At 45.7% G+C, this 63,869-nt stretch overlaps 1 protein-coding gene across 2 annotated transcripts; it reads right to left on the bottom strand.

Moving 5' to 3' along the window:
* Positions 1-25,633: 25,633 nt before the first annotated feature.
* On the bottom strand, positions 25,634-57,640 carry LBP (lipopolysaccharide binding protein). Of its 2 annotated transcripts, XM_015149034.3 has the most exons (15): positions 57,360-57,640; positions 54,025-54,139; positions 52,730-52,858; positions 48,999-49,154; positions 48,027-48,090; positions 42,048-42,111; positions 39,063-39,154; positions 38,379-38,555; positions 36,324-36,383; positions 34,018-34,185; positions 32,392-32,459; positions 31,876-31,918; positions 30,045-30,108; positions 29,163-29,239; positions 25,634-26,526 (listed from the first exon to the last, which is right to left on the bottom strand). In XM_015149034.3, exons 1-15 carry the CDS (start codon positions 57,481-57,483, stop codon positions 26,482-26,484), a joined length of 1,446 nt encoding a protein of 481 aa, XP_015004520.3. In that variant the 5' UTR covers positions 57,484-57,640; the 3' UTR covers positions 25,634-26,481. The 2 variants fall into 2 exon arrangements, with proteins under 2 accessions (XP_015004520.3, XP_077807923.1); XM_077951797.1 differs by lacking the exons at positions 25,634-26,526; positions 29,163-29,239; positions 30,045-30,108; positions 31,876-31,918; positions 32,392-32,459 and adding an exon at positions 33,338-33,629.
* Between the last annotated feature and the right edge of the window lie 6,229 nt (positions 57,641-63,869).

Genomic DNA, 63,869 nt, shown 5'->3' with positions numbered 1-63,869 from the left:
AGTCATGTTTCCCACGCTTGCTTGATTTATCACCACCCTTTCACGTGGACCCCTTAAAGTTGTAAGCCTTTAAAAAGGCCAAGTATTTCTTTTTCAGGGAGCTCAGCTCTTAAGACACGAGTCTGCCATCACTACCCGCTGAATAAAAAAACCTCTTCCTTCTTTAATCTGGTGTCTGAGGAGTTTTGTCTGTGGTTCGTCCTACTACACCTGCAGCCTGGATCCCAGAATGAAGAGGGCATGGGGCAGAGCGACAGCTGATGTATAATGTGAGTGAAAAATAGGCCATGGTGGTGGGAAGGTGCTAAGATCTTGGGGCTGTTTGTCCTGCAGCATAACTGGGTGAAACCTGACTGATACATATATCACATCATAATTACCAGTTTTCACATCATAATTACCAGTTAAAATAAATAAAAGAGTCCTCTGGGCTAATACCAACTTCTATATATAAGGAGGTGAAGAAAAGACAATGAACAAACACCTACCTTCAAGTTTCTCCTTTGTAAAGGGACTTTGGAATTAACTAGAAAAATTGGGGTAGGGTGCCCTCTGACTTGTAGCCATATCAAAAATCAACTTTCTGCACGGTCAACTATCAGATAAATTTAAGCTCTCTAGCCTGTTTTATAATAATACATAATTTAAAAAAATAGATGTTTTTGTAAAAGACAGACTGAGGAGGAAGTAAGAATTATAATGAAAGGCTGGGCTCAGGGGCTCACGCCTGTAATACCAGCACTTTGGGAGGCTGAGGTGGGCAGATCATGAGGTCAGGAGATCGACAGCATCCTGGCTAACATGGTGAAACCCCGTCTCTACTAAAAATACAAAAAATTAGCTGGGTGTGGTGGTGGGCACCTGTAGTCCCAGCTACTCTGGAGGCTGAGGCAGGAGAATGGTGCAGTGAGTCGAGATTGCGCCACTGCACTCCAGCCTGAGTGACAGAGCAAGACTCCATCTCAAAAATAAATAAATAAATTAATTAATTAATTAAAAGATTATAACGAAAGAGCTAATAAGGTCTTGTTCGAGGGAAAGTGGAGTCATAAAAGCACCTCCTGGACATTAGAAGTACTGGTGCTTACAAATTTGTTACAGGATCAGGAGACAGAATAAAAAGAACAAAATGGAAAGGAGAAAGTGAAACGTAAAACATTAAAGGAAAAGCAGGGACATTTAAAAAATACTATGTTTAATTTTTAATTTTTTTTAAGTTAAAAAATTTTTAAATTATTTTGTAGAGATGGGGTCTCACTATGTTGCCCAGACTGTTCCTGGACTTCTGGGCTCAAGTGATCCACCACCTCAGCCTCCCAAAGTGCTGGGACTACAGGCATAAGCTGCCATACCCAGTGAGAACACTGTATTTATATACAACTCAATAAACTCCCTGATGTTGCACAGGAAGCGAAAAAGAACGTCATTAAACCGGTAAAGCCTGGCTGCTGCTCATCTGGAGGCCACGCAGAGTCGCCCATGTGAGACACAACGGGGAGCATCTCTCTCTTCTTGTGACTTATGATGTGAAGCCACTATGTTCTTTCTCCACCACATCTTAACACGCTTGCCTAGTGTGTCGTCACCAGCAGGCACACAGGCCTCCTGCTGAACTCCAGTTTCAGAGTGACCTGTGAGGTGTTCCAGCTATACACAGAACGAATGGCATTTATTTTGAATCAGACGATTCAACACACAGTCTCTCAATTTGGTGAGAATCCAGCTGTCTTTCATAGAATGTGACAACAGTCAGAAGCAATTGGCAGAGATAAATATGAGGACAAAAAGATGGCAGAGTGAGACCCCACCCCACCCTGTTTTGTTGCAAGCAGCAGCAACAACAACAACAAAATAGCAGAGCAAATTATGGAAGAGTATCCCATCTATAATGAATGTGGCAGATTTGAGCAAATTGGCAAGCGTATCTTTGCAGACTCAGAGATATTTGCAAAAAACTTGAGGAAGATCTCAACTGCCCCTCCTTACTCCCCAGATCTCAAGTGGACGCAAGATCCTTAAAAGTAAGTGGCAGGGTCCTGAAGGGTCTGGCCTACATCTTTACCTGGAAATATGATAACTCAGGACAGAGGTGGGCTTGGAGAATCAGAGAAGGTCACTCCCTGAGCCTGTCTCCAAGCCCCAGCATGGCAGGAACCTGGGCTGTCAAGAGGCTCCAGTGATCTTGTGCCCTGACGTTGTCTGAGCTAGGCTGCTAACCCAAACCAACAGCCTGAGGGGAAGGTAGAAAGAGGAGAGATGGGACCACACTCTGACATCACCTTTGCACAAGGCCGGCTGAGCAGAGGTAAATGAACTGAACCACATTGGATAAAGGGTGGCCCACGGTTTTAGCATAAGCCACAGGTCACACAGTAATATGAAGGATCTGAATCAAATAACTCATCAGATTGATGTAAGAGATAATATTGCATTGTGTATCCTTCAATCAGAAAATACACCTCTGGGTTGGGTGTAGTGGCTCATGTCTGTAATCCCAGCACTTTGGGAGGCCTAGGTGGGTGGATCACTTGAGGTCAGGAGTTTGAGACCAGCTTGGCCAACATGGTGAAACTCCATCTCTACTAAAAATACAAAAATTAACTGGATGTGGTGGCACACGCCCGTAATCCCAGCTACTTGGGAGACTGAGGCAGGAGAATTGCTTGAACCCAGGAGGTGGAGATTGCAGTGAGCCAAGATCACACCACTGCACTTCAACCTGGGTGACAGTGAGACTCCATCTCCAAAAAAAAAAAAAAAAAAAGAAGAGAAAATATACCTCCTATTGAAACACCCATGAAAGCATTGATAAAAGTTGACTACGAAACTGTGGTTAGGTTTTGTGTTCCCATCCAAATCTCGTCTTGAATTGTAATCCCCATAACCCCCACCTGTCTGGGGAGAGAGCTGGTGGGAGGTGATTGGATCATGGGGGTGGTTTTCCCCATGCTGTTCTTATGATAGTGAGTTCTCACAAGATCTGATGGTTTTATAAGGAGTTCTTCCCCCTTCACTTCTCACTCTTCTCTCTCCTGCCACCATGTGAGAAGGTCCAAGCTTGCTTCCCCTTCGCCTTCTGCCATGATTGTAAGTTTCCTAAGGCCTCCCCAGCCTCGCAGAACTGTGAGTCAATGAAACCTCTTTCCTTTATAAATTACCCAGTCTCAGGTATTTCTTTATAGCAGTGTGAAAATGGACTAATACACTATGGCTATAAAGAAAATATTAGTAGCTTTCCCCATAATAGAAATAGTAGAGGCCTCTGACCACCAAGCAATAAAACCAGAAATTAAAAGAAAAGTAGAAATGAGACAAAAACTCAACCACATGAAAAATTTAAAACCTCCTCTTCAATTCCATTTAAGAACAAGAGTAAGTCAAAATTGCCAGTTCAAGCCAGATTGAGGAAAAAAAGGAAAACACTATTTGTCAAGTGATGAGATAGAGCTAAAATCATATTGAAAGGAAAATTCAGTATTAAACAATTATATATTTTTTCTTTTTCAAATTGAATATTTCTTTAACATGGTAATTGTCTTAGTAACATGTGCACACACGCTCATACACTAAGAATGATCGGCCTGGGGGGAAAATATTAAATACGCCTAAAGGGAAAATGAAAAATAAAAAATTAAATAAAAATCTTGTTTTTAATTATTGAAGATGATTATTTCTATTGACTGATTGAAACAGGGTCTCACTCGATCACCCACGCTGAGTGCAGTGGCACAATTATGGCTCACTGTAACCTCTGCCTCTTGGGCTTAAGACATCCTCCCACTCAGCCTCCCAAGTAGCTGGGACTACAGGTGCATGCCACTATACTCGGGAAATAATTTTTGTATTTTTTGTAAAGACAGGATTTTGCTATATTGTCCAGGCTGGTATCGAACCCCTGAGCTCAAGCAATCTACCTGCATTGGCCTCCCAAAGTGCTGGGATTACAGGCATGAGCCACTATGCCCAGCCAACTATTTCTAATATCACTTACAAAGGTGTTGCCAAATCTGTCCAAAGAACCAGGGGTTGAAGGGGGAGGAAAAAGTCCTGGGAAAAATTCAACAGTTAAACATGTATTTCTGAAAAGTAAAAGAAAAAGATAAATGAATCAAGCATTCAACCGAGAAAGATACAAAATGAGCAATAAAATAGATCTAAGAAAAGAAGAACAGAATGAAGGCATGCAGAAATTAATGAATCAGAAAACAAAATAAAAGTAGAATTGATCAATTGAAGGGCTGACCCATAGTGGAAAAAAACTACATAGTGGAACAGATTAGGCCACTATCTAGCCTAATCAAGGGGGAAACACACACACACACACACACACACACACACACAGGCGGAGAAGGCACGATTAGAAATGAGAATAGAAAAATAAGCATGAGAAGAGAACATCTTAACATGTATTTCTTTGTTTTCATACCTACTCTCACAAATGTTATTTCTTAATTACATTAATAATGCATGGATATATGTGCATAAGAAACAAAAGTCAAGTAAGAAATAATAGAGCAAAAAGCCAAAGTCCTCTGTATTAGTTTGCTAGGACTGCCCTAACAAAATACTTAACAAGAGAAGTGGCTTAAACAAGAGAAATTTATATTCTCAGAGTTCTACAGACTTGAAGTCTGTGATAGAGATTGGGTTTTTTTCCGGGGCCTCTCCTTGGCTTGTGGATGGCCCCTGTTTTGCTGCCTCTTCACAGGGTTGTACCTCTGTACACAAGTCCCCTGTCATCTCTGTGTGTGCCCAGATTTCCTGTTCTTATACGGACATCATGTCCAGGCACGGTGGCTCATGCCAGTAATCCCAGCACGTTGGGAGGCTGAGGCAGGTGGATCGTTTGAGGTCAGGAGTTCGAGACCAGCCTAGTCAACGTGGGGAAATCTCGTCTTTACTAAAAATACAAAAAATAGCTAGATGTGGTGGTGTGTGCTTGTAATACCAGCTGCTCAGGAGGCTGAGGCACAAGAATCACTTGAACCCCGGAGGCAGAGGTTGCAGGGAACTGAGATTGCATTAGGACCCACCCTAGTGGCCTCATTTTAACTTAATCACCCCTTTAAAGGCCATAACTCCAAATACAATCACATTCGGAGGTACTGGGATTTAGGGATTTGAGATATGAATTTATAATTCAACCCACAACACCCCTTTTCTCCTGTTTCCCCTCAAGTCCCAACCTCTCCCCAGAAGTAACATGATTAACAAGACATGCTTGTGACATTGGTGAGGCAATCAAGCTGAGGCTGGGTAGGTTTAATGTAATTGCTACACATGTCTAGATAGTTTCTGTAAACCCAGCTAAGGAACAGTTGAATAAAAATGTTCTATCCTCCTGTCTGGACAAATATACCTTCATAATGAGCTGGAAAGCCAGATTTGGATTTAAACTGTCTGGACTCTCCCCCAGTTCCTTGCCAGGATATGGCAGGAAGGCCTCCCTTTCCTTCCCACACCCAGCTCTGTCTGCATCACAATGGCCTCCTTAGGCACCGGTGTATGGAGACTCCAACCTGCACATTCAAATTCCTCTACACCCTCCTTAAACAGCCACCCATTAGTTACCAGTTGGGCCTAGCAGTGGTCACGACAGTGGTGCGCTCCATTCCCACGAGGACATACCTGAGGTGAGCCCCTCACAGGCCCTGGGAAGGAATTCTAGGGTTCCAGATACATGAAGCCTGGTCTGGGAGGAGGGTGGTGGCTGCAGACAGGCATGTCCCTCTGGCATACCCCTGTGGGATACGGTGCATCTGGAGGGAACTGGAGCAGGTTCCTCCAAAATCAAAGCCCAAGGCAGGGATCCTTCTGGCTTCAGTCTAAAGATGATACTGCTATCAAGTATTCGTGGGTATCTTTTCAGACCCCTTTACATCAATTTTGTATATGGAAATCAGAGTTCTAATTTCAAAATAAGATTTTCTGTTGAAAAATTGATTCTCTGTTTTTCTGAAACGTGCTTTTAAAAATTATGTCTTGTGGATCTTTCTGTGTTAGCACATACAGATTCACTTTTTCTTTTTAACTGTTGCATGATATTATACAGCATAAAGATAAAGGGGAGAAAAAAATTATAAAAAACATCATATTTAACACAATTCACGTCAGTCCCCTTGAAAAGTAACTTGATTTAAAACCATAGTAAGCTTAAAAAATACAAATTACCAAAACTGACTCAAGAAGAAATAGAAAACCCGAACAGATCGATAACTATGGAATTAGTTGAGGAAGTCATCCAAGAGGACTTCATAGTTTCTTTCAATAAGGTAATTCCAAAGCTCATCAAAATTCCAGAGCATAGAGAGAAATAAGATAAACTGCCTAGTTATTTTTATGAAGCTACAAATATCCAGACCTGACAAGATAGCAGAAAGAAATTCACAGGCTAATTTCATCTATGAATATTGAAACAAAACTTTTCTATAAAAGATTAATAAACGGAATCCAGTAGTATAGTAAGAGAATAACAAATTATAGTAAGACAGTGAGAGGTTGACATGCAAAAATCAGTCATATTTCTGTAAATTAGCAATGAACAATTGCAAACTGAAATTAATAATGCAGTGCCATTTATAATAGCTCCAAAAGATGCAGCACTTAGGTATAAATTTAACAAAACATGTACAGCATCTGTGTGCTGAAAACTATAAAGTGCTATGAAATCAAAGACCCAGATCAAAGGAGACACAATCTGCATTCACAGATTGGATGACTCAACGCAGCAAAGATGACAGTCCTCTCCAAAGTTATTTATATGTTTAATATAATTCCTATCAAAGTTCCAGCAGGAGTTTTTGTTAATATAGACGAGCTGATTCCAAAGTGTACTCTTAAAGAGAAAAGAGCTAGAAACATTAAAAGAATTTTGGAAATGAAGAATAAAGTTGGAGAAATCACACTACTTGATTTTAAGACTTACCGTATAATAACAACAGCAATGAAGACAGTGGTATTGGAGGAACAGACTCACAAATCCAGGGAAAAGAGTAGAGAGTCCAGAAATAGATCCATGCAAGTATGGGCAACTGATTCTTGAAAAAGGTTCAAAAGCGACTCCATGGAGAAAGAATAGTGTCCCCCAAAAATATTGGTGGCACAATTGGACATCCATAGGCCAAAAAGTAAACCTTCACCCAAACCGAACGCTGTATGCAAAAATTAACTCCAAAGGAATCATAGATCTAAATATAAAATGCAAAACTATAAAACTTTTAGAAGAAAACACAAAAGAAAACCTAGGTCTTGGTAAAGATTTCTTAGATATTACACCAAAAGCACAAGCCATGAAAGGAAAATAATAAGTTGGACTTCATCAAAATTAAAAACTTGTAATCCATGAGCAACCTTGTTAAGAGAATGAAATGGCAGGCCACAAACCGGGAGAAAACATTTGCCAATTCATGTATCTGACAAAAGACTTGTATCTAGAATGAATATATATATATATATATATATATATATATATATATGTACATACATATACACACACACACACAAACACATAACCTCTCTAGACTCAACATTAAGATAATAAATAATCCAATGAGAAAATCTGTAAAAGACCTGATTAGATAATTCACCAAAGATGTTCAACATCATTAGCTCTTAGGATAATGTAGATTAAAGCCACAATGAGATACCATTATTCTCCTATTAGGATAGCTAAAATTAAAAAAATATATAATACCAAATGCTGGCAAGCACACCTTTTTGTATAGCCTTGACTGTCAGAACCATAGTAATGTTTCACATGCCCAGTAAACAAATAAATCATCAAAACCAACCAGGATATGTGGGAGAGACCCCAAATGGCGTATAAGCTGTAGCAAATGAACCTGTGTTACAAATGAATGAGATAATCCCACTGAAGTGTGTGGGGAATAAAACAACTAAGCAACTTTGGAAGACAGCATTTTGACTGTATATTGTAAGGCTAAAGATAAAAAGACTTGCATACAAATATTGTGCTCTGTTTAGTCAATATGTATCTGTTTGGATTGAACAAAAAGGAAAGCAGATTGTGGATAATTAGAGCCAGGGTTCTCACTGTTGGAAAAAAAAGTTAGAAATAAGGAAAGAGCTAGAATGAACCCTGTGTGGTGCTGGATGAGAATCAGAAATATCAGTATGAACCCATGGTTTTGAACATTTATACAGATGCATAAATATAGAAATAAATATGACTGTATGTATATACTTGTTAGTAATCGTCCTATGTAAAGGTTCTAGTTCTGTCCTCTCAGAAGGCCTAGAGGCAATGGCATCCCAGTAGCAGTGAGCACATCTAGACATCTAGCACCCAGATCTTGGTTTCCAAATACCATTTTCCAATAAAAGGAACTAGAGCTCCTTGGAGATTGCAAGTCTTGAGCAGGGGAAGTAAAAGATGAACCTGGCACATGTACTATGGTGCTAGAGTGCAGAAGTGCTCAGAAAATGATGGGGCCTGATATGGTTAGGCTTTGTGTTCCCATTCAAATCTCATCTTGAATTGTAGTCCCCGTAATCCCCATGTGTTAAGGAAAAGATCAGGTGGAGGTAATTGAATCATGGGCGCAGTTTCCCCCATGCTGTTATCATGATAGTGAGTGAGTTCTCACAAGATCTGATGGTTTTATAAGGGGCTCTTCCCCTTTCGCTCACACTTCTCCTTCCTGCTGCCTTGTGAAGAGGTGCCTTGCTTCCTCTTTGCCTTCTGCCATAATTGTAAGTTTCCTGAGGCTTCCCAAGCCATGCCAAACTGTGAGTCAATTAAACCTCTTTGCTTTATAAATTACCCAGTCTTGGGCAGTTCTTTATAGCAGTATGAAAACAGGCGAATACAGGGACATAGTCAAAGGATGTAGGGGCCATTCTGAAGTCATTTCTAATGACTAAAGCTGGGAGTATTTGAGCAACAAAATGGATAAAGATTGGATTATAACTGTGTTCTATTTTCTCCCATAACCATTATCATCTCTTAACCTACTATCTAATTAACTTTTGTTCTCATTTATTGCCTGTCTCTTCCCACACTAGGATGTAAGGTTTATAAAGGTGGGAATTTTTTGGGTCTGTTTTGTTTACTGGTAAATCCCAAGCACAATGACAGCACTTGGCATACAGTGCTGCCTCAATAAATATTTATGGAATGAGTGTATTTTCTCTCCCCACCTCCCAAGAGCACATAGATTGGGGAAACCGAATGTTCTAATGGAAACAAAAAGAATTTATCCAGACCATTGGGCACCAAACATCAGCAGCCACTACCATCTGATTTTCGGTTTCAGCACATCTGAGACTCGTACAGGCAGCAGGGAAAGTCCCAAGGGAGCTGAGTCTGGAACATTCCCTCCAGAAAAGGGTTTGGCAACCTGGGAGCCCATCTCCTAGAGAACACTTCTAAAGGTTTTCCTCTCAAAAGAATACTTGGAACAGCTGCAGTTATTTTGGAAACTCAGTGAGAAGCTGACTTTTGCATGGCTAACTTAAATCTTTATTTCAGCTAAAATCCTCCCACTCTTGAGAGGTTGAAATTAGGTGCCCCTTTATGGATATGGGAAAGGAAGCATGGATAAGGGAAAGTAAGTGTATTTGTTTTCTTGGGCTGCCATAAAAAATACCACAAACTAGACCAGGCACAGTAGCTGATGCCTGTAATCCCAGCACTTTGGGAGGCTGAGGTAGGAGGGTAGCTTGAGCTCAGGAGTTCGAGACTAGCCTGGGCAACATAGGAAGATGCTATCTCTACAAAACACCAAAAGCTTAGCTGGGTGTGGTGGCACATGCCTGTAGTCCCAGCTACTCAGGAGGCTGAGATTGGAGGATTACTTCAATCCAGGAGGTTGAGGCTGCAGTGAGCCATGATTGCACCACTGCGCTCCAGTCTGCTAGATGACAGAGTGAGACCCTTTCTTAACCACCCCCCATCCCCACAAACTGGGTTACTTAAAACAACAAAAATGGATTGTCTCCCAGTCCTGAAGGCTAGAAATCAGAAATCAAGGTGCCCACAGGCCATTCTCCCTTTGAGGCTCTGGGTGGAATCCTTCCTTGCATCTTCCTAGCTTCCAGCAGCCTCACACATCCCTGGAATGGCAGCTGCATCAGTCCAATCTCAGCCTCCAGTATCACATGGCTGTCTTCACATCACCTCCCCTCTGTGTGTAGCTGCGTCTGTGTCCAAATTTTCCCTTTTTAAAAGGACACAAGTCATATTGGATTAGAGCCCACCCTAATGATTTCATTTTAATTTGATTACCTCTATCAAGAGCCTATTCCAAATAAGATCACATTTTGAGGTCCTGGAAGTTAAAGCTTCAGCATATCTTTTTTGTTATTTATTTATTTATTTATTTATTTATTTATTTATTTATTTATTGAGACGGAGTCTTGCTCTGTCGCCCAGGCTGGAGTGCAGTGGTGCCATCTCGGCTCACTGTAACCTCCGCCTCCCAGGTTTAAGCAATTCTCCTGCCTCAGCCTCCTGAGTAGCTGGGACTACAGGTGCCCACCACCACGCCTGGCTAATTTTTATATTTTTAGAAGAGACAGGGTTTCACCATGTTGACTAGGCTGGTCTCAAACTCCTGACCTCAAGTGATCCACTTGCCTTGGCCTCCCAAAGTGCTGGGATTACAGGTATGAGCCACCCCGCCTGGCCAGCATATCTTTCTTGGGGGTACCACAACTGAATCCAAAGCGAGATGTAACTACAAATATTGGACTGTTAGATTGACAGGGACTATTTCATTTGAAACCACCCCACTCTCTACTTGCTCTCTGCAAGACCTCAACCATGTCCAGGCTCTTCGGAAATGGGAAGTTGTTAAGGAAACTCACCAAAGTGTTAACTACAGTAAAGGTCACCTCAACCTGCCAGGGCCTCCCTTCCCTTTGACCCTTGAGCACCCTGCAAAATGGAGGCCCTCAAGGTCCTCTCTTACTTCCTGCTGCCCTGGGTTTCCACCCTCCTGGATTAACATTTCGTGGCTCATTTACCTCCCAAGTACCTTTCAAAGCCCCAGTGGACAGCTTAGAACCATCATCAGTGAGAACAGGGCAAGATATCCTTTGCGGGCGACTCTGGGATCTGAACAGGAGGAATTAAAGTGAAAGGTGGGGACAGCTGAGCATGCACAGGAGCGCAGCGGCAAGGATCTGGAGATAATTAACAGCTGGCTATAAATTGAAGGAGCTATATGATAAAAGCCTAGGGCAGCCCATAACTTGGGAAAAGATTGGAGCACTAGGTTAAGTGACAAGAGACTTCAAATCAAATCACCAGATACATATTAAGTGCCCGACTCAGTACTGCATTGAGCCGTGGGTGATACAAAGACATGTAATATCTGTTTCCTGCCTTCAAGGCAATTATAAACTACTTAGGGATGTTAGACATAAAACCAGGAGAAATTAGATAGCAAAATATTTAAATAGCAGTCGAAAATACCACATGATCAGTTGCCAATTGAACTGTGGAGCTGAGTTCTGAACAAGGAGAGATTATTTGGTTATTTATGGTGTTTGATAGGCACATATTTTCTTGCTTAGGGAAAGGAAGAGTTAACTGAACAGGGCAAACTAGAAAGGCTCTGGGAGGGGAAGCAGGGGAGAACCCTGATGTCCAAGGAGTGTGTTACTAATAATAATAGTTTCCATTTGTTGAGCATTTACTGTAGATTAAGCAATTTACAAACCTTAATATACTTACATACATTTAAGTAATTCAACAGTCTCATGGGTTGCTATACTTTCTGTACCAATTAAAACTAACACTAGCTCCTCTTTAATGTTTAAATCCCCAAATCTCAGTGACTGTGATGGGTTTATTGCTGCTTTTGTAAAGCCCAAATGCCAGAGTTGGGGATGGGAGAAGCTCTGCTCCATACAATCATTCAGGGACCTAGACTGCTGCTGGAGGCTCTGCCATCTTCAACACATTTATCGCAAGTCACCTTGGGTGTCAACATATCAACATCCAGCTGGCTGATGGGGAGAAGGAGGGAGAGAGAGAGAGAGCGCGAGCGAGCGAGCGGGGGATCATACAGGTGGTGTTTATGGATTTGTCAGAACTCAGTCACATGGGCCACAATTAATTGCAAGAGGTGCTGGGAAATGTAGTTCAACCATGTGTCCAGGTGGAAAGAGAAATGGTTTGGTGGACAGCCAGCTAGTAAGACTACTGCACATTTATGACTTTTTTAGATGTGGAAACTTGGGCTCAGAGAGACCCACCAAGGTCGCACAGTGAGTAAAGGGAAGTCACATAGGTACAGTTGATAGAGCACAAAATATGTGTGAATGTATTATCTAAAATTACAAACATACCAATAGAGAAACAAAAAACATTATGTTACATAGTATTTTGAGAGAGGAAAGGAAAATGGGGTGACAAGCTAAGTCCTCATGTACTCAGCAAAGTTTTAGAAAATTGGTAAATTAAAAAAATAATGTAGGAACATTATTTGAGATCTTGAGCTATCCATCAAAGGAACTAAAACCAGAAACATTTAAGGAATTAAAAGTGGTACCTCTGAGACCACTGCTTCTTATGTTAAGCCCTTTTGCACATTTGATTTTTTAAAATGTGTACCTAAATTGCTTTGATATACATTTGTGGTAGGTTGAACAATGGGCTCACCAAAGATGTCCACGTCCTAATTCCCCGAACCTATGAGTACGTTATCTCGAATGGTAAGCAGACTTTGCAGGTGTGATTAAGTTAAGGATTTTGAGATGGGGAGATTATTGTGCATTATTTGGGTGGGCTCAGTGCAATCACAAGGGTCCTTATGAGAGAAAAGCAGAAGAATCAGAGTTAAAGAATATATAAGGCCAGAAGTAGAGGTCAGAGAGGAGAGAAGATGCTCTGCTGCTGGTTTTGAAGTTGAGGGAAGTGGCCGCAGGCCAACGAATGTAAGCAGCCTCTAGCAGCTGAACAAAGAAGGGAACAGATTCTCCCCCAGAGCTTCCTGAAGGAATGCAGCCCTCTTGACCTCCAAAACTAAAAGATAATAAGTTCATGTTGTTTAAATTTATTCAGTTTGTGGCTAATTTGTTACAGCAGCAATAGGAAATGAATACATTTAAAAATTCATTTTTAAATTCTATTTAATTTTATTTTTATTTTTATTTTTTGTAGACAGAGTCCCCCTATGCCACCCAGGATGGTCTCAAACTCCTGGCCTCAAGCAATCCTCCCATCTTGGCCTCCCAAAATGCTGAGTGTGAGCCACTGAATTTGGCCAGAGAATTTACTTTTAAGGAGTAGTATTTGCTTGCTTAAAAATATCCAAATAATGTACGATGGTACAAGAAAGAAAATAAAAATTTCCCAGCCTTACCAATGCTTCTTTTCCATTCTCCAGAGGTAACTTCTGTTTCAGTATCTTAGGTAACCTCTTAGTAGTTTCCTGTACACATATAAGCATGCATGCATGTGTCTATCTTTTTAAAGAACATAATACTGTACCTACTGTTCTGAAGCCTACTATTTCCACCTAATAAGTCTTCACATTCTTCTATGTCCGCACACAGAGATGGGCTTCATTCATTCATTCTTTTTAATGGCTGCATAGTATTCCTTTGCATGGCTGTATACCATGATATAACTACCAGTATCCTATTAAGGACCATAGAGGTTTCTTTTATTTTTACTTTGTTATTATTTTGCCATTACAAACAATGCCATAATAAGCAGTTGTACACAATGTAAATCTTGATATATTTGGATGACAAAAATCTGAAAAATGGTGCTTTGTTTATTGTGAGCCTAAGTAGTCAAAGACACTATAAGGAGTCTCATAAATACAGACATACTCTTCAGATAGATACTTTTATTTTGAAGTGTAACATATACACAGACAAGTATATGGAGAGACAGATGTTCTCAAGGTGAGCTCACCAATGTAGCCAGCACATGGATCAAGAAGTAGAACATTACCAAAACCCCAGGAGCTTCCTCACATCCTTTTCTAGTTACTATCCCCCTCCCCACCTTGAAGTCTGACCACTTGTCGAACTTTTGCTTCCATAAATTAGATTTGCCTTCTTTTGAATTTTGTGTCAATGAAATTATGCCAGACATCTTTCACTCAGCATCCTGTTTGCAAGATTCACCCATGTGGTGGCGTGTGGTTGTAGTTCATTCATGCTCATTGCTGTTTAGTATTCCATTGTGTGAATGTGCCACCATTTATCCATCTACTGTTGCTGAATGTTTGGGTTATTTCCACTTGGGGCTATTATGAAAACTGCTTTATGAACATACCTGTATGCATCTTTTGTTAAATAGATGTAGGCATTTCTGTTGAGTATATACTGAAAAGTAGAGTTTCTGGGTCATGGGGCTCATCATGCACGTTCAACTTTAGCAGATACATCTTGCCAAACAGTCCTCCAATGGTTGTACCACTTTGCACTCTAGTATGCAAATTATAAATATGCTGTGGACTAAGTGTTTATGTTTCAACTCATATGTTTGTAGTGGTGAAGAACTGGATGTCTATCAATGGGGGATAGTTGAACAAACTGAGAAATAGTCATCCAATGGAATATTATGCAGTGCTTTTTTTTTTTTTAAGAGACAAGGTCTCACTATGTTGCCAAGGTTGGACTTGAACACTTGGGCTCAAATGATCCTCCTGCCTTAGCCTCCTGAGTATCTGAGACTATAGCCAAAATTCACATGTGGAAACCCTCACCCCCTATGTGATGGTATTTGGAGATGTGTCCTTTGGAAGGTAATGAAGTCATGAGGATGGGGCCCTCATGATGGGATTAGTGCCCTTATAAGAAGAGACACAAGAGAACTTGCTTCCTTTCTCTCTGCTCTCTGACATGTAAAGGTACCAGGAGAAGATGGTCACCAGAAAATCAGGAAGATGGCCTTTACCACACACCAGATCTGCCAGCACCTTGATTTTGAACTTCCCAGCCTCTAGAACTATCAGAAATAAATGTTGGTTGTTTAAGTCACCCAGTCTATGGTAATTTGTTATAGCAGCCAAAACTGATGAAGAAACACTCCCACCAACAGGGCACACACTTTCCATTTATTCCATGTTCTTGCCAACATACTTTGATTTTATCTGTGTTTTTCATTTCAGCCATTTGATATTGACTCTTAACATGGCAGTGTGCAGGGGCAGTTCTTAGATAATTACTTTTTTTTTTTTTTTTTTTGAGATGGAGTCTTGCTCTGTCACTCAGGCTGGAATGCAGTGGTGCGATCTCGGTGCACTGCAACCTCCACCTCCAGGTTGAGAGCTACTTTTGATTGAACTGCAGGTCCTAGAAAACTAGCTGTGGGATGGATGGGTGGGACTGAAATCTGGGCTTGATGGGATCTGGAGGATGCAGGTGGTAACTCTGGGCCGAACCTTCCATTCCAAGGTGAGATAGTGAGAACATTCTTTTAAAACCAGCCCACCCGGCCCTGGGATTTCTCTGCTCTGTCTGTACTAATGGCCCCATGAGATCACTTGAGATGGGAGGAAAGCCCTTTCTAAGGGAAAGTAGAGAATTGAGCCCTAGATTCTTTAGTGGCCTCAGGTGGGAAATCGTTTTCTTCTGGCCCATAAAGCAGCCGTCTGTTCTGCTGTGTTTTACTACCAGCGTTCCTCTGCGGGCTGGGAGATGCAGGCCCAGCTGGATGCGCTGTGGGGGAATTTATGCGCCAGACTCCAGGAGAAGTCCCCAGGATGCCTCTACCTTTTCCCTGGCACACCAGCTGGGTGCAGCTCCCTGAATCCAGTTAGTCTGAAGGGGACATCAAGCCTGCCATTAGGGGACAGGCCAGCATCTCAGAAGAGACGGCTGGACCGGAAACAGGACAATTGGGGATAGTCTTCAAAGTTTTGGAGGCGGACATCCCCTAGGAATGTGAGAATATCTTTTTAAAAATAGCCAGAGGGCAGAAAAAGAGAAGAGGGCCCAGGTTTGAGCCCGAGGGAAGTTCACAGAGCCCTGGGTTCAGGAGCAGAGCGAAGTCGATTAGAAGACAGGAAGCAGCCTTTGGGAGCAAAGTTGGAGGAGTGTGGGGATCAGTCCTGGTGTTATTTTTATTGTGTGAGGAGTCTGAGCTGGGCATGCGTTTTCCTGATGGGGCTTTTTTTTTTTTTTTTTTTTTTTTAAAGAGTCAGTGTTTTGCTGTATTGCTCAGACTGGTCTTGAACTCCTGGGCTCAAGCAATCCTTCTGCCTTGGCCTCCCAAAGTGCTGGGAGTTATAGGTGTGAGCCACTGCTCCCGGCCCTGATGGGGAATTTAAATTCTTCAATCACAGCAATCTGATGCCTCTCATTAAATACCAGTCACCCACTAATGTGTCAATGAGGATTTCATAGAGAAGACACACTAAAGAGGAAAACCTAAGCTCTCTTCCTGCATCTGTGATACAAGATCGGTTCTGAAAGGCGTTTGAAACCCTATTATGTAGATTCTGTTGGCTTCCAAGTTCAAAGTAGCCACCAACAAATTAACTGCTATCACCATCTATTGGGGAGGACTGAGCTGATGACCTTTCTTTCTGGCCCACGATTTCCTCTGTAGATAATTGGTGACTTCTGATCATCTACATTCTACCAATGGATGAAAAACGTTTTCTAAGTTTAAAAGAAACTTTTTTTTTTTTTTTTTTGAGATGGAATCTCTCTCTGTCGCCCAGGCTGGAGTGCAGTGGTGTGACCCTGGCTCACTTCAACCTCCTCCTCCCAGGTTCAAGCAATTCTCCTGCCTCAGCCTCCCACATAGCTGGGATTACAGGTGCCTACCACAATACCTGGCACGTTTTTGAATTTTTTTTTTTTTTTTTTTTTTTTTGAGACGGAGTCTCACTCTGTCACCCAGGCTGGAGTGCAGTAGCCGGATCTCAGCTCACTGCAAGCTCCGCCTCCTGGCTTTATACCATTCTCCTGCCTCAGCCTCCCGAGTAGCTGGGGCTACAGGCGCCCGCCACCTCGCCTGGCTAGTTTTTTTTTTTTTTTTTTTTGGTATTTTTTAGTAGAGATGGGGTTTCACCATGTTAACCAGGATGGTCTCGATCTCCTGACCTCGTGATCCGCCTGTCTCGGCCTCCCAAAGTGCTGGGATTACAGGCTTGAGCCACTGCGCCCGGCCACATTTTTGAATTTTTAAGTAGAGACAAGGTTTCACCATGTTGGCCAGGCTGGTCTCTAACTCCTGACCTCAGGTGATCCACCCACCTTGGCCTCTCAAAGTGCTGGGATTACAGGTGTGAGCCACCATGCCCAGCCTCAATAAGATTTAAATGAACTTTTCATTTTGGAATAGTTTTAGATTTGCAGAAAAAGATTTAATAGTTTTAGATTTAAAAAACTAAAGCAGACCAGGTGCAGTGGCTCCCAGCACTTTGGGAAGCTAAGGCGTGTGGATTGCTTAAACCTAGGAGTTTGAGACCAGCATGAGCAACATGGTGAAACCCAGTCTCTACAAAGAACGCAAAAACTAGCTAGACATGTGGCAAGCACCTGTGGTCCTAGCTACTTGGGAGGCTGAGGTGGGAGGATTGCTTGAGCCTGGGAGGTGGAAGCTGCAGTGAGCTGTGATCACACTATTGCACTCCAGCCTGGGCGACAGAGCAAGACCTTGTCTCAGTAAATAAACAAAAAATAATTTTCAATTTCTTTACAAAAATTTTTAAAACTAATTTTAGATTTGTAAAGATCAAAAAGAGAATTCCCATATATCCTGTCCTCGGTTCTTCTATTGTTAGCATCTTATATTAGTATTACATTTATTACAGCTAATGATTGACATATTCTTATTAACTCCACAACTTTATCCACATTTTATTATTTTTCTCCCTAATGTTCTTTTCATTTTCCAGGGTCCCACCCAGGATGCCACACTGAATTTAGTCCTCAAGTCTCCTGAGGCTCCCCTGGGCTGTGCCAGTTTCTCACACTGTCCTTTTTTTGATGACCTCGACAGTTTTGAGGAGAACTTGCCAAGAGTTTTTGTAGAATGCCATTGAATTTGGATTTTTCTGATGTTTTTCACTATGGGTTTTGGGGAGGAAGACCACTGAGTGCCATTCTCATCTCAGCATGTCAAACACACCTACTGTTACGGACTGAATATATGTCTCCTGCTCAAATTCATATGTTGATATCTAAATCCTCAATAGGATAACATCTGGAGGTAGGGCCTGTGGGAGGTAATTAGATCATGAAGGTGGAGCCCTCATGAATAGAATTAGCACTGTTAAAATAAAAACTTTATTTTATTTATTTATTTATTTTTAATTTATTATTATTATTTTTTGAGATGGAGTCTCGCTCTGTCGCCCAGGCTGGAGTGCAATGGCACGATCTCTTCTCATTCTCACTGCAACCTCCGCCTCCTGGGTTCAAGTGATTCTCCTGCCTCAGCCTCCTGAGTAGCTGGGATTACAAATGCATGCCACCATGCCTGACTAACTTTTGTATTTTCAGTAGAGACCAGGATTTGCCACGCTGGCCAGGCTGGTCTCCAACTCCTGACCTCAAGGGATCTGCCCGCCTTGGCCTTCCAAAGTGCTGGGATTACAGGTGTGAGCCACCGCATCCAGCCAAAAGAAAAACTTAAGCTAAATTAAATTTAAAAGAGTTTACTGGAATGAGAACAATTCGCGAATTGGCAGCCTCCGGAACCAGAGCAGGCTCAAGAGAGCCCACCTAGCGCAGCACATGGTGGTAGAAGATTTATGGACAGAAAAAGGAAGGTGATGTACAGAAAACGGAAGTGAGGTACAGAAACAGCCAGATTGGTTACAGCTCTATGTTTGCCTTATTTGAATGGTTTAAACAGTTGGCTACTTTTGATTGGCCAAAACTCGGTGATTGGCACAAGAGTAGGGTATGGTCTGTTTACAACTCCATTTAGGTTATAGTTCACGATGTACAGAGGAATCTTTAGGCTGAACTTCAAAATATGTAAGGCAGCTTTACGCTAACCTGGATTAAACAGTGCCATCAGAAGACAAGACATGACAGAGCTTGCTTCCCTCTCTTTGCTCCCCACCATGTGAAGAGACAGTGGGAAGTCAGAAACCTGCCACACAGAGGAGGGCCCTCGCCGGTCATGCTGGCATCCCAATCCCAGACTTCCAGCCTCTAGAACTGTGAGAACTAGGGTTTACGGTTGAAGTCCCCCAGTCTATGGTAATTCATTAGAGCAGCCTGAACTAAGATGCCTACTATCAACATGACTTATCACTGAGTATCTTAACCTTGATCACCTGGCTAATGTAGTATTTGTCAGGTTTCTTGATAAATTTACTCCCCACCGCCCTTCCATACTCTATTCTTTGGAAGCAAGTCACTAAGTGTAGGCCATACTTAAGGGACAGAGAGTCATCCTCCCCACTTCTTGCAGGGCAGTGTTTATATACATTACTTAGAATTTTTCTATATGGGAAATTTGTGCCTTCTCCCTAAAAGGGGGTTTTTCATTGAGACCCTGATCTAGCAATGTTGCAAAAATTGGCCACTTGACCTCAATAAGGTGACTGTATTCGTCTGTTTTCACACTGCTATGCAGACACACCCAAGACTGGGTAAGTAGGTTTAATTGACTCACAGTTCCGCATCGCTGGGAAGACCTCAGGAAACTTACAATCATCACGGAAGGACGAGGAGGAGAAAGTTATCTTCTTCACAGGGCAGCAGTAAGAAGTGCTGAGCAAAAGGGGAAAAGCCCCTTATACAACCATCAGATCTCAGCCGGGTGCGGTGGCTCACACCTGTAATACCAGCACTTTGGGAGGCTGAGCCGGGTGGATCACTTGAGGTCACGAGTTCAAGACCAGCCTGATTAACATGGTGAAACCCTGTCTTTACTAAACATACAAACAGCCGGGCATGGTGGCAGGTGCCTGTAATCCCAGCTAGTTGGGAGGCCAAGGCAGGAGAATCACTTGAGCCTGGGAAGCAGAGGTTGCAGTGAGCCAAGATTGTGCCACTGGACTCTAGCCTGGGTGACAGAGCAAGATTCCATCTAAAAAAAAAACAAACAGACAAACAAAAAACCATCAAATCTCATGAGAACTCACTCACTATTGCAAGAACAGCATGGGGGTAACCACCCCCATGATTCAATTACTTTCCACTGGGTCTCTCCCACAATACTTGGGGATTATGGGAACTACAATTCAGAATGAGATTTGTGTGGGGATACAGCCAAACCATATCAGCGACTGAATAATTTCCTGTCACTATTTGGCTTTTGAGAAATTTCCAGTTTTCTCTCCTGGGCTCCAGACCACGGAAAATTCTGTGGCTGCCCATATGGCTGGGCTCAGTCTTCAGCATCTTCAGAGGTTAAGCTGATATGATGTGACCAAAAGCCCTGCCATGGCTCCCCTTGTTAGACTATCTGTTATGGACCAATGCCCCCAGGTAAACAAAGACACTGTTACCAGGCAAGCATTCCAACGGCTTAGAGATTACCTTCCAGGGGCCAAGGACAAAAGCCATGTCTCTCTTTGAGCAGGGTTAAATTCTTTACTATGTCCTGCTTCACTCCACTGCCATGATACCATATGGACCCCTTCAACATCCCTGTATACCCAGGCACTACCTCAAGAGAAGGGGAAAGTCTGGAAAGAGGAGAAAGTGAGCAAATGACAATTTGCTAAATTAACTGAAGAGTCAGAGTTATGGGATTTGATTTCTGGGCATTTATTCTGCAATGTACCTCCACATGTATGAATTGGCATATGAATACAGGTATTCACTGAAACATTATTTACAAAAGCAAAAGTTTTAAAACAACCTGAGGACCCATAAGTAGGAGTTGGTTAAATAAATTGTACCTTTCACCAGGAGATCCTATTCATCTTTAAATAAGAATGAAGAAGTTATTTTGTACACACACAAATGTGAAATATTATGAAGCTGTGTTAAGTTTTAAAAATCAAATGCAGAAGATCTCTGTGTACTAATAGGGACATACATTTTAGACTTTTCCTGTGAAAGAAGCAAAGTACATTCGCTGTGCTAGCTCCTGCCAGACTTTCTAATCCCTGGGGCCCAATGCTGTACTTGGTTTTGGTTTTGTTTGTTTTGTTTTCTTCTCCTGCCCTTTCCACACATGCACACTTATTGATTCTACTGTTTGCCTAACCCTTTGATACTATACCCCACAGCTCTCATCTTTCCACCTATTCAGACCTGTGGCTGCCCCTGACCTTGTTACCTACATTGCCAGGACTTCTCCATGCTGCCTTCACTTACAGCACAATATGGACTATCCTGGCATGCTAGTGTCTTTTCTTCTAAGCTGCATCTCGGGCTCCTTAGAAAGAAGAAATGCAGGCTGGGCACAGTGGCTCATGCCTGTAATCCCAACACTTTGGGAGACCAAGGCAGGTAGATCACCTGAGGTCAGGAGTTCGAGACTAGCCTGGCCAACATGGCAAAACCCAGTCTCTACTAAAAATACAAAAATTATCTGGGCGTGGTGGTGGGCGCCTGTAATTCCAGCTACTCAGGAGGCTGAGGCTGGAGAATCACTTCAACCAGGGATGCTGAGGTTGCAGTGAGCCGAGATCATGCCATTGCACTCCAGCTTGGGCAACAAGAGAGAAACTCCATCTCAAAAATAAATAAATAAAAAGAAAGAAGAAATGCAGCTGGGAATGGTGGCTCATGCCTGTAATCTCAGCACTTTGGGAGGCTGAGGTCGGTGGATCACTTGAGCTCACAAGTTCGGGGCTTGCCTGGGCAACATGGCAGAACCCTGTCTCTACAACAAATACACACACACACACACAAATAGCTGGGCATGGTGGTGCATGCCTGTAGTCCCACTACTTTGGAGGCTGAGGTGGGAGGATGGCTTGAGTCCGGGTGGTGAAGGTTGTAGTTCACCAAGATTGTGCCACTGCTCTCCAGCCTGGGAGACAGAGCCAGACCTTGTCTCAAAAAAAAAAAAAAAAAAAAAAAAAAAAAAAAAAGCATGTCTTGAGACTGAATGGGTTCTGAGACCTTACCTGAGATTCTCATTAGAAATATCATGTATTCCATTTTCTAGGCTGTTCCTGCTGCTTAGGCCATTCAGACAGAGCTGTGGTTTTGGTGATGGAAGGAGACCTCAACTGGCTATAGCCTGCCTGCCTTTTCCTCCAGTGATTTAATTCTGTTACCTAAGCCTAGGCCCCAGGCTGGGGATGTAGAAAGTAGGAATGTCAGGAGATGAAAGGATTCTGTTAGAGATGATGAATTGTGCTTAGGTATGGAGACAAATTAAATCAGAGTAGTGGCCTGGAAGACACCGGTGGGGCTAGATGTTCTGATCAGGTTGAGGAGAGGAGAGGGGAAATCAGTGAATGGCAGAAGGGAGGAACAGGTTGTAGTCAAGAGGAGGCACTCCAAGGTGGCATCTTGGTTTTGTGTGAGAATGAGTTCTACACAGCAATGAGACTGTGGTCTCTTGAAAGTTCTTTGACAGTCCGGTTCTTCTGGTCATTGAGATCAGAACCTCCTGTCCCAAGGCCAGTCCTTCTCTACAGGTTGGAGCTGTCCGGGATACTCATATGTTTATGGTCAGATTTCAGGGTGTCAGAACCTGCAATGGGACTCTAGGGCCAGCTGTGTTGTCCTGTACTACCCCATCAAGATATAACACTGTTGGGGCTCAGAAAACTATATGCCAATACATGGCACATTGATATGCTGAACTAAAAAAGCAGCCTCAAGGTCTTCCTCTGATCTTCCCTCACCTCCTTAGCTCTCTGATCCTCTTTCCTGAAGCACCAGCAGGGACTCTGTCTGGAATTTCCTTCTCTGAATAAGAAAACTTCTTTCCAAAAGAAATGCAATTATTTTAAGACCCCCTTCCTAGGAATCTCATCAAAGAGCCAAGAAAGATTAACTGGAGAAAAGACTGGGAATCATCATCTTGCCCAGACAGGCTTCTTCATCTATCCTTTTAGTGCAGCTCAGAGATTACCCGGGGCCCTTCATCTGCATAACAAGGCAACCTTTGTTCATTGTGAAGTTCTGCCCCTCACCTTCCTGCCACCTCCCCCAGTGCACAGAGGAACTTCTTCTTCCAGGCCATTCTTCTTTGGGCTCAATCATTTCCCCTGAAAATCACTTACTCCCACCTTAATCTATGCCCTTCCCTATGAAGAAGGGTAGAGAAGCATCTGTGCCCATTGGCTTCTTGGGTAATTATTCTTTTCTTTTTTTGAGACAGGTACCTGGGCTCTGGTACCTGGGCTGGAGTGCAGTGGCGCAATCTTGGCTCACTGCAACCTCTGCCTCCTGGGCTCAAGCGATCCTCCCGTGAGGCTCAAGCGATCTCAGCCTCACGGATAGCTGAGACTACAGGGGCATGCCCTTATGCCTTGCTATATATATATATATATATTTTTTTTTTTTGTACTTTTTATAGAGATGGAGTTTCACCATGTTGCTCAGGCTGGTCTCAAACTCCTGAGTTCAAGTGATCCACCCACTTTAGACTCCCAAATTGCTGGGATTATAGGCATGTGCCACTGCACCCAGCCTGGGTAATGATTCTTATGTGATTCCCCCATGCTGTCTATGTTAAATAAATTTTGTATGCCTTTTTCTTCTATTAATGTATCTATTGTCCTTTCATTTTCAGCAAATTATCAGAGGGCAAAGGGGGAGGCTTTCTCTTGGCCCCTATAGCACTTGTTACAAAATGAAAATGTTTAGTTTCACGGAATAAGAATACCCTTTTCCTGCTTTATGAATAACAAACCTTTTGCCTTTGTCACAAATAAGTATTTTTTCCCTCGTCTTATGGCAAACCTTGTTGCCTCATACCCATCAAGGACTTGCCTGAGCTTCCCTGAGCCTTTTCTTGGAGCTATCCCTGGGAATGTCCTAGAATGTTCTGGAATGCAAGCTTGCCTGCAAACTAAACCTGAGTTGTAAAAAAATATGCAGAGAACAAATCACAATTTTTCCAGGCAACGTGGCTAACATTTTAATTGTACAGCTGGGGTTTTGACCAGCTGAGCTGCTACCCTATTGTAAGGTCATGAATAGACCACATCAGTGCCCCACCCAGATTCCCAGACCTTACCACCAATGCACACCAATCTGACTTCTAATCACCAGTGCTTGCATTTCTTTGCCTGAGAGATTTCTATGACTCCTATAGCCCACTCCCCAGAATAGAAGAACCAGAGAACTAATAACCCCTAGGAGTTCCCCTCAACCTATGACTGATGGGAAGTGGCGTATATATACTTCAGCTCCCCTTGCTCTTGGGATACCATGAGATGTGCTGTACATTAAGTCTCAGAGTTTCTCCAGTGGGATTAGCTCCAGTCACCTATGGTAGTAATTGGTTTCATCACTCACCATTTATAGGCTGCCTTCTCCATCTCATTTTCCAGTTCCTGTTGGTACCGCCTGGGATCTTCTTCCAAATAAACTATTAGGTTGGTGCAAAAGTAATCACGGTTTTTGCGATTGAAAGTAATGGCAAAGGCCGGGTGCAGTGGCTCACGCCTGTAATCCCAGCACTTTGGGAGGCTGAGGCAGGCAGATCACGAGGTCAGGAGATCGAGACCATCCTGGCTAACATGGTGAAACCCTGTCTTTACTAAAAATGCAAAAAATTAACTGGGCGTGGTGGCGGTACCTGTAGTCCCAGTTACTCAGGAGGCTGAGGCAGGAGAATGGCGTGAACCCGGGAGGCGGAGCTTGCAGTGAGCCAAGATCGCACCACTGCATTCCAGCCTGGGCGACAGAGCGAGACTCCGTCTCAAAAAAAAAAGAAAAAAAAGTAACAGCAAAAACCGCAATTACTTTTGCACCACCCTAATACTTGCACTCACCTCTTTGTTTCAGGGTCTACTTTTGGGGACACCAAAGTATGACAGGTGATCTAATTGTGTCATCCATTGACCACCACCTGGTTATTCCCTGGGCACCTACAGAAGCTTAACATGAATCCATCAAGTTCCAAAGTAATCCTGCTGGGAGCTCTTTCCAGCCTCATTTGACAGGAGAGGACACTGACGCTTGGAGATATCTTGCCCACGGACCCAAAACTGGTAGGCTGGAATCAATACTGGCTCTTTTCAGCATACCTAAGTATCACTCTTAAAAGCAGGAACAGGAATGGAGCCTGCGCTGCAGGTATTTCTCCCCATGAGGACCCCAAAGCCTGGCAAATAGAAGGTGCTTAGTAAGCACACCCAGCCAAGAAATATGGAATCCCCATTGTGGCTAAATAAATCCTTCCACATGGATTACCCAATACAGTCATTATAGCAGTCCCAGAAAGTGACTACTATAATCATCATCATCATTTCATAGATAAGGACCGCAGGGGCAAAGTGACCTTCCCAAAGCCACACGGCTAGTACTGGATGAAGCCTGTGTCCTTCACCAGTCGGCCATAGGGATGGACAGTGGTGGAAAACAAATGAACAAAAGTAGAGAGGAGAGAGGACACGAAGCCACAGCTTACCCTGCCACCAGCTGGGCGACAACACATCGTCCCATCTTGGAACACATCTCTGTCACACACAGGGTAAATGGGACTATTCCCTGTGAATTATCTGCTAGCCTGAAGCTCCATCCATCTGCTCATTAACACAATAAAAAAATTATCAAACGAGTCTTCTGACTCCCAGTCCCTGGGAGCCCAACTACATAACTTGGAAACGACTCTTTATTAGTCTGATCAAAGGCTCATTGTTCAGTAATTAGAAATCATGGCCTCTCCCTCCAGGCTTGGGGCTTATAAACAACAGTTGGATGAGCTTTTTATTGGGGTTGGACCAAAAACTTAGACAGATCCATTTCCTCCTAATTTACACCTGCTTCAATGGGGGAAAAGCAGCGGGAGGCTGAGCTTTTGCTCCAGGAGATCATTGGCTCCCCTGGCTGTAGCAGGCGAGAAATGAGGGAAGGAACGATGTTGAAGTGAGCCCCTGCCTGAGACAGGACAAGGGCCTTAGAGACGAGCACCGATGCCAGGTCCAGGGCTAAGTGATGCACAGAATCCCTGGTTCTCTCATTGAGGCTCCCACAGCAGCGGCGATGAGAAAGGGGCCTTGGAGACCATAGATGGGGTTAACTATCCAAAGACCCCTGAGGTCAGAAGAGGGCAGGCAGTGATGAGGCTTGCCAAGTGATTTCATCATCTCATCATCTAATAAATATTTATTGAGGACCTGCTAAGTGCCAGCACTCTGCTAGGCATGGGGATCAGATGGCAAAAGAAAAAAAAAAAAAATTACAGTGCCTGCTTGTAAAGATATCCCAGGCCAGTCGGGGAGGGTGGTCCCTCCTGGAGGGGAAAGCAAAGTCCAGACTCAGAGACAGCATGCATGCACCTGGTGAAGAGGAGGAGGGTGGAGGCAGAGGCCAGGCAGACCTCATCCCCGGAGCTGAGAGCAGAAATGTCTTCATTCTTCAAGAATCTCCGAAATGTGCTGCACAGCTGGAAATGCAACATACAGATCCAGATGTGGCCTCCAAGCTTCATCTTTCTTGTCCTCAAACTCTCATGTATTGGACGTTGGCACCCAAGAACAGGAAGTCCTAGGAAAAACAGGACAGGACAGGATGGTAAAGAGTATCCTCTACTCCAAAAAGATGCATCTGCGATTGAAAGGGCGCCCACGTCTTGTGAAACACAAGCTCTGCCAGAATCCAGGTCAGTGCATAAATCGCGAGTGTGCCTCAGTCCCCAAGCTCTCCATAAAGCATAGCTTTTCCCAGCCGCCTTCTCCAAAGTAGAGATCGATCTGTCATTCCCCGAGCTGCTGCTGCCTGACAGGCCTCTAAGTGTCCTTTGTGTCACCTAAATTTTCTCTCCTTGGCAAATGACGAAAAATTGTGAACTGCTAGGGTGTACTCTCCTGCTTTTCTTATGTTTCCATCACCCAGAGGGGCAGGAATTCTGAACCAAAGACCAAGTTCAATTCTTTCCCACAGGGATCCATCCTTTATTTTAGATGGTTAGACACATGGACAGAGTTGACCTCAAAATTCTAATGAATATTATAATATATAATAAATCTAATTACCTTCCACATGTCAAACATTGAGCTAGAAGCTATCATACTTGCCCTCTAATCATCACAAAAGCTCAATGACGTTTAGGTTACGTCCCATTTTACAGAGGAGAAAACTAAGGCCGATGAGATGAACTGTCACTCAATCTTTGATTTGAACAATGATCTGTCTGACTACTTACGAACGCTCAAGAGCAGTTAAGTGTTGAGTATCTCAGAGCCCAAAAGGGCTTTGGACATTTGTTTTTTAGATAGAACAGTTGGTCAGTGTTTCTAGGTTCCTAATCATCCCCCCCTGCCCTTCATTCCCTTTAATGACTACTATTTTCTGATGTTAACAATGTACCAGGCACAGTGCAGCATCCCCCTCCTGCTAATGAGTCTGCCAACCCAGTTCATCTCGTCTCAAAAGATAACCTGAAAATTGCAAGCACTGATAGACCACAAAATGCTTGGTCAGAATCATAGTTTGAGTAGTGAAAAATAGTTTTTCACTATTTCACTTGGTATTAAAACAGTTTTTAAGTTAAGCTTAAAAAAGAACCTTAAGTTAATTTAAAAAAATTTTTTTGAGACGGAGTCTTGCTCTATCACCCAGGCTGGAGTGCAGTGTCATGATCTCAGCTCACTGCAGCCTCCGCCTCCTGGGTTCAAGCGATTCTCCTGCCTCAGCCTCCTGAGTAGCTGGGATTACAGGCGCACATCACCATGCCCAGCTAATTTTTGTATTTTTAGTAGAGATGGGGTTTCAGCATATTGGCCAGGCTGGTCTCAAACTTTTGACTTCATGATCCGCCCGCCTTGGCCTCCCAAAGTGCTGGGATTACAGGTGTGAACCACTGCTCCTGGCCTAAAAAAAAATTTATTTTAAGTTTAAAAAATAAGGGAAAGAAAGAAAACAGGCAGGAGCACTAGTAATGCAACTGTGCAAAACAAACAAACAAACTTAAAAAAAACCCTTAAAACAAAAAGCACTAGAAGTACACCAAAATTCAAACTGTGGTTGTAGTGGAGCAATAGGCTTATGAATAATTTTTAAAAATGTATATAGTGTTGGCTGGACATGGTGGCTCATGCCTGTAATCCCAGCACTTTGGGAGGCCGAGGTGAGCCTATCACTTGAGGCCAGGAGTTTGAGACCAGCCTGGCCAGCGTTGTGAAACCTAGTCTCTACCAAAAATTAAAAAAAAAAAAAAAAAAAAAAAATTAGCTGGGAGTCGTGGTGGGAGACTGTAGTTCCAGCTACTCCAGAGGCTCAGGCACAAGAATCTGCTGAACCTGGGAGGCAGAGGTTGCAGTGAGCCAAGATTGCGCCACTGCACTCCAGCCTGGGTGACAGAGCCAGACTCTGTCTCAAAAAAAAAAAAAAAAAAAAGAAGTACATATGGTTGTAGTACTTGTTTAAATGGGGAGGCATGCCAAACATATATTTATAATAAAGCTCTTCAACCTAAAAATTTAGAAGAAAAGCTTAAAACTTACAAATGACTTTCAGAACCTGACCAAATGCTATGTCTAGGACTTATGGTATTTTCTTTCTTTTCTTTTCTTTTTCTTTCTTTCTTTCTTTTTTTTTTTTTTTTGACGGAGTCTTGCTCTGTTGCACAGGCTGGAGTGCAGTGGCATGATCTCGACTCACTGCAACCTCCACCTCCTGGATTCAAGCAATTCTGCCTCAGCCTCCTGAGTAACTGGGATTATAGGCACCTGCTACCACACCCAGCTAAGTTTTGTATTTTTAGTAGAGACGGGGTTTCACCATGTTGGCCAGGCTGGTCTCAAACGCCTGACCTAGTGATCTGCCCGCCCCGGCCTCCCAAAGTGCTGGGATTCCAGGCGTGAGCCACCGCGCCGGCCTGCAGTGTTTTCAAAACGAGTTGGTCTTGAACTTCCCTCAGGTCCCTCATGGTAGGGATGGGAGGTGGTGGTGGCATAAGGCTGTGTGAAATGCCGCCTGCACCAGCAGAGGTGCCACTTCTGAAGGACACGTGGATGGTTTTGTGGCATATGGTAAGGCCCAGGAGCACCCGTCCTCCCCCTGGCCAGACATTCCCAGCTGCAGGGCTGGGCTGGGTGTCACCCATGAGTCATGGCCTCTGAAGCTAGCATATAAACCACCTCCTCCCTCACACATCCTCAGAGCCCCCTGAACCCACCAACCTTATGGATCTGGAGTCCGAGGTCGTAGAGCTGAACACGCTTCAGCAGAGGAAGGGGGAAGCCTTTGGCCAACTTATCTGGAGGTTGAAGCACAACATTGAGAGAGATTGGTGAATATATAATAATTAGAGACAGATTTTTACCGAAAATGTTCTCTGCAAACTCTATATTCGCTATATTCCCATTTAATGATTTCCAAGACTATGAGGTAGGTGTGATTAGTCTTTCCATTTTACAGATAAGGAAACTGAGGCACAGAGTGGTCAAATAACTTGTTCTAGGTCACACAGTTAGGAAGTGGAAGAAAGGGAATTTAAACCCAGGGAAGCTGGCTTGGAAGCCTAAGCTGTCAGGCATGGTGCTGTCTGGAGGAAGAACACATTCACGATAAGATAAGGAACAGGGCATCCACTCCCTGCCCTTTGCCTCGTCCTGCTCTCTGTTGCAGCCAAAAGAAGCAAAGCTTCATGGAAACAGGGTTTAAGTCTTTTGCTTTCTTTTTTGACTAGGCAGTTGGGCAATTGACTGGGAGATGTGAGTCCAGAGGCGGCTGCCTTGTGCCTTCTATATTAACTTGGTCCTCAGTCTTGGACTTGCCTCTTCAGAACGTGGGGCACTTCCATGTGTCCCTCTATGCCGCTTATAGGGAGGTTTCCCGTGCTCCAAAGAGCTGTGCCAGCCCCCAACCCTCATTAGAGCCCTGGAGGGAGATGAGGCCAACTTCAACCATCCCATGTCACAGGAAGGTCGCTAAGCTCAGAGAGAAGTGACTTGCCCACGGTCATACAGCCCCCAGGAGAGCCCTGTTTTCCAAGTCCAGCTCTCTTTCCTCCAGACGGCAGTGTCCGCTTTTGACTTGGAAAAATCCACAGTGGTTCTTACCGTTGAATTTGGGGTAGAGGGTGTTGAGGATGTAGTAGTTGAGGAGTGCTTCCAACAGCTCCGCCTGGAGGAGAACAGGAGAGGTACACTTACATCGCCACATGGCCACACGGTGGTTCTGTGTGTGCCAACATAGCAAAATGCTTGGAAAAAGCAAACTATTATTACATCATGTTACTATTTTATAAGATAAAACTCTTTTGAGATGAGCATTTATTATGCAAGTGAATAGAAAAATTTTGGAAAGTTACACACCCAAATGTCTTTCCTCTAAAGGAAGAACATTAACGTTTGACTTGTCCTTAGCCTTATCTTTAGTGTTCAATTTTATTTACAGTGAGAATGTTTTTCCTGAACTACCTGTATAATTTAAAAAATTTAATAAAAGCAAAATAAGCTGCTCTACCAAAATCATGAAACACAACTTTTAACCCTCACTATATGCCAAGCAGAGAGCTCAGAGCTTTGTGTGTGTGTCTGATCAATCTTTACAACAGTCCCTCAACATTCATATTAATGTCCCTATTTCACATATCAGGAAACCGAGGCCTACAGAATGAAAGGGACTTACTACCAACTGGGCAGCAGCATCAGGATTTGAATCTAAATTTATCTGAGTCTATAGTTCTTGTTTTTACATTTCATGCTCTGAAAACCCAATAGGATGGATTTTTGTGAAACTTTTTACTCGAATGTTTTACTTTGCAGTAAACATGCACAGATACAATATGAGTGTACCGTTATTCACTTCACCCTTTATTCTCTGCAAGGAGTCAGCCTCAGGGTCCCTGCATCTCTCCCCACAGCTTCTGTGTTTGCTTCCACTTCATAAGTGCTTTGGGAAAGTCTGGGAGGCAGGGCACAGGTGGAGGTGGTCAGTGGAGGCCAGCATCATGGAATGGTAAAAGAGAAGCCAACGACTGCACGTTAAAGTCTACCCAGCTCCTCCTTCCCTCTTTCCAGAAAGCTCTTCTCCATCACTTCGGCCCACACTGATTTTCACATTCTCTTTCCTCCTTTTATATGGGGCCGTCTACTTCACTACTTTTTCTACTTTATGGAAATCACTTCTTGGTTTTACCTGCTCAGCACTCAATCCCTCTTGTTTTGATAACAGAGTCTGTTTCCCCCCAGGGAACAACCCTCCTCGCCAGTCTTAGTCTATATGATTTGGATGTAGGTGACTGCAAATCCTGCCTCCTGGACTGTAGATGAGATCCATGCTGGGCTGATTGGCCTTGCCCAACTTCTGGCCACAGTGCTTGGCTTAAGACTGGGTGCCCAAGATTAGTCCAATGAGAGTGAGCAGGGAGTTTTTTTGTTTGTTTTTTTGTAAATTTTTAAAGAAACGGAAACGGTAGGAAACTCTGGGGCTTGCTACCAATTGGGAGAGCCTGCCTGAGAGTGAAGCTGACACAAATGAAAACAGAACAGAGAGATGGGAGAGAGATTCTTGATGCACTAATTTGAACACCTGAATCCAGCTATGCCTGAAACCTCTGATCTTTGTTTTTTCATTTATTTTTGCTTTTCAGTTATATAATCCTATATATTTCTCCTCTTTGCTTAAGACAATTTCAATTGGCTTTCTGTCTCTGGCAGTTAAAAGAATTCTGTTCAGTAGATGACTTAATTACATATTGTTTTATATTAGGATATAACTGTTCCTTGGCCCTATGTCTTGTGTTTTCAAGACTTTACACTTCTCCAGGGCAAAAAATCAACTCTTCTCCTTTTGTATTTCCTATTATAGGTGTCATAGCAATTGCTTCGGAAACACCCCAAATTAATTAACATTCTAATCATGTCATCAATAAAAACAACAACTTACATTGAATAGTCCAACTTTGGATTCTTTCAGTTCCACTTTTACCCTGTAATGAATCAGAGAAGATTCAAAGGTGTGAGCTTTATGCAAGTCTAAGCAATGTGGGGGTCCCCAGAAGCGAGAAAGGATGGGCTTGAGAAGGCACAGGGCCAAAGGTAGGGCGGGAACAGGAGTGGAAAAGATGACTGAGGAACTAAAAGCAGTGATACAATGATATCGGGAAGACTGTCAGAGGGCAGATGAAATAGTGTCAAAAAGCTCACTCTTTATCATTTCAGGAAGTTAATATAGGTGGGGCCTAAAATGCATACATTAAGAAGTAACAGTCTTAGTGAATTCTTTAACAATTTGAGATTTGTGGGGGCAGGACCAGTGGGGCAGAAGAATTGGGCCAATTGGGGTGAAATGTAAGTGTACTTTCCAAATGGTTTCCCCCCTCCCACCAGCTACAGAGAAGCAGCTACAGTATACAGATGGAGTCCAGCTGGGCACCCGCATGTGGGCAGGAGGCCAACTTACTTTCCTGGCTGCAGGAACCCAGTGATCTTGCTGGTATTGAAGGTCAAGATGGCGGACACATTAGTGGCCTGGAAATGCCAGTAGAAGGAAGCAGGTGTAAGTGATGAAGGTTGTATGTATAGGAAGGATGATGACGAGGGACTGTATCCTCTCAACAAACAGCTCAATGAGCTAAAGCAGGAAATTTGCCCCTCCCAGAAGGCTCACTGTAGGTGCTCAATCAATATTTGAACTTGGACTTGAACATTTTTACTTGAAATTGTTGTCCATGATAGCAGTTAAACTTTGAACAGACTACTAAGATAAGGTATAGAGTACCTACTCTTGGAAAGCTCTAAAAAGGATCATTTCTAGTTATCTCAGGTCAAGATTCAGCCCTAGTAACAACAATAATAAATTATTATTATTATTATTTTAGAGATGGAGTGTCTCTCTATCGCCTGGCTGGAGTGCAGTGGTGCAATCATGGCTCACTGCAGCCTTGATCTCCTGGGCTCAAGTGATCCTCCCGCATCAACCTCCTGAGTAGATAGGACTACAGGTGCATGCTACCAGGCCTGGCTTTTTTTTTTTTTTCTTTTTTGTAGTAATGGAGTGTTGCTATGTTGCCCAGGCTGATCTCAAACTCCTGACCTCATGTGATTCTCCTGCCTTGACCTCCCAAAGTGCTGAGATTACAGGTGTAAGTCACCACACCCAGACAATAAATTATATTTTAATTTAAAATATATTAATAATGATACTTTTGATAACAATAACAACAATATTAAAATTGCAGATACAGCCTCTAGGAAGAATTACCCTGGCAGAGATTTGACTTATTGATTTCAAAAGTCAAGAAACAAGAGAGCAGAGTTCTCCATCCAGCGAGCAGGGCCGCCAAAGGACACGGCATCCCTTCCCTATTAGACAGAGTCCATCAAAAAAGGAAAACTCACTCTCAATGTTTAATGCAGAGGGAATTTAATATAGGGAATTGGTTATACAAGTGATGGAATTGTTGAGAAGCTAGTAAAGCATTGGTGAGGCCATCCAGAGATTAGCAGAGACAGGAGGCTGTATCCACAGTTCCCCAGGACTAGGGGAACAATGAGTGGAGGCGGAATTATGGAAGTCACCACAGAGGAGACAGAGTCACAGTCTGAGCCTCTGCCGTGGCAAAGAAAGAGGAAATAGTACTCTGGCTTCATCCTTCCTCCCCGACTTCATTCTCCTGACAGTACCTCCCATTGGCTGACCTGGTGGAAATCAGAGTGCAAAGAAGCACGGGAAATGTAGTCTTCCAGGGTCAAATACAGACAAAGAACAAAGCAAATAGACAAAGATCTGTCTACATTTCTCCTCACAATAGCCCAGACTAACATAGTGAGAGATACATGCATTAAACAAATGCACGTGCAGACAGCTACAAAGTACCTTGGTAGTAAATGCTGAGAAGAAAGATGATAGGGTGTTACAAGAAAAAGTGGCAAAGGGCATAGGTAGATTGGGGGTAAGGGCCAGCAAGAAAGCCCTCTCCGGGAAGTAATATTTAAGTTGAGACCTGGAGGAATTATCCAGGTGGTGAGTGGGGAGAAAAGCATGTGGGGAAAAGGGAACAGCATTTGCAAAGGCTCTGAACCTTACCACAGTGAGTCGGAAGACAGGCTCCTTGCTGGAGCTGGGCAGGAGCACAAAGGCGTCTATCTCCATATAGGGGTTCACAGACAGATTCCCAGGGCTGAAGTTCAGGAGTGGAGCAGAGGGCACTGATCCCTGGAGCTCCAAGTTCATGTTGGGGTAGAGCCTGGCTAACTGGGAGCAGAATTAGGAGATTACGTCAAGAGAAGAAAATATACAAGTCTGCCAGGAGAGGCCTGAGGGAGTCAGATAAAGCTGGGAATTGCTTTTGATTGATTTTATTGCCCACGAAATTCTCTGTGCACTTTTCTCCTAACGGCAAAACTGGCCATCTCTCCATGTCAGACACAGAGTTGGCGCCATCTATTTCATGGCTGCATTGTACTTCATTGTGTACAGGTCTTGTGATGGATGAAACTCTATCAAGCATCAAGTTGTCTTCAAGGTTTTGCCATTATAATGACCACCTTGGCTATTATTTTCAGGAAAACATTCCTAGAGGTGGAATTGCTGAGTTGAAGAACAGCAATGCTTTTTTTTTTTTTGAGACAGAATTTCACTCTTGTCACCCAGGCTGGAAGGCAATGGTGCCATCTTGGCTCACTGCAACCTCTGCCTCTGGGGTTCAAGCATTTCTCCTTCCTCAGCCTCCCAAGTAGCTGGGATTATGGGTGTGCACCACCACACGCGGCTAATTTTGTATTTTTAGTAGAGACGGGATTTCACCATGTTGGCCAGGCTGGCCTCAAACTTCTGACCTGAGGTGATCTGCCCGCCAAAGTCTTGGGATTACAGGTGTGAGCCACTGCGCCTGGCCAGCAATGCTTTTAAAGCTTTCAGCAGGTATTGCCAAATTGTCCTCCAGAAAAGTTGGGCCCATTTTTTCTCCCTCCCTACCTCTCCCAAGGTTTCTCCATCCCCTCATCACACTCTGCTAATTGGGCATGCTGAGGTCAGATTGCCAGTGTTTTCGAAATATGACATAGCTAGATCCCACCGTCTCTTTTTTAAAAAACTATTTACTTTTCTCTTATTATTCTTTTAATATGATATTCCAAAGAATACTTCTTTTTTCTTTTCTCTCTCTCTTTTTTTTTTAGCTTTTCTTTCTAAAATAGAGTCAGGGTCTTGCTATGTTGTCCAGGTTGGTCTTGAACTCCTGGCCTCAAGCAATCTGCCTGCTTTGGCCTCCCAGAGTGCTAGGATTACAGGCATGAGCCACCACGACCAGCCCTAGACTCCACCATTTCAAAAGTGCTCTTAATTTTCTGTGTAACTAGAGATAGGTACAGAGTTTAATTTGGGGCAAGACTCTTCCTTTTTAGGAGGATATTCGTGGAAAAACAGTACTCCCATGAGCCTTTTGGTTATGGATATGTAAAACCTACATCCTCTTCTAGAACGGAGACGTTTGGAAGGCTGAGGGGGTAAAATGCTTCACTAAGAAGGTGGGCAGAGTTGCTTTTCCAAGCATTATAAGAGATACTGAACCTGTATATACATAGAATATCATCAGAAAGATATGCATAATCTGGTAATACTGGCAAACTTCAGATGGGAACTGGGTGGTTAAGGGATAGGAGTGGATGTGAGACTTTCTACTCTATAACCTTTTAGATCTTTTGAATGTTGAACCTTGAGAATCTATTATCCATTCAAAAACTAATCTTTTAATAATTTTTTTTGAGACAGGGTCTCACTCTGTTGCCCAGGCTGGAGTGCAGTGGTGCAGTCACAGCTCCCTGCAGCCTCAACCTCCCAGCCTCAGGTGATCTTCCCACCTCAGCCTCCCTGGTGCCTGGGACTACAGCTGTATGCCACCATGCTTGGCTAATTTTTGTATTTTTTGTAAAGATGGGGTTTCGTCATGTTGCCCAGGCTGGTCATGAACTCCTGGGCTCAAGCAATCTGCCCACCTTGGCCTCCCACAGTGCTGGGATTACAGGTATGAGCCACCATGCCTGGCCAAAAACTAATTTTTTAAAGCATCAAGAGCATGCCTGGCACCTAGGAAGCCCTCTGTAATTGTTAGCTGCTATTCATTAGGGTACATTTTAGGGACGATGCCAGCATTCCTTGGGATTCTTAGATAACACCAATAAAAGACTGGACAAGCTGTGGTCCCACAAGTTATGGGGCTCAGCCTCCGTTATTTAGGCTTTGAAGGGAGCAGCACCCCAGCCTTTCATGGGAGTCTCATCCTGGCCTTCTGACTCGTGGTCAAGCTGAGAGTAATGAGGAGGTTTTAAATAGAAATCTCTGGCGTCTAGTAGGCTCGGTCTGCACTCATGGGGCACTAAGGAACTCCTTACCCGTGGGACGAAGGGTCGGAAGGACTTGGTGGTCAGTCGGATATTAGAGTCAGGCGGTATCTGCAGCAAAGAGATACGAAGAAGTTTTAGGGTGCTCCCGCTGGAGCTGAAGGTCTAAAGAAGACTGGGGAGGCGGGGGGATGTGCAAGACTGTCGCTTCTCCACGACCTGGGTTACCCTGGCAGGGATGAGATGCTTGTCCCTGCATTCACCCAAGCAGAGCACATGGGTCCCCAGCAACCTGACTGCTCTCCCCTGGGTGTAGCTGATGTGTGGGTCTGCGAGGGTGAGGGTTGCAGTCACACAGACCTCGGTTTGTGTCCTGACTTTGTGATCTCAGGCCAGCCCTTTTATCTCCCTGAACCTCAACTTCCTTATCCATAAAATGGGGATAACAGTAGTCCCCACCTTCAAATTATTGTGAGGGCTAAACGAGCATCTAGCACAAGGCCCAGCACATGGTGAGTGCTCCATAAAACGTAGCAATTATCATCCCATTGAAAGAGAGGCCTGTGCTGCAGGTAGAATGGGTAAACCAAACACAATGCCAAAAGCAAAGGCCTGTACTGGTGTAGGAGGCCATTCGAAGGACAAAACGACCCTCCATCTACCAGACGGCCTCTGACTTACACCAGGGTAAGCTGGACCATCTGAGCCGAACCACACTCTTTCTCCCACCATCCTGACATCATTCATGAAGCCTCAACTTTTATGAAGTACTTCAAGAAACAACTTTTTGAAACCCAGAAATATTAGAGAAACTAGAGAACCATTAAAGGTGTGATCCACTATAAAATTCAGTCTCCCTTATGCAAAGCCGCATTGGAAACAGTTGTTTTGGGAGTGTGAGGAAGGCTGTCTCTCCTTTTCACCATGAATCATGAAATCATGTACCCTTATCACTTTAGCTACAAGGAAGCTCCCAGACAGGTTTGAGACGTTAAAGAAATTAATTTATGGGCTCAGTGTCTTTATAATTGTGCTTTATTTTCACTTGATCTTTATTTCCTTTTCTCTGAAACTATATGCAACTATATGATTCACTTATATATATATATATATACACATACACACACACACACACATATATATATATGTATTTTTTTCTTTTTTGACATGCAGTCTCACTCTGTTGTCCAGGCTGCAGTGCAGTGGTGAGATCACAGCTCACTGCAACCTCTGCCTCCTGGGCTCAAGCAATTCCTCTGCCTCAGCCTCCATGTAGCTGGGACTACAGGCATGTGCCACCATGCCTGGCTAATTTATGTATTTTTAGTAGAGATGAGGTTTTGCCATATTGGTCAGGCTGGTCTTGAACTCCTGACCTCAGGTGATCCGCCCACCTTGGCTTCCCAAAGTGCTAGGATTACAGGCATGAGCCACCTCGCCCGGCCTCATTCACTAAAATATTTTTGAATAAACCTCCAGAAATCATCAGGATGAGAGAAAATACGAATTAGACCAACAAGTCTAGACTAGTAAACAGGTGTAGAAGACCAAAACACAGATAAGCAAGCTGCAAAGTCTTCCACAGTTGTTATAAGGGAGAAAGAGCTTTTTTCTTTTTTTTTTCTTTGGAGACAGGGTCTCACTCTTTTGCTCAGCCTGGAGTGCAGTGGCACGATCTTGGCTCACTGCAACCTCTGCCTCCTGGATTCAAGTGATTCTCCCACCTCAGCCTCCCGAGTAGCTGGGATTACAGGCGCCCACCACCACACCTGGCTAATTTTTGTATTTTTAGTAGAGACAGGGTTTTGCCATGTTGGCCAGGCTGGTCTTGAGCTCCTGACCTCAAGTGATCTGCCCACCTCAGGCTCCCAAAGTGCTGGAATTACAGGCATGAGCCACCGCACCCGGCCATGGGAGAAAGAACTTTGACTTTGAGTTTCTTGGTTACCAAAGTAAAAAGGGAGATTGTGCTAATATATTTTTCTTGGTCTTGATTTTTCTCTTAGTAATAACTTACTATTTGACTGATGTCCACAGGGGTGAAAAGGAAAGAAGGAGCAGGAGGTTACGTGTTCATTTGAGAGACCTGTTTGCCACCATCCTCACCATGTCATCTGTGATGGAGAAGTTCAGATACCCTTCCTCGTGATAAACCAGGCTGGCCGTGTTGAAGACATAATCTGAGACGGCGAAGTAGACCATTTTGTTATGTTCCTCAGGAAGGTTTATGACTGGAGCAAGGAGGGTAACTGGGGAACGGTGGTTACGATGAAAGATTTCACCCTGGAGAGGGAAATAGGGTCCAGTTGGACTTTTCAAAGCCTGTCCCGGGGCTGGGGCCAGGTATTTCCCTACACAGTCTGATGAAGGGATGCTGGCTGGAGCACTGCCTGAAACTCCACCATTAAAGGCAGTGTTATGTCTTTTAATGAAAAGCTCCCCAGAAGCTTTGCTGTATTAACCCACAGGATGTCCTGGCCAGCCCCTCTATATGCCCTAGGCCCATCTACACTCCCTAGGCCCGCTCTGATTGGCCTCTTCTGCATGATGGGCAAGGCAAAGTAGGGGAAGAAGGAGGAGGGAAGGGTTAAGACCTGAGAGGTGTAAGACAGCCGTGGAGAATCCTAGCTCTGGGAGCACATCCCACCACTCCGTATCACCCGGCCCTCGACACAGCGGGAACCACTGGGAAGATGAGGACAGATCTGAAGCTGGGGGGACAGGTGGCCCAGGGAATGGCTGACCCTGAGGGAAACCCTCACCCACCCAGCCCGGCCCCAGGACCCTCACCTTAAACATCACCTCCAGCATCTGGGCTGTTGCCCAAGGGGCTTCCACTAAGCTATAATCAATGTCGGCGAAACTGTCAATGTCTGTTGTAACTGTGAATGACGACAGGGCAGAATTAGGGGCCAGGTGCCACTTTCAGCTGCTGGAGGAGGGGCAAGGGCTCTGGCTGACTCGCATTCTCTGTGACTTTTTTCAGAATCTCCCTACCAGCCCGGCCCTGGGGCAAAGAATTGCTTCTTCAAGAAAGAGACTACCTGGGTTCCGTTGGATGAGTTAACAGTGGTGGGGGTGTATGCTCAGCCTAGGGCCTAAGTAGTTCCCAGACAAGTGCGCACACACACACACACACACACACAGACACACACCATGAGTCCAGGCTTCACCTCTCCAGCCACACCTGGAGCTTAATGCTGAGCCAGTAACCAGGAAGGTCAGGCATGGTATGCCCAGAGGGCCCAGACACTGCCCTCCAAAACCCTGAATGAACGAATGTTCCAGGTCCCAGTATTGGGTTGCCCGCCTGGACTTCTGGTAAAATTGATGTCAGCAAGTAACCGCATAGGGGCTTGGGAGCCAGGGCTTGGGAGCCAAGGCATCAGAGAGCATCTCAGATCATTTATCAGGGTCTCCCCCTCCAACCTTAATGTGTGCACCCTGGACCCAGGGACTCCACTTGTTGATGGCTCCCTGCAGCCCTGTTGGCAACAGCAAGGGACAGGAAAACACCCAAACGTCCATCAGTGGGGGACTTATTAGATAAATGAGGACACATCCATGTGATGGAATACTACATGGCTGCTAACATAATAAGGGCTGTTACAACCACTTTGGAAAACTGTTTGGCAGGATCTGATAATGCTGAATCTGGGCATATCACATGAGCTTGCAAATTCACTCCCAGGTATATACCCAAAGACATGCGACCATAGGTACTAGGACATTCATAGCAGCACTATGGATAATGGCCTAAAACTGAACACCCCCCCAAGATGGACAAATAAAGGGGGAAGCATCGACATGGTGATATGCTACGCAGCAAGGAGAATAAACCAGCTGCACTACAGGTGCATGCGACGATATGCATTGACCTCATGTTTTATTTTATTTCATTTTTTTTTGAGACAGGATTTCACTCTGTGGCCCAGGCTGGAGTGCAGTGGCACAATTTCAGCCCACCGCTGCCTTGACCTCCTGGGCTCAAGCGATCATCCCACCTTGGCCTCCCAAGTAGCTGGGACTACAGGTACACACCACCATGCCTGGCTAATTTTTGTATTTATTGTAGAGATGGGGTTTCGCCATGTTGCCCGGGCTGGCCTTGAACTCCTGAACTCAAGTGATCCTCCCTCCTTGGCCTCCCAAAGTGCTGGAATTATAGGTGTGCACCACCACGCCTGACCTGACCTCATATTTTACTTTGTTTATTTATTATTTATTATTTTTTTTCTTTGTTGAGACAGAGTCTCATTCTGTTGCCCAGGCTGGAGTGCAGTGGCGCGATCTCGGCTCACTGCAACCTCTGCCTCCCAGGTTCAAGCAATTCTCCTGCCTCAGCCTCCCAAGTAGCTGGGATTATAGGCATCCACCACGGCACCTGGCTAATTTTTGTATCTTTAGTAGAGACAGGGTTTCACCATGTTGACCAGGCTGGTCTCGAACTCCTGACGTCGGGTAATCCACTCGCCTTGGTCTCCCTAAGTGCTGGGATTAAAGGCGTGAGCTACTGCGCCCAACCCTGACCTCATATTTTAAAGTTGAACAAAGAAAACCTTCTGGCTTTTGAAAAGATACTCAAAATATTGTCTGATTCCATTCATGTGCAAAGTGCAAAACTAATCTTTGCTGCTGGAAGTTGGGATGGTGGTGACCCTGGAGGGCTGGGCAGTGACCGAGGGGGACACCAGGGGCTTTGAAAAAACAGTCATGTTCTGTTTCTTGGTTGGGAGCTGGTTACATGCATATAAAGACTCTTTAGCAGCACACTTATGATTAGAGCACTTTTCTCTATAGATATACTTCAATAAAAAGTTTTTAAAAATGAAATCAAGCTGGCACAGTGGCTCGCGCCTGTCATCCCAGTACTTTGGGAGGCTGAGGTGGGCAGATCACTTGAGCCCAGGAGTTCGAGACCAGCCTGGGCAACATAAAGAAACCCTGTCTCTACAAAATATACAAAAAGTAGCCAGGTGTGGTGGCATGCACCTGTGGTCCCAGCTACTCAGGTGGCTGAGGCAGGAGGATCACTTGAGCTCAAGAGGTTGAGGCTACACTGAGCCGAGATCACACCACTGCACTCCAGCCTGGGACACAGAGTGAGACCCCCTCTCAAAAAAAAGAAATCTAGAACAATGCCTATACTATGTGTATATGAACATACATATTTTAAATTATGCATATACACATAGATTCATGAGCAAAATAATACATATAAGAATGTCTATTCATATGCTTACATGTATTTATATTTGTACATGCAAAGAAAATATCTGAAAAGATACACCCAAAACAGAGGTTCCTTCTTGGAAGAAAAGTTGGGGAGAAAAATGAACTTTTAATTTCTACTTTCTTTTTCTCTTTTCTTTTTTTTTTGAGACAGAGTTTTGGTCTTTGTTGCCTAGGCTAGAGTGCAATGGCGCAATCTCGGCTCACTGCAACCTCCACCTCCTGGGTTCAAGCAATTCTCCCACCTCAGCTTCCCGAGTCACTGGGATTACAGGCATGCGCCACCACGTCCAGCTAATTTTGTATTTTTAGTAGAGACAGGGTTTCACCATGTAGGCCAGGCTGGTCTCGAACTCCCGACCTCAGGTGATCTACCCGCCTCAGCCTCCCAGAGTGCTGGGATTACAAGCGTGAGCCGCTGCGCCTGGCCTTTAATTTTTACTTTCTATATTTTTGCCCCATTTACTATTTTATAAGGTATATATATGCTCTTATAGAAATAAATAGAAATAAAATGTCCCAGGGGTGGATGGAGTGTCCTACCTGGCAGAGTTTGGAGATAAGGCTGTAGATCGGAGGACACCAATTTCTGGATCATTTCGCAAATCTGAAAAACATGGAAAGAGAATGCCTGAGTGAGTTCCCCAGCTTTGGTCTGGCCCCATGCCCATCACTGCAGTCACATTATTCCAAGTGTATGCTCAGTGATCATTGGTTTACACATATTTATAAGTGCTTGTCATGAGCCAGGTACCAAGGAAATAGAAACAATAAAAATATGTAGGCTCCCATGTGGACTCCACTACGGTCCAATTGGACTTTTCAGTCTGTCCCAAGGCTGGACACCTGAGCTAGGGAGTCACTGACCCAGCCTGAGGAGGGCGCCGGCTGGAGACAGTGCCTGAAACTCCACCATCACCAAGTTTTCCTTTGGGAGGTCCTGGCCTCTCCAAATTTAGAGTTTAATAGCAGAACTAGACACTAACTAGAAATAGTCACACAAATAAGCATACAGTTAATATAGATAGTTCTTTTTTTTTTTGAGACGGAGTTTCACTTTTATCACCCAGGCTGGAGTGCAGTGGCGCGATTTCGGTTCACTGCAACCTCTGCCTTCCAGGTTCAAGTGATTCTCCTGCCTCAGCCTCCCGAGTAGCTGGGATTACAGGCGCTCACCACCATGCCCAGCTAATTGTTATATATTTAGTGAAGACGGGGTTTCACCATGTTGGCCAGAGTGGTCTTGAACTCCTGACCTCAGGTGATCCACCCGCCTTGGCCTCCCAAAGTGCTGGGATTACAGGCGTGAGCCAGCGTGCCCAGCCAAAGATAGTTCTTCATGGTCATCCTGAACAGATTGGCTGGATTGATCAGTATCCCCCATTCCCGCTGGTACTCCTGGAAGACTGAATGCTGGGGTCTGTAGGTTACTCACACACAGTTGCCACCAGTTGTGCGGCCTGCTTCTCAAGAGAAGGAAATGTGCATTTCCAAACTTGTTTGCTGTACTTGCCACTGTAATCACCCGAATTATTTATTATGCGGCCTTGGGATAGACTTTGAAAAGTCCAACTGAGCCCTACTGGGGCCCACATGAAAGCCTACCACCTGTTTGCTGTACTTGCTTTTGTAATCACTCGAATTATTTATTATGTACACTAATGCAATATCATTGAGGAAAAAGGTTTTTTGTTTTTTTTTTTTTTGAGATACAGTCTCGCTCTGTTATCCAGGCTAGAGTGCAATGGCACAATCTCAGCTCACTGCAACTTCCGCCTCCCAGGTTCAAGTGACTCTCCTACCTCAGCTTCCTAAGTAGCTGGGATTACAGGCATGTGCACCACACCCTGCTAATTTTTGTATTTTTGGTAGAGACAGGATCTCACCTTGTTGGCCAAGCTGGTCTGGAACTCCTGACCTCAAATGATCCACCCCCCTCGGCCTCCCAAAGTGCTGGGATTACAGGCATGAGCCACTATGCCTGGCCCCAGCTAAAAGTGTTCTTTCTATGAAAACCTAAGATAAATCCTCTGGAAAGTGGAGGTGCTTTAAAAAAAAAAACCCTCTAAAAACATGGTTAAATTTGGACCAGACAACAGAAAATCTTAGGAGGAAAAAAAAATCATAAAGATCAAGAAGGATTCTACACTGGGACGGCTTTGCAAGTATCTTTAAATTCTCATTGTGGTTAAAGAAACCTGGGATGGAATTTGTAGCAGGTTAATGTTTTATGCAGGAAAGACCAAGGGCAATGTCAATCAAGAGACCATTTTCAAAGAAAATCTGTGGGCACTCACTGACACAGCTTGAAGAGGGGGCATTGGAGATGCTGTCGGAAACTCCACCATTAAAACATTTGGGTTCATACGTCAATATTTTCTTTATGTGCGATGAGAAAGTCCTCACTTTAAACAGCTCTTGTTGTCAGCCAGCTACCACCTATCGTTCAACAAATCCACATATACAGTGAAGGAGAGGGACATGCAGGGCCCTGGCCTAGTGCAGGGGTCACAGATGGCTTCTGTGCTAAAGGGTGAGCAGGCACCATCCATCGGGCACTGGGTTGCTGATGGAAGGGCGATGCTGGGGGCTGGGAAGGCAAAAGGCTATATCTTAACCTCTCTTTGCAACTGCTCCACTTTCTGGGAGAGGAGTTTAGCAGCGAGGAGCTGCCAGAAAGCAAGGTCAAGTGTGGTGAGGAACGTTCGTGGCTGATTGCAAGGGAACCAAGAAACTCCACCCATCTCCCTGAAGACCGCTCCTTTCTTGCCTTTCCTTCAGACAACAGCCCGTTAGACCATCCCAAAAGCCTGGAACCTGGATGCCCCAGTCTCTAGGGACCCAAAGGACTGGGCAGGGGAGGCATGGGATGCCTGAGTCACAGACACACAGCAGGGCCTCCTGGGGAGGCAGCTGGGGTAGTGGTTAGGGGTGCAGCAGGAGAGCCAGGTAAACTTGGGTTCAAATCCTGCCCAGTCCCCAGTGGTTGTTTGACCTTTGCAGAACCTCTCTCTGCTTTTTGGTTCTTACCCACAAGATACAATGGCAAAGCCAAGTGCTTCCCAGGGTGTTTTTGTCAGTGGTGTTCAAACTAGAGTGACTCCATCTTGAACAGGGGCAAAATGAGACTGAGACCTGCTGGGCTGCATTCCCAGGTCAGGCATTCTTAGTCACAGGATGAGCTAGGAGGTCAGCAGGATTGGTATCACAAGATACAGGTCATAAAGACCCTGCTGATAAAACAGGAGGCGGTAAAGAAGCTGGCCAAACCAACCAAAACCAAGATGCCCTCTGGTCATCCTCACCGCTCATTATATGTTAATTAAAATGCATTGGCATGCTAAAAGACATGACCACCAGCGCCATGACAGTTTACAAATGCCATGGCAACGTCCAGAAGTTACCGTAGATGGTCTAAAAGGGGAAGGAACCCTCGGTTCTGGGAAGTCCTCGCCCCTTTCCAGGAAAACTCATGAATAATCCACTCCTTGTTTAGCATAGACTCAAGAAATAACCACAAGTATACGCAGCTGAGTGGCCATGCGGCTTCTCTGCCTGTGGAGTAGCCTTTCTTTTCTGTTGTTACTTCTCTAATAAACTTGCTTTTACTTTATGAACTCACCCCAAATTCTTTCTTGCACGAAATCCAAGAATCCTCTCTTGAGGTTCCGGATCAGGACCCCTTTCTGGTAATATTTTGGGAAGCTGGGGAATGAGGTAGTGAGTATATATCACCCAGAGAGCAAGCATTTGTGAGCGCTTGTTCTCCTTAGCCCTGCTGGTCCAGGTGTCACATCCCACCCCGAGTGGGGAATTAGAAAGGCCTGCACCAGGCTCTTAGTTTTTCCGGAAGGAAGAGAATTTGAAGATCTCTAAGGATCAGGGGTCAGGTAAGATCTCCATCTTTCCCAAGATACCCAGCCCCAGAAGGTGTTTGATATGAGCTGCTCCACATCCTAGGAAGCTCCATTCCTGATTCAGCCTCTCACCAGCAAGGTGACACTGGGAAAGCTACTCCACCCCTCAGCCTCCTCTGTCCATGTGGAAAATGGCGCCTCCTTCCAAGGTTGAGGTTAAGATCCAATGGGACTGGTCGGGTGTGGTGGCTCACACTTGAAATCCCAGCACTTTGGGACGCTGAGGTGGGTGGATCACGAGGTCAGGAGTTCAAGACCAGCCTGGCCAATATGGTGAAGCCCTGTCTCTATTAAAAATGCAACAAACTAACTGGGTGTGGTGGCATGTGCCTGTGGTCCCAGCTACTCGGGAGGCTGAGGCAGAAGAATTGCTTGAACCCGGGAGGTGGAGGTTGCAGTGAGCCAAGGTCGTGCCACTGCACTCCAGCCTGGGCAGCAGAGTGAGACTCTTGTCTCAAAAAAAAAATCCAATGGGACTGTGCACACGAAGTGCTGAGCTCGTTATCCCTGGCCACAGCCTCAAGAAATAGCAGCCATTTTTGTTATAAATCAGAATAGTTATACAATAATATATTCTGTACAGCATTAATTATATTCATTTATCAAAACAATAATTATCATGGTACGTGATTACTATGATAATTATAATTGTACTACATTACTATTGTTAGGCACAGCAATATGGCAACAGGGTGCCTGAGTAGGTTGGCATATTTCTTAAGGTCACTTAATCCCAGGGACCCAGAACCAGAAAAGAAACAGCACAACTGGCCACATCCAAAGTGCAGGGTTTGCCTGCGGTTCCTGCTTCAACCACGAGGGGGCACTCAAAGCCAAACCAGAGGTTGGACCTACAGACTTGGGGGGTGGGGGTGTGTGTGCATGTGTGTGTGGTGTGTGTGTGGTGTGTGTGGGTGGTGTGTTTGTGTGTGTAGGATGTGTGTGGTGTCTGTGGTGTGTGTGGTGTGTGTGTAGGGGGTGTGTGGTGTGTGTGTAGGGGTGTGTGTGTAGGGTATGTGTGTGGTATGTGGGGTGTGTGTGTTTGTGTGGGGTGTGGTACATGTGTGAGGGTGTGTGGGGGTGTGTGTTGGGGGGAGGTGTGGTGTGTGAGGGGTGAGTGTGTTGGGGGGATGCAGGATGTGTGGGTTGTGTGTGTGGGGGGTTGGTGTGTGTGGTGTGTATGTGTAGGGTGTGTGTGGGTGGTGTGTGTGGTGTGTGTGGGGATGTGTGTAGGGGTTGTGGTGTGTTAGGTGTGTGTGGGAGGGTGTGTGTGTGGGGTGTGTGGTGTGTGTGGAGATGTGTGTAGGGGGATGTGGTGTGTTAGGTGTGTGTGGGAGGGTGTGTGTGGGGTGTGTGGTGTGTGGGGGATGTGTGTAGGGGGATGTGGTGTGTTAAGTGTGTGTGGGAGGGTGTGTGTGGGGTGTGTGTGGGGGGTGTGTGGGACGTGTGTGGGGTTGTGGTATGTGAAGGGTGGTGTGTGTGTGGGGTGTGAGTGTGGGGATGTGTGTGTGGGTATGTGTGGGTATGTGGAGGGTGTGGTATGTGGGTGTGTGTGGGGTGTGTGTAGGGGAGTATGTGGCAGGTGTGTGTGGGGGGAGAGTGTCAGGGGGTAGTGTGTAGGGGTGTGTGGTATATGAGGGGTGTGTGGGGGTGTGTGGTGTGTGGGGTATATGTGTAGGGTGTGTATATGGTGTGTGTATGGGGGTATTGTGTGGGGTGTGTGTGTAGGATGTGTGTAGTGTGTGTGGGTGGTGTGTGGGGGTGTGTGTGGGGGTGTGTGTATGTACAGTGTGTGTATGGTGTGTGTGTGGTGGAAGGGGGAGTGTGGAGTGTGTGTGTGTGGTGTGTGTGGGGGTGTGGTGTATGGGGTGTGTGTGTGTAGAGTGTGTGTATGGTGTGTGGTGGGTGGAAGGGGGAGTGTGTGGGGGGTGTGGGGTGTGTGTGTGTTTGTGTGTATTTTCCCCTTTCTTCCTTCATCACTTTCTCCTTTCCCACAGTCATTGCTACAGATACCCTTTGGCTAGTATCTCAGAAATGGGATTTTGGGATGAATGAGTGTTTAGAGGAACTGAAAGTTAACACAACATCTTTTTGATTTAGTTAAAGATGACAAACTCCGAAGATTTCACATATTCTTTTTTAACAGGCCAGTCTGACAGTGTTGCTGCCTCCCCATCCAGGGCTGGTGCCCACGAGCTTGCCCAGTTCCCACCTGACCCACGCCCTCGCTGAGCTTTCCTGCCTGGTCTCCTGCAGGCACCTGAGGAATGGTTTCCTTTGGGACCTTGGTGGAATGCAGGGCAGTGTGGGACACTGAGCAAGGCTGAGCAGAGAGAGGGGCTGGAGTCTCTGCTTAGCCCCTGCTGTTTAACTCTTGGCCAAGAAGTTGACCATTTTCTGCCCTGACTGAATGGACTTGGAGCTTTGCCCCCAGAGTGCCCCACAACAGCTCCATGACCTGGGCAAATGATTTGTCCTCCCTCAGCCTTGGGCCCAAGTACATCCAAACCAGCCCCCATGGCCTGGTCCAGGGCCAGCGGTCAGTGAGGTCTTCCATTCAGCCCTCGCCAAGCTCGGGGGAGGCCAGAAGCTTGGACCTTCTTACCCTGCTCTTCAGTACTTTCTGGAACTTGGATTCGATCTGGTTGTGGAAGAGATTCAACAGCCACCTGCGGAGAGAAGCACAGCCTGCCACTGAACTTGGGGACAGCCGGGTTCCTGGGAAAGCTGGGCCCGGGTCCCTGGCCAGGCCAGTCCACAAAGGGAGCCCTCTCCACCCCCTCCTGGCGCCCTGCTGTGTCCCAGTACATCCAGCCTGATTCGGTGTGTCTGGCTTCCCAGCGCCTGTGGCACCCCAATCATCGCATGATCACATTCAGTAGATTTGGGGAAGCGGCTTGAGAATCCACATTTTTCTCTTCTTTTTTGGGAGGGGGCGAGGGACAGGATCTCACTCTGTCACCCAGGCTGGAGTGCAGTGGCACAGTCTCAGCTCACTGTGACCTCTGTCGCCTGGCCTCAAGCCATCCTCCCAACTCAGCCCCTGAAGTAGCTGAGACTACAGGCATGTGCCATCACGTCTGGCTAATGTTTGTGTTTTTTGTGGAGACAGGTGTTACCATGTTGCCCAGGCTGGTCTTGAATTCCTGAGCTCAAGTGATTTTCTGCCTTGGCCTCTCAAATTGCTAGGATTACAGGCGTGAGCCACCACACCTGGTCACACTTTTCTAATCAAGGAAACGGAGACTAGAAGAGATGAAATGACTCGTCCAAAGACTTGTATAGTTTTTGCAAACTCTCCTTTAACCAAAGTTTCTGTGTTCCTCCAATAGCCAGATTGGAAATAAACTTCCAAATAAACTTCCAAATAAATGGAAGTTTATTTTTTTAATGACAATGATGCACCAATATTCCTGGCTTGAGTCTGTTCATCTCAACATCGTTCCCCAGAGAATGATCTTCAAGTGCCTGTGCAAGCCACCTGGATCATTACAATTATCAGAGGCCAGGCTGAGCGCCGGATCGGCCAGAAGCTGCAACCAGGAGTCCAGCTGGCAGTGCCCCGATGGAGACCTACCCCAAGTCTCCCGACATGTCCACCTCCACGTCATCGATGTCGCTGCTGCAGCTGGAGGCAGTAACTGTGGGCCTCCCTGAGGACTCGCTGCCCAACAGAAGGTTGACTGAAATGCTGATGCCCTTGACACTCACATCAAAAGAGCCTTGTAGTTTCCTGGAGGAGATAAGAGAAGCCACGATTGGTTCCTAGACCAGGGTCTGCCACCATTTGTGGGGAAAATAGAAGTCTCAGTTCTTACCTCCTAATAGATGGAACTGAGCAGAGATTTAAGAATAACAAATACAGCCATAAAAGATCTAGAAGAAAACCCGGATCCAGTATTTACAGTCAGGGCTGGACGAAGGCCTTTCTAGGCAAGATCCAAGACTCATAAGCCATAAAGGAAATCCTTAATAAACTTGTCGGCATAGAAAACTAAAACTTCAGTGGACCAAAAAAATGCCATATGTAAAGTAAAAAACAAAATTGCAGTATGAGACATCCAAAGAGCCAATTTCCTTAATATATGAGCTAATTTCCTTAATATACAAAGAGCAAGCCAATACAAATTAACAAGGAAAGGAAAAACAACTCAAAAGGAAAAAAAAGATATGAACAGGAAATGCAGTGTAAAATAAGCATATAAAAGTCATTAAAAATGAAAATAGCAATGACACCAGTTCTCACCTATCAGATTCAAAACAACTTTTGAAGTTTTAATACCCAATGCTATTGAATGTATGAGTAAACAGAAGTCCCAGACACTGTGGCTGGGAGAGCACATTGGCTCAAGCTTTCTGAAACACAAATCAGTGAGATCGCTCCTCGTTCTAACACACATACTCTTTGGCCCAGTAATTTAACTTCTAAGCCTTTATCCTCTGGCTCTTCCTGCCAAGATATATGTGAGGTGTGGGACAGCTCACTGAAGCATCATGGGCAGTAGAAAAAAAAAAAAAAGGAAGCAACCGACATGTCCACCAGCAGCGACAGGTTGAATAAGTTGTAGGCACCCATGTTATGCAGACTTTGAAAACAATGGGTCAAAATGTGGTCTATTCCAGGGGTCTCCAACCCCAATGGTGGTTGTCTGGAGCTGGGGGAAGGGAAATGGGGAATGATTGTTTAATGGGTAAGGAGTTTTCTCTTGGGATGATGAAAATGTTTTGGAGTTAGATAGGGGTGGATGTTGCACAATATTGTGAATGTAATAAATGCCACTGAAGGTATACTTTCAAATAATCAATTTTATGTTCTGTGAATTTCATATCAATTTTTAAAAGCACATTCAAAAAAGTGAAAAAAAAATGAGGTAGATCATCATATGCCCATATAAAGAGATATTTAAGATATTTCACTGACAAAAGACAGGGTAGGAGAGTGTGGCCGGTTCCTTTCATGGAACTAGAAAGAATGTGCATGTGTAGGTGACATATAAACCGGGCATCTTTCTAAAGCAATAGAATGTGAGCCACACATGTAATTTTAAATTTTCCAGAAGATACATTAAAAAGATAAAAAGAAAGAGCTGAGATTGGTTTTAGTAATACATGGTATCATTTCAACATGTAATCAGTATAAACATTATTAATGAGATTTATTTATTTATTTATTTATTTTGAGACAGAGTCTCATTCTCTTGCCCAGACTGGAGTGCAGTGGCGCGATCTTGGCTCACCACAACCTCCGCCTCCCAGGCTAAAGCGATTCTCCTGCCTCATCCTCCCAAGTAGCTGAGATTACAGGTGTGCACAGCTATGTCCAGCTAATTTTTGTATTTTTAGTAGAGATGGGGTTTCACCATGTTGACCAGTGTGGTCTCGAACTCCTGACCTCCAATGATCCACCTGCCTCAGCCTCCCAAAGTCCTGGGATTACAGGCATGAGCCACCACGCTCGGCCAGTGTTTTTGTTGTTGTTGTTGTTGCGTTGTTGTTTTGTTTTTTTAAATACTAAATCTTCAAATCCAGTGTTGCATACTTAGAGTAGATCTCAACCTGTACCAGGCACTTTTCAAGTACTCAGTAAAGGCATGGCAGGTGGCTACTATTTTGGGCAGTGCAGATCTGAAGTATGAATATGGCCATGTCACCCATATTTGGGCTGCTCCTTCTGTTATGGGCTGCTCTGTGTCACCACCTGCCTCCCAAATTCAAATGTTGAAGCTCTGATCCCCAGTACCTGAGAATGTCACAGTATTTGCAGATAGGCCCCTTGAAGAGGTGATTACATTTAAATGAGCCCATTAGGGTGGGCCCTAATCCAATCTGCCTAGTGTCTTTATAAAAAGAGATTAGGGCCGGGCGCGGTGGCTCAAGCCTGTAATCCCAGCACTTTGGGAGGCCGAGACGGGTGGATCACGAGGTCAGGAGATCGAGACCATCCTGGCTAACACGGTGAAACCCCGTCTCTACTAAAAAAAAAATACAAAAAACTAGCCGGGCGAGGTGGTGGGCGCCTGTAGTCCCAGCTACTTGGGAGGCTGAGGCAGGAGAATGGCGTAAACCCGGGAGGCAGAGCTTGCAGTGAGCTGAGATCCAGCCACTGCACTCCAGCCTGGGTGACAGAGCGAGACTCCGTCTCAAAAAAAAAAGAGATTAGGACATACAGAGAGAAATGGGGTTTCTTTTCTCTTTTTTTCTTTTTTTGTTTTTTAAGAGATGAAGTCTAGCTCTGTCCCCCAGGCTGGAGTGCAGTGGCGTGATCTCAGCTCACTGCAACCTCTGCCTCCAGGGTTCAAAGGATTCTTCTGTCTCAGCCTCCTGAGTAATTGAATTGGGATTACAGGTACCTGCCACCACACCTGGCTAGTTTTTAAATTTTTAATTTATTTTTTATTTTTAGTAGAGACTGAGTTTCGCCATGTTGGCCAGGCTGGTCTCGAACTCCTGACCTCAAGTGATCTTCCCACCTTAGCCTTCCAAAGTGCTGGGATTACACGGGTGAGCCAATGTGCATGGCCTCAGAAATGGGATTTCTTAAGCACAAAGGGTAGACCACGTGAGGACAATTGCCAAAGGGCAACCATCTGCAAGCCAAGGAGAGTGGCCTCAGAAGAAACCAGGCCTGCCAAAACCTTGACCTTGGCCCCCAGCCTCCAGAACTGTGAGAAAACACATTTCTGCTTAAGCCACCCGGTCTATGTGTGTTATGGCAGCCCTAGCACACGAATACCCTTCCATCCAAGTGCCTCTGAGGTCAGAGATCTGTTCAAAGTGCCTGAGAGCCAGAGCCCCTGGAAGCAGCCTTTGGCCAATGACACACAGGAGGAAGGGGTGACAGGGTGGGGCTGGAGTAACTCAGAGGCGTGTTCTCCGCCGTCCCCGTCCCCCAGCTAGACAGAGCTTCACTTGCCCACCAGGTTGACTTCCTTCCCTTCCCTTCCTCACTTCCCCTGTGGATTTCCTCAGATCACTTCCAGGATAAAGTATTGCACTGGAATTCTTGCCCTAAGGTCTGCTTCTGTGGGAAGCAAACCAAGGAGACATGATATTATCGCACTTAGCCCTCCCGTGACTCCATCAAGGAAGCAGGCCTGTCCCCCTTGGGAGATGAGGAAGTAGAGACTCAGAGAGGGAAAGACACTCATATCCAAGAGCCAGGACTCAATCCCCAGGCCACCTCTGGGCTTGGACTCCATCTGTCCACCACGTGGCCTTTCTGATGAGCTAGGAACACCTTGGACCTAAGAAGGATGGGGCGAAGGCCAAGGCCAAGAGCTCCAGGGCCTGGGAGCAGGGCCAACTTACAAGAATGACTTGCGCACCTTCCACCTGCCCTGGACCCGGATGAAGGAGTCGGAGATGCTGAGACTCAGGCCCTGGCTGGGGACAGGCCTCAGTGCGGAGTGACGCAGCTCACAGCTGTGGATATTCAGGCTGAAGGGAGAGACACGGAAGGAGTTGTCAGCCCTGGGCCTGGACCCAGCCTCACCAGGGCCCTTGCTCCCACCTTTGCAGGCCTCCCCTCTCCACAGTGGGGACTAGACCAGCAGGATCTGCTCCAGGTGAGCACCAGGTGTGTCCCAGGCACCGACCATGTGTCCATGCTAAGCACATTACATTCTTCATGCCATCTGGGCCACACTGAGGGGGTCAGGACTGTTCTTGTTTCCTTTCCACAGAAGGGGAAATAGAACCTCGAGGAAGGGATGCAATTACCCGCAGTTTTGCAGTCAGCATCAGAAACCATGAATCTAATGACCCCAGGTGGCATCCTCAGGAGGTCCGTAGACATATCTCTTTGGGTTCGCAGCTCCTGCTAACCCACCCCTCTCCCAATACATCCAGCTAGGCGGGAAACAGATTCAGGGAATATGGTGGCAGCCTTAAGAGAAGACCCAAAAGGGTCAGCAAGGTTGCCAACAGTGAGAAAAGAATGGTCAAGTTCTGTTGTATTTGCCTGGCACATAGTAGGTGCTCAATAGATGTTTGCTGATGGACTGAATAAAAGAAGGCAGGAATGAAGGAAACACTCAATAGCAGTGAGCGGGGAGGGGTACAATGTGCTACGGGCCTGATTGTACTTTCTTCACTGCCCAGCCCTCGAAAAGCAGTTGACGCCATTTTAAAGTATCAACTCTCAAGTCTAGTGATCTTTTGAAGTCTTGGCTCAAATGCCATCTTCTCTGGGAAGCCTTCCCTGACTCCCCCAAGTACAAACTTCAGCTCTAACCATTGGGCTACTAGATTTAAAGTGTAAGGTCTATCTTCTCTTCCAAACTATATCCAGTGGCCAGATTGGATCTTGGATTAGCACTCTGAAGGAGGAAGCAGATAAACCCCATTTTACAGGTAAGGAAACCGAGGCTCAGGTCACACAGCCAGATATTAAGGTCTTCCTTAATATTTGCTGCATGAATGAGTGGAGGAGCTCAATTCCTTCCCAGAATTTCCTTCTGAACTCTTCAGGGAACTATCCCACTGTCTGCCCCAAAGAGGTCCCTCCGCAGCCCAATCCTGAGGCTCTCTCTTCCTCACTCTCCAATTCGCCCTCACAGCCAGCTCCAGCCACCTCAGAGTCCCAGCAGAAGGGAGAGCCCCACCTGCGGAACTCATAGCTCCCACGGCCGGCGTGGGGGATCCTGACGTCCCCGGTGAAGTCAGGCAGCGTGATCCTGAGCAGCTCACTCTGCAGAGCCAATAGCCCCTCCTGGGCCGCTGTGGACAGGAAATAGCTGGGAGTCAGCTTGATCGGCCTGCCTCCTCCCCTGCTCTAAACCCTACGGTGGCTCCCACCTGCCCTGAAGAGAGAGGTCAACATCGTTATTAGCATTAAGTACACTGACAGGATATGAGCCCCTCTGTGTGCCAGGTAGCATGAGGGACATTCAGAGGCGTCCCTGCATTTCTGTGGCATTGTTAGGTTCATACCCATTTTACTGACAAGGAAATGGAATGCCTTTGCCAACAACTCCCTGAAGGCAAAAGTGCGGTGCACTTGGACAGGTGGTCCTCCTTCTTGTCCTCCATGGCATCTGGTCTGTGTAGAAGAAATTGGAAGGATTTGGGGGCTAGAGAAAGCGGGCATCTTTCTAGCTGGGTGACTTTGACAAAGTCCCCAAACAACCTTCACTTTGTTCATCTGTCAAAGAGCAATGACAACAATACATTTGCTGGGCGTGGTGGCTCACGCTTGTAATCCCAGCACTTTGGGAGGCTGAGGCAGGGGGATCACCTGAGGTCAGGAGTTCGAGACCAGCCCGGCCAATATGGTGAAACTCCATCTCTACTAAAAAATACAAAAAGCCTGGTGTGGTGGCACACGCCTGTAGTCCCAGCTACTCGGGAGGCTGAGGCAGGAGAATCGCTTGAACCCAGGAGGCAGAGATTGCAGTGAGCCGAGATCGCACCACTGCACTCCAGTCTGGGCGACAGAGTGAGACTCCACCTCAAACAAAACAAAACAAAACAAAACTTTCCTCATTGGGTTGGCATCGAAACTGCAAAGCAAGAAGAGGGCTGGGAGGATAACAAGCATTCCTAACTTGTGCCTGGCATACAGCAGGCACTCAGTAAATGCCTGGAACAGTAAACAGGGTTTATATTATTAAAAATATGGAAAGGGGCCGGGTGTAGTGGCTCACGCCTGTAATCCCAGGACTTTGGGAGGCTGAGGCAGGCAGATCATCGAGACCATCCTGGCCCACATGGTGAAACCCTGTCTCTATTAAAAATACAAAAATTATCTGGGTGTGGTGGCTCGTGCCTGTAATTCCAGCTACTCGGGAGGCTGAGACAGGATAATCACTTGAACCAGGGAGTTGGAGGTTGCAGTGAGCTGAGATTGTGCCATTGTACTCCAGCCTGGTGACAGAGTGAGATCCCGTTTCAAAATAAATAAATAAATAAAAATAAATAAATAAAAAATAAAAATAAAAAAGGAAAGGACTAAAATGCCCAACCTCAGAGGACAGGTTACATAAACATGCTGTGTGTGCACAGTGCAAAGGAACAAAAGACAAACTCTCCTGATTTACGGTTTCAATGCAAGTAGCAGTTACCAGGTCCCACTGTTCCCAGATCTGAGGGACCCAGGTTTCTGCCCCCAAGGCAGGCATGGGTTCGCAGATGACTAGCGGCCTCCCCTTTCACCTCTTTCCAATTTGCTCTTCTCCCTCTAGCAAACGCCCATGTTGGAGTCCCTCCGCCTGGAACACCACCCCTTGTCCCTGGGTAATTCCCACTGTCTTTCCCATTTTACTTTATCCTGGAATCCTTCCCTGATTTCCCTCTCCCTGCCTCGAGCCACTCTGGGCTCCCAACAACCCTACTTAAGGGAATGTTGTTATCTCATTTAATAGGTAAGGCAATTCAGGCTCTAGGAATGTGAGAAGACAGGTGGTCAGTGCCTGTCCATATCCTTGAGTCTTTCCAGTAAGTGACAGTTGACTCCCAGCTGCCAGTGTCTGCCTCCCTGAGCCTGTATGTCCTGAGGCTCTTTGTCCTGGAACTGCAGAAAGCAGGTACATGCAACAGAAGTGCTGGGGCGCTGACAAACCCCCGGCCCAGAAACCCTCAATTAATCACTGTGGTGTATAAATATCCCAGTTCCCTTGCCACCTGGATAGTCTGGAGGCTTTGTTTCAACATTTTAAAAGAAATATTCCTACTTTTGCTCATTCTTTGTTTTATTTTTATTTATTTATTTTTTTGAGACGGTCTCCCTCTGTTGCCCAGGCTGCAACGCAGTAGCATGATCTCGGCTCACCACAACCTCTGCCTCCCAGGTTCAAGCGATTCTCCTGCCTCAGCCTCCCAAGTAGCTGGGATTACAGGTGCCCGTCACCATGACTGGCTAATTTTTGTATTTTTAGTAGAGGCGAGGTTTCACCATGTTGGCCAGGCTTGCCTTGAACTCCTGGCCTCAAGCTATTCACCCACCTCGGCCTCCCAAAGTGTTGGGATTATAGGTGTGAGCCACTGCGCCTGGCCTGCCCATTCTTTAAAACTGAGGAATAATATACATAAAGTACCTAACGGGCACAAATTTTAAAGGTATCGCTAAATAATTTTTAATGTTTATTTTGTTTATTTTATTTTTTTTTTGAGACGGAGTCTCGCTCTGTCGCCCAGGCTGGAGTGCAGTGGCGCAATCTCAGCTCACTGCAAGCTCCACCTCCTGGGTTCACGCCATTCTCCTGCCTCAGCCTCCCGAGTAGCTGGGACTACAGGTGCCCGCCACCACGCCTGGCTAATTTATTTTTATTTTTATTTTTAGTAGAGATGGGGTTTCACTGTATTAGTCAGGATGGTCTTGATCTCCTGACCTTGTGATCTGCCCGCCTCGGCCTCCCAAAGTGCTGGGATTACAGGTGTGAACCACCATGCCCGGCTTTTAATGTTTATACAGCCCTGTGATCACCACCTGGATCAAGATATGGCACCTTCTAGTACCTCGGCAGGCTCCCCTTCCTCATGCCCTTCAGGGTCTCTGCCTGCTTCTAGAGGTGACCACAATTCTGACTTCTAGTTCAGAGGCATGTGTTTCCAAACTTTACGCAGAATTTTCCCAGCTGGGTGGTTCCCATCGTCAGAGGTGGTGGCTGGTTTAATCGCACACTCTCTCCTGGCTGCCCTCCCTTCCTCATCTTACTACCGATTCCCTACAGTGTTTCCTGGGATCATTTCCCAAATCAACCACTTGCACGCAAAGCTGTGTTCTGTTGGCTGGTGGTGGACAAATACCACAAATAACGTGCCCAGGGCACTCAGCTGGTGGGCGGTGAGGCCAGAATCGGAGCCAGAGCTGCCTGACCCAGAAGGTGGCACTGCCCCAGGGAGAGGGTCTGGTCTGTGTCCCCACTCCCTGTCCCCACTGTACGCAGAGCAGCCTGGGGCCTGGGTTTGCCAAGTCCAGCCAGCAGACGTGGCTTCTTACCATACTCCAGTCCCTTGTCGGTGATCCTGGCGACCAGGCCGGGGTTGGCACCCAGAGCCTCTGGGGTGGACGTGAGCAGCAATGCCAGCAGTATGGACGGCAGGGCCCCGGCCAAGGCCCCCATCCTAGATTCCCAGTGCAGTGGGCTGGGACTGTCCCAGCTGTGGACTGGGCCCAGGTCCCTTAAGTGGCCAAGGTCCGATGGCTGGGGGCAGTTCCTGAGGGTGGGTGGGCTCCTGGGAGCGGGAAGGGGAGGCACAGGGACTGGAACCTGCTTGCGACATCACTGAAGTCATAAGGTCATACTTAGAAGCCAGTTTTCACTGCCCAGATCAGTGGATGAGGAAGCCTGGCTTCTATGATCATCCCTGTCCACCCTCCCCACGGAAAGACCCACATTCATCACCATTCGTCTTGCCTCATCTCAGCCAGTCTCTTAAGAGCTCGGCTAGGAAGGCTTGGTTTTGCAGATGAGGAAACTGAGGCTCAAAGAAGCCACATAGTCCCCTTAAGATCTTACACCCAGCAGACGGCAGGGTTGAGAGTGAAGCCACGTCTGGCGCCATCCAAACTCTCTCTCTTTTTTTTTTTTTTTTAAATATACCGGCTCTGTTTATTTAAAAAATAAATGTTTTCCCCCATGGGAAAAAGCCTCTCTCAAACCTTGCTGGTGATAAAATTTTCTGGAAGGCAATTGGCAAATGTTTAAACAGCTACATGCCCTGTGACCCAGGAATTCAATTTCAGGGACTTGCCCCTAAGCACATAATTGCGTCAGTGTGCCAGTAAATCACTGCTCTAAGATACCATTGCTATGCTGTGTGAAACAGGAGAAGTGAGACCCAACCTCATGTATCCCACAGAAGGTCATTGGTTAAATGAATTATGACACACACTTTAAAGTGAGGCTGCAGAAATAAAGGTATTTCTTGGCAAGGAAAGGGGTCTCATGAGGCATCCGTTTCCAATGGCACCATAGAGTAAGGTTCTATTTTGGGGGGGTTCAAAATAGGCTTCCATGTTCAACAATCTGGAAAATATTTAGAAAGGAGTCATGAGGCCTTGTCTCTGGTTAGGGGGTAGAATTATAAGTGTTAAAAAAAAAGGTTTTGCTTGTTGATATGTAAATATTTTTTTCTTTTTTCATTTTTTGAGACAAAGTCTACTCTGTTGCTCAGGCAGAAGTGCAGTGGCACGATCATCGCTCGCTGCAACTTCAACTTTCTGGGCTCAAGTGATCCTCCCACCACAGCCCCCTGAGTAGCTGGCACTACAGGCGTGAGCCACCATGTCCAGCTAATTTTTTGTATTTTAGTAGAGACGAGGTCTTGCTATGTTGCCCAGGCTGGTGTTGAACTCCTGAGCTCAAGTGAGCCTCCTGCTTGGCCTTCCAAAATACGGGTATTATAGACTTGGGCCACCATGCCCAGCCTCTAAAATTTTTATTTTCTTGGGGGTATGGTCCCTGGCATATATTTGTCGTAAGTAAAGATAGTAAAATTTCATTCTGGAAAACAAAATTTATAGTACGGACTGTGCTTAATTTTTAGAGTTTTGCCCCAGCCCTGCTTACATTTGGGAGTTCTGCTCTGCCCTCACCCCCAGGGAGCCTTCCCTGACCACTCCCATGCTTTTCTGGATTCTAGAAAGGGTTTCCCCTGAGGTCCCAGAACCCTTCGCACTTTCCCCACCACAGCATGAACCACTCTGCTTTTTGGTAATTGTGGTCCTTTAAAAATATGCCCACGAATTGTTTGATACTCCTTCCATCAAAAGACAGTGTTTCTGTCCCCTTCCCTTGAAATTGGGCAGGTCTTCATGATGGCCTCAACCAATCGAATGTGCTGGGATTAACAGGGTGAGTCCCAATAGGTCACAAACAGCACAGGCAGGCACTGAGGTTAAGATCAGGACATCCCACATTAAGCCCAGGGAACCCCACAGTCCAGGCCTCTCTGTTCCTCTGTACCGCGTTGCTCCCGTCACTGGGGCTGAGGTTTATTGGGGTCCTCTTCTGTCCTTCCCCCCAGCCCCCACCCCACCAGTCTGGTGACTCCTTGCAGGCAGGGCTGAGTCTTCCATTTCCTGAGATCCTTGCAGCACCTGGCAGGAATTGAAAAGAAACTGATATTTATTGAGCACCTACTATGTGCAGGTGCTCTGCTGGTTAAGCTGCACGTCTCCTCTCAGCCCTGCATCAGCAACCCCAGGTGCATATTTTAGTCTTGTCTTGAGATGAAGAAACTGAGGTTTAGCAGGGTGAAGTGATGTAGGCCGCAGTCACTCAGCAGGAATTTAAGTCCAGGTCTGCGGGATGCCATTCCAAAACGCTGGTCAGGGCAGGCTTCTCTTGGGAGGCAATAAGCTGAGCAGAGGCCTCAGGGTGAGGAGCCAGCCTTTGGGAGGCTTTGGAGCAGGGAAGGGCTCACAGGTGCATCCCCAGTGTGCCTAGGGGCTTTTGCTTCCTGGACCTCAGCCTGCCCAGGAGCGGAGGAGAGTGGGGGAGGACATTCTGGAGCATAAGGATCTTATGGGGACATAGATGTCACTCTTCCTCTGGCCGCAGTTTAAGGATGTCCCTGGCTGGGGGTCATTTGCAGGGTTGGGAATTTCCCACAGCAGCAACCTTAGAGCTGCCAAGTGGCCCAGGCCCAGCCTCCACCCCTGCAGGTTCCCACTCCTGGCTAAGGTCCCTGCTGATGGCCCAGGACCCAGCAGAGGCCTCAGGGAGCAGCATGACCCCAGTGCTGGTCAGAACCCCTGGGCCTTTCTCCTACCAGGCTGTCCATCCAATTCCACAAAAGCAACAGCTGCTACCACTCTGGCCACCACTCAGTCTTACTGCAGTGAAATAGGGGCTCTTTTAACGAGGATGTTTATTGTGTTCTTGTGCAGGAGAGGGTCCCCAGAAATGGCAGTGCATCAAATGATGGACAGGCAATCATAAAACTGTCCCTTTGACATAAGTGGCCACGAATGGCGCCGAGAGGGAGAGGAGTTCCCTAACAGATAGTTGACGTCATCTGGAGCCAGCAAACCACAATTCCCTGGTAAGGTCTTAACCATGAGCAGAAGGGCAAATGGAGGAGTCTGACTTGTATATGATCTTTCTCTTGGTGCGACAGACCAGTAAGGGAAAATCGCCCCAAGTGAGCATGCGCACAACCTTAGTAAACACACTGCGCATGCGGCCCCTCCCAAGGGCTGGCAGGTCACTGCGCACGCAGGGGTGACGTAACAGCCCGCCCAAGGAAGGAACCCCAGAACCAAGCCAGTGTATAAAAACCCCGAGCCAAAGGCTGAGCGGGGCACTTGATCTCTCAATTGCACTTTGCTTTTTTTCTTTTTTTTGAGACGGAGTCTCGCTCTGTCGCCCAGGCAGTGGCCGGATCTCGGCTCACTGCAAGCTCCACCTCCTGGGTTCACGCCATTCTCCTGCCTCAGCCTCCCGAGTAGCTGGGACTACAGGCGCCCGCTACTTCGCCCGGCTAGTTTTTTTTTTTTTTTTGTATTTTTTAGTAGAGACGGGGTTTCACCGTGTTAGCCAGGATGGTCTCGATCTTCTGACCTCGTGATCCGCCCGTCTCGGCCTCCCAAAGTGCTGGGATTACAGGCGTGAGCCACTGCGCCCAACTTTGCTTCTTTCAACAAACCTTTGCCTCTGCTTTAAAACTTGCCTCCATCTCTCAATTGAATTCTTTCCTCTGAGAAGACAAGGGCTGGCAGTGCTGCGGACTCGCCGCGGATACCATTCTGACTACAAAAGTGTTACCGAAAAGATTTTGAAAAACCCAGAATTTGGAATCCGTAGTGTCTAGAATACTGAGCAGCAAATAGTAGATAATTGCCAAAGGAATAAACAAACCTTAACGTTTATCTTTATGGACTCTGGGGCCAGATGGCCAGGATTTGAATCCTGACTCCCCCACGGGGTGACTTTGGGCACTTTGTGACTCAGTTTCCTCATCTCTAGTTGGGTTCAGCCAGACGGTGGCATGGCAGGAGGCCAGATGTCAGGGCACTTTTCCCTGCTGTCTTCTCTTGATCACAAGTGTGGCAGTTGGCTGTGTCCTTCCTGATAAGCCCTTGTCCGTGGCTCCCATTATCTCCCTGGGCTGGGATACCCAGATGCTTTTCTTTGCTGCTTGAGCCTTAGGGATAACAGTCCCTGGTTGGTTTCCTCAAGCTTGTCCCCCAACTCTAGAAATAGCCATTTTATTCAAATCCCAAGAACCATTGCAGTTGGATTCTCTTTTCCTGCCTAAACCCTGATGGACACAAGTAGCAACACTGTGCGTTTCTTCTGCACTTACTCATCTTTTGTGCAAACGCCTATCTCTTGTAGAGAGCTTTGAATCCTTTAATAGAGTCTGCACAGGTTTTTGTCAAGGCCCTGCTGCTAATGGACTGGGGGACCTGGAACAAACTCCACCCCTCTCTGATCCTCAAGTTTCCCCCAAATGCAGATGAGGGCTGGGGACTAGGACAACTTTTCAGAAACAAAGACGTGCAGGCAAGTCCCCCAGGGATCTTGTTTAAATGCAAATCTTGATCCATCTTGTTCCTCTGGGGGCTAAGCCTTTGCATTTTAACAAGCTCCCTGGTGAGGGTGATGCTGCTGACCATGGATCATGCTTGAAGCTTTGGGAACAAGGGACTAAATGAGCTCTGAGTTCCCTCTGAGCTCAGCAGTTCTCTAACTCTTCACTCTCCTTTTCGATAGTTTTCTATGATGGTGCCCACACTCCTGAGAACACTGAGTCTTGAAAGAGAACGATATTATGAATTCCTGCAGTTCTGAATCTCTGCAGGGTACTTTGGAGTTGGGAGTTTAATATTTATGGCAGCCTCTCCCCAAGCCACATCACCTGCAGATCTGAATGTGTGCCTGTGTGCACACACACACAGGCACACACACATGAGCCCTGAGACATGCAGGCTTACAAAATAAAAGTAGTAATGTCAGTGACGATCCTTTGTGGCTTGAAGGCTGCATGTCTTGAGATACCAGGAGCCCCCCTGGAGCAGGACTGGCCATGTGGATAAACAGCTCCTCACCCCAGAGAGCCCTTGCTTTTACAGATGGGGAAACAGACCTAGAGAGGGAGAACTGGCCCAGGTCACACTGTGAGCCTATTGCTCAACTGGCGGGGATAAACCCAGACTTCTGGCCCGCCAGGGGCTCTGATTCTTGGGGTCAGGCCCATTCAGGCAGACAGCCCTGAATCATACTTTGAGAATCACTGGCATAATGGTTTTGAGTTATGCAGATGTGGGTTGAAATCCCAGATCATTTTAAAAATAAACACTTATTGATCACCTACTATGTGGCAGGTGTTGGGAATACTACCGTAGCAAGCCAGATGGAGTATTTTTTTTTTTTTTTTTTTTTTTTTTTGAGACAGAGTCTCACTGCATCACCCAGGCTGGGTGGAGTGCAGTGGCATGATCTCAGCTCACTGCAACCTTTGCCTTCTGGATTCAAGTGATTCTTGTGCCTCAGCCTCCCAAGAAGATGGGACTACAGGTGTCTGTCACCATGCCTGGCTAATTTTTGTATTTTTAGTGGAGACAGGGTTTCGTCATATTCCCCAGGCTGGTCTCGAACTCCTGGGCTCAAGTGATCTGCCTGCCTCAGACTTCCAAAGTGCTGGGATTACAGGCATGAACCACTGCACCTGGTCAGATATAGCCTTTACAGTATAGTAAGAAGAACTGTGTTTATTCAAATTAGAGTAAACTTGGATTACTCTTGTCAACCCCTGTACTGCAGATTTGACATGTATTTGATTCTCATAACAACTTTATGAGGTAAGTAATATTATGATGTTCCCTTTATAGATGAGAAATAGAAAACCTGAGAATTAAGTATACTGCCCAAAGCCACACAGTTGGCAAATAGCAGAGGTGGAATTTAAACCCAAGATATTTGGGATCATGGTTCACAGTCTTTTTTTTTTTTTTTTTTTTTGAGACGGAGTCTCGCTCTGTCGCCCAGGCTGGAGTGCAGTGGCCGGATCTCAGCTCACTGCAAGCTCCGCCTTTTGGGTTCACGCCATTCTCCTGCCTCAGCCTCCCGAGTAGCTGGGACTACAGGCGCCTGCCACCTCGCCCGGCTAGTTTTTTGTATTTTTTAGTAGAGACGGGGTTTCACCAGGTTAGACAGGATGGTCTCGATCTCCTGACCTTGTGATCCGCCCATCTCGGCCTCCCAAAGTGCTAGGATTACAGGCTTGAGCCACCGCGCCCGGCCGGTTCACAGTCTTAACCATTGTGCCACGACCCTATCAATCATACCTCTGATTCTTCCCAATAACCTCATGCCAAAGAAGAGGGCAAGGTTTTAACTCTCCTTTTCAAAGGAGGAAATAGAGGGCCAGAGAGGTTAAGGAACATTTGCAAAGTCACACAGCTCTTGGGGGGGCGGGCTGGATTTATGTTTGAAACCATTGCCAGGTGACTCCAGAGCCCCGGCTCCAAACAGTTAGCTTAGCAGGCCACACAACTTTT

The sequence above is a fragment of the Macaca mulatta genome, chromosome 10 (genome assembly GCF_049350105.2).
Source record: "Macaca mulatta isolate MMU2019108-1 chromosome 10, T2T-MMU8v2.0, whole genome shotgun sequence".
NCBI lineage: Eukaryota > Metazoa > Chordata > Mammalia > Primates > Cercopithecidae > Macaca > Macaca mulatta.
Note: the sequence above shows the minus strand (reverse complement) of the source record. Positions and strands in the feature narration are given on the sequence as shown.

Excerpts from the sequence above, each read along its gene's own strand:
- LBP (XM_015149034.3), bottom strand. The coding sequence starts at position 57,483 with ATGGGGGCCTTGGCCGGGGCCCTGCCGTCCATACTGCTGGCATTGCTG. Across the intron at positions 54,140-57,359 it reads CGACAAGGGACTGGAGTATG|CGGCCCAGGAGGGGCTATTG; the intron begins GTAAGAAGCCAC and ends TCCTGTCCACAG. Across the intron at positions 34,186-36,323 it reads TCCGACCCTTCGTCCCACGG|TTAGCCAGGCTCTACCCCAA; the intron begins GTAAGGAGTTCC and ends TTCTGCTCCCAG.